Genomic DNA, 71255 nt, shown 5'->3' on the forward strand with positions numbered 1-71255 from the left:
GAGAGGCTCCCTGTGCCTCTAGGACACCTGACCTCTGGTGATCACAAATGCTCCCAAGAGCCCTCGAGAACTCCTGCCCCCAAATTATTTTTCTGTGCCTGCTACTGTGCCTGGAATTCTACCGTTAATGATTCTTATCTCCTGTTGTACACACACAAAATTGGAATCAGCCTAAACGGATAAAAGTACAAGTCAACTTAAATAAGTTATGGGTCCTAGACAGTTTGACTCAGTGGTTGGAGCGTCGGCCTGCTGAATGAAAGGTCTTGGGTTCAATTCCAGTCAGGGGCATGTACCTCGGTTGCAGGCTCGATCCCTGGCTCTGGTCCGGATGCATGCAGGGGGCAACCAATCAACTTGTCTTTCACATCCATATTTCCTCTCCTCTCTCTCCCTCTCTCTCTCCCTTCCACTCTCTCTGAAAAGCAATGTGGCGGGGGAAGAAGAATATTATTCAGCCATTAAAAAAAGGAAATCCTGCCATTTGGCAACATGGATGGACCTTGAAAGAAATATGCTAAGTGAAATAAGTCACATAGAAAAAGAGAAATACCGTATGATCTCATGTATACTGTATATGGAATCTGAAACCAACCAACCAACCAAACTCATAGATACAGAGAACAGAGGTGGAAAGTGGGGGTGGGTGAAATGGGTAAAGGGGGCCAAAAGGTACAAACTTCCAGTTACAAAATAAATAAGTCCTGGGAATGTTACGTACAGCAGGGTGACTATAGATAACTGCAGTACTTATTGCATATTTGAATTGCTAAGAGAGTAGATCTTCAATGTTTTCATCCCAAGTAAAGAAATTTTGTAAGTATGCATGGTGATGAGTGTTGACTAGACTCACTGTGGTGATCACTTCACATTACATACAAATATCAAATCATTATGTTGTATACCTGATGCTAATATAATATTATATGTCAATTATATCTCAGAAAAATAAAGGAGAGGAGAATTTATATGCATATATATGCTTGTATACGGAACGCTGTCTGGAGAATTCCCAGGAACTGAAAATACTGTCTGTCTCCACAGAGCGTCACTGAGGGGGTAGTGGGAGGAGGGGGTCTCACTGTGTGCTCTTTTGTACCTTTTGGATTTTAAATAACATAAATATATTATTTTTTAAAATACATTTAGATTTTAAAAGGAAGAAAATGAAGAAAGATCTATATGTAGAGATATAGAGAGATTCATTTAAATAAAAATGAATTGCTAACAGGATGGCTAGTGTGAGTCAATCTTTTTTTCAAAAAAAAAAGAATGTTCACATACAGACTTGGAAATACATAGAAAATGACTTGAGGGATACAGCTGAAAACAGGTGTTCCCTTGGGGGAGGGTGGAAAGAAAGGGAGGTCTTGTATTTTCCATTGTATCCCCTTCCGTTTTTTAAAACAAACATGTGTTACTGTTTTAATAATAATAATAGTAACAATGGGGTTGTTAAGGCAAAGGGATGTTCCATGGTCCTGGGCCAGTCCTGGCTCCTGCCATCCCAGCTGCACCATTATGGGCAAAGTAACTCCACAATGGGCTGCCTGTGCCAACCTCCAGGGCTGCTGAAGAGCTCAACCCTGGAGACCAGGATGGGCGACTCCAGGCCTCCACCTGCAAGGGCCCCGCATTGAAACACACGTGAAAGAGCCACAGGAGGGACCCCACAGTGTGGGAACTATTTGTGATCATCGCTCTATTGGTAAATACATAAAAGTGCATAGAACTAAACACAGAGCACACACACAGGCGCACACACACACACACACACACACCCTATGGGTGCAGATAAAACAGGAGCCATCAGAACAAGCGTGGACGACAGCAATGTCCGTACCCTGACTGTGATGCCCAAGACGTCAGCGCTGGGAAACTGGGTCAAGGGTTCACAAGCTCTCTCAGTGTTCTTTCTGACAAGTGAATCCACAATTACCTCAATAAAGACTTCCACTTATAAAAGTGCAAGTGCTTCTTGCAGCCTCATGAGCTTAGCCTTCATTAAAAGAGTTGCCACAACCCTGGCCGGTTTGGCTCAATGGTTAGAGCATCTGCCTGAGGACTTCAGGGTCGCAGGTTCAATCCCAGCCAAGGGCACATACTTCAGTTGCAGGCTCCATGCCCTGCCCCGGTCCCACAGAAGCAGGAGGCAGCCAATCAATGTGTCTCTCTCACTTCAGTGTTATTTTTCTCTCTCTCTCTCCCTTCCACTCTCACTAAAAAGCAATGAAAAAAATATCCTCGGGTGAAAATTTAAAAAAATAAAGTTGCTGTGAGCATCGAGGACGCAGCAAAGGTGGAATAAAGGAGACAAGCCCCTGGGAGAGGACAAGGCAGGCTTCATGGGCCCTAGGATTTGCCCAGTGTCCCCTGAGGGAGTCACACAGGAACCATGGCAGTGCCTTCCCTGCAGCCGCCCAGGGAGCTGGACTGAGAAGGAGAACAGGGCAGAAGGAAACGATGGCTGCCAAGTTCTTTCTTTCTCCGCCCCTTTGGAGTGTGGTAGACATTTCAGGGTCTCCCATCTGGCCGTGCCTTTGGGCAGGTGGCTCCAGCTCTCTGAACCTCAGCTTCAAAAGGGGCCTGCACTTGGACCTGGAAATTTGCTGGGGGTTTAAAAACACACAGGTCTGAATATTCTGACAGCCTCTAGCGTGTGATGGGTGCTCAGGAAATGTGGTTTCCTTCCCCTCGGAAAACCAAATTCATGGAGCAGAGTTCTGTAGTTTTCTGAGGGGCATCCCTCCCACCTTTGCCTGCAGCCCCTCCCCTTCAGGGAGGGTACACACCCAGAAAGACAAAACTGTGCTCACCTGAAACATCACCAGCACATGCTTTCGTAAGAGATGGTTTCCCGAAGAAGCAACTCTTTCACTCCTAAATTACACTTTCCAGCCTACTCAGCCCAGGTCCCAAGCACTGGGCTGGAAACTCCTGACCTTGGCCACCTCCAGGCTGCATGACCCTGGGCAAAGCACTTCACCCCTCTGTGCCTCAGTTTCCTCACCAGTAATTTAGAGTCAAGAACCCCAGGATGATTGTGAGGATTAAATTAAATAATTTAGATGAAAAGGGCCTTGCAAACTGCCATTGTTATTTGCTGTAACTATTATCAATTCATTTGTTTAAAGAATATGTCTCCCTTCCACGGTCATCTGTAGACATGGAGCAACGTCCCAGTGGATGGACAGGAAGTCATCACAGAAACATTCAGCCAGGTACAGCTTCAAGGGCTGGACTTATGTGAATTCATCCTCGCAGTGACCATTTGCAGAAGTTTCTACTGTTATCCCCATTCTCAGAGGAGGAAAATGACACATACAGAGATTAAGCGATTAAAATAGCTAAACTCCAATCTGCTGGAGCTGAGTAGCAGCCACCCCTTTACACAGTGCCTGTGCTCACCAGTTCACTACAGTCCCCACCACTCCTTATTGCCACTGACACTGAAGCCGAGATACTGTTTTATTTCTAAGTCCCTCACACTGTTGCTCTTCTTATGGTGGAGACATAGTTCTTGGTACCATGTCTATCAAAAATTGAAAAATAGAAAGTAAATCAAGGGGCCATGAATTTTACTTTGGAGGAAGCAAAGATTATTTATGTGGAGTCAATCTGCAGACAACTGTCCTGTTCACTCATGTGCATTACAAGCTCAGCCAGAGCTGCCTCAGAAGGTTGTCAAGAACGTGCACTGCTCATGTCTAGCGGCCCTGTTGAGCCATAGTCTGTGTGAATGGCACCTCCGGCAGTCCACAGCCTGCACAGCTAACACAGCAGCGTTCCCAGGAGGTCTGACATTGCAATCTCAGGTCTCAGGGCCCCCAAGTCATGCATTCATGGTGGTCCTTCTGTGTGTCCTACACTTGCCTGCTCTCTGTGGTTTGCCTCTCTCTCTCGAGGGAAAGTCTCGAGGCAAGGCTGAGTCTGGGACTGTGTCGCTCTGACAGACCCTGGCACTTCCTGAAAGGGTTTTAGATAAAACAATGAAGATGACCATCAGAGATAATGACGCCTGGGTGTCAGCACTTCCCATAAGCCTCTGAGAAGGGACCTAAGATATATCTTCTCATCTGTGAAACCCCCATATTCAGCCTCCACAGATGCGAATTCCTCTTTTATGGGAAAAAAAAAAACTAGGACAAACTTATCACCCTTGCCCCGTTCATCTATTTCTGGAAACCTAGCCTTAGAAAGTCATAAAAAGAAAGAGGGAGGAAGTGATGGAAGGAGGGAAAGAGAAAAGGAGGGAGGAAAGAAAAAGTTATATTCATAAAAATGTCCACCGGGCAAAAACACATCCAATTGATCATCGCAGATATGGTAGTTCTGTGGTGAAAGACTGTTCATTTTCGTTTTATTTTGAAAACTTTCTACAATGTTCTGTAAGTTTGATAATTCAGACTAAATCAATGCAACCTTAAAATGTGATGTGTCTTAAAGACTCCAGGCTACCTGACACCCTTAACCATGCAGCTGGGGGTCAAGGGCAAGACTCTGGAGCTAGGCTGCCTGAGTTCCGAGGGTGGCTCCTCCACTCCCCTGCTGGGTGTCTCTGGCAAGCTCCTTGACATGTCTTTGGCTCAGTTTCCTTATTTTTTAAATGGGCACAATAATAACACACTTAGCTCTTAATAAGTCCTCCTAAGTTGCTATTAGTAATGTTAACAGTGAGTTGTGCCAGCATTTCTGACTCAACGGCTCACCCAAACCCCCAGCACTCACCAGGATCACCTTCCCCATCTTCCAATCCCAAATGCATCCCAGATCAACTCTTCTATGAAACACCTCCAGCTCCAGGTGACAAACAGAGGAAGAAAGATGGGTGCCACCCTGCACCACCTATTGCCTCCCACTGGACCCCTTGGTCCCTGAAGCCCACTCCTCAGCTTTAATTCATTTTTTTATGCTGACATATTTTAAAGTAAATCATAGACTTCATGTCACTCCTCTTCTGCATACATGTCTTAGAACCTTTTTCTACATAGTCAAAATACATTACAATCACTAACAACATATTTTATTAATGCCATATAATAATTGGTTCATAGGCAAATTCAGAGACATTTTAAAATTCATAATTTTTCCCCATCTTTCTTTTTGAACTTTGTCAGACGTAATGGGGACTGGAAAGGTACAAAAATGCACAAAGACATTGTGTGGGTGAGGCTGTGGGGCAGTGGCATGTCCTACCCTCCTGGAAGGACAAATCAGAGGACAATGTGGCAGACATGTGTCTTTTGATCCAGTAAACCCATTCCTAGAAATTCATTGTATGGTGGATATATTAGGGTGTTCAGTGGGAACATGTGAAATGTCCATCACTGGGACAGTTCATTTAGTCAGAGTGATGACATGCTCTGGCCCTTTAACAAGTCCCAGGAAAACTAAACGCCATCCCTTACCCTCGGCTGGATCTGTGTCTGAAGGGACATTATTGGGTCAGTGGGAAGAATAGGATTACAGACAGGAGATCAGAGAAGAGTACTGTGCTGAGACTACTAACTGCATTGTCTTTATACATATAGAAGAAAACCTTGCCCTGGCCAGTGTGGCTCAGTTGGTTGAGTGTCGTCCCAATCACCAAGAGGTTGCAGGTTCAATTCCCCATCAGGACACCTGCCTGGGTTGCAGGCTCAATCCAGCAGGGAGTGTGCAAGAGGCCACTGATCAATATCGATGTTTCTCTCTCCCTCTCCCTTCCTGTCTCTCTAAAATCAATAAAAACATATTTTTAAAAATATATTTATAAAAAAATCTTTATTCTTAGGAAATGCATACTAACATCTTTAAAGAACCATGATGCATGCAACTTATTCTCAAATGGTTCAGAAATGTGTATTATATTTGCACAATGTACATAATACTGTGTGCTTACATATACTTGCAGACAGACATATACATGGGCGGGGGGAAGGAGAGCAGAGAGAAAATGATAAAGTAAAATGTAAACAATGGATGAATTGGGGTAAATGCTATACAGGTGATTTTTATAGGTAGTACTCTTATTCTTAACTTTTTATGAGTTTAAATTTATTCCAAAATAAAAACTTCAGAAATAAAAGAATGAGGCAGATAAATAGAACCAATATTCACAATCTCCAAAGAGAAGGGAGGAAGCCAGGTGCCGCAGGCAGCATGGTAGTGCGCTGCTGCTGTGGATGGCAGAACACAGCTGCCTGGACCTGAGCCCCGGGGCACAGACCACCTAGGCAAGCACTGGGGGGGGGGGGGGGGGGGGTGGAACAGTCATCCTCATTAAAAGAACAAGAAAAAAGAAATGGGTGTGGGGACTAATTTAGTTAGCCCTTGGGACTTGCCGTAAGGACAGAAATCCTAGGCTTGCTGGGACCACCCCAATTTCAAATACTCCCTCCATCACCCTTACTGGTGCCCTCAGGAGGGACAGGGCTGCCCAGGACATGGGACCTGCTTCCTCATAGGCAGGGCTGGCACCGGGCTTGGCTCAGGGCCTTTGCAGCAACCCCCCAGGTGCTCCGGCCCAACCTGGCCAATGTCACCTGGGCGTGTCTTGTGGAGCAGACAGCCCAGAATCCTGGACCCTTGTGAGAAGTAAATCCTGTGCCAGCCGAGCACAGGCCTCTCCATCAAGTCCTCCCAGCCCACACTGGGGCTAAGGCTGCCTCACCCCTGGTCTGAGGGAAGCCTACGGAGGAGGAGATGGGATTGGCCCTTTCAACCCCTGCCCTCTAAGAAGGCAATCCCCCGAAAAAAGGGCCAAGACCTTTCAGAGGATTTTAGGAAACAGGAAGCAGAGTGGGGACCCCTTGTCCTGCCAGTTTTCACCACTCCCATCAGTTGGGGCCAGAATAACAAAGAAGCTTCCCCTCAAGTGCCTGCTCTGGTTGGCTGATAGTGTTGCCCAGGCACTGTGATGACAAGGATTCTGCGGTACTGTCCAAGCTTGAAGGAGTGTATTGACGATCTATTGGCCACGTCTCCATGATGTGGAATGAGACTCGCAGTATATAGACCATATATTTGCCATCCTGGAGTTATAAGCATGACCTCCAGTAGAGAGAGATAGGGAGAGGTTATTAGCAGAATCACTACTATTACTACTACTATACTACCACTCCTCCCCTTATTATAGCTGGCAGTTACTGAGTACCTACTACCAGCCCGGCATTTATAGACGCACCCCGTAACAGCCCTAAAAGTGTTAGAATTAGCAAGGGCTGGAGTCTTACTGATCTCTGAATGTCTGCTGAACTGAGGGGTGGGTATCATGACCCCATTTTACAGTTGAGGCAACTGAGGCTCACAAAGTGCTTGCCAAGGTTCCACTGCTGGTAGGTGGTGGAGCCAGGGGTGGACCCCAAACCTGGCTGCTTTCCACCCCCCACTCTGTCTCTCTCCCATTCACCCTTCCCATCCTAGGGCCTGGCCCCTGGCTGCTTCTCCTGAAACCACCCCCCCACCCTAAATTTCTTGTAGACATGGCGAGGGGCGGGCATCTGCCTACAAAGCCATGGTGCCACCAGGAGGGGCAGCAAGGTGGGCAGGGACTCACTACCCCCACACGCAGTGGACAGGGGCCTCGCTGTATCCGTTACTTGCCCCCAACCCAGGTTCTTCCCACCACACAGCAGTGATAGATAGTTTGTGAAATACCCCGAGCTTGCGGTTGACCAGAATTCTGAAATAATTCCATTGAGACCGGAATTCATGCAATGCTCTGTATCCTGATGTGGTAAAGAAGGCAGCCCGCAGGGGCGGGGGGGCGGGGTAGTGGTGGTAAGAGGATGTGAAGGCCCGAGAATGGTGAGGCCACCTCCAGGCCCTGCAGCGGGGCTCCCGCCGCCGCCCCTCCCCTCGCGCGGCTCCGGAAGGCCCATCTGACAGGAGCGGAACCCTGATAAGCACCACCTGACCAGGAGGCCCCGGCAGAGAGATTAATGCACAAATTGTCAACAACTCCCAACGCTGCACCCCGCAGGGGGAGCAGGGGCGTATGGGGGCACACTGGGAAAGGAAGGACAGAGGGGCTCCACCAGGGATAGGCGAGAGCGCGGATGGCCTGCCTCAACCCCTCAGCCTCAGCCTCGCCCCCAAACCTGCGGGGCCTGGCCCTGGCACCCAGTGGGAAGAGGCGAGGTGTGAGGCCGAGTGATCATCATGGCGCTCGGGTTTACTGCTGAGCTGGTCCTTGGCCTGAGTACGCCCTTGATGCGCAGCAGGATGGACGAGAGCCTTTGGAGGCCCTCTCGGCCTGGAAGCATCCCACAGCTGGGGTGACTCCCGAGCCTCCTGGGGCCTCGAGCCAACTGGGGTTCCATCAGAGCCGGGCGGCCTCCTTGACCAAGGCTGAGAGGATTGGGCTTCTCCTTGGCTGGCGTCCCCTGCCCAGCCCTGCAGAGCATCCCCTCTACTGCAGCTGGGCAGGGACTCCAGGCCCGGACATGGCAGGGGGAGAGCAAGCCCAGGCTGGCTTTGGAGTCACCAAGTTTGGGACTTCCCTCACACCAGTCACCTCATCAAGAAACCAGAAACCTGAAGGCAACCCAGTGGATTCTCTAGAGAGCAAAATGCATTCAGTGAAAGGGCCATCCTGCACTCCAAAATTATGATATTCCCACTTTTTAGGGAAAAAATAAAACCTTTTCTCTGAAAAAATCATGGGACTAGCCAATCAGATATGGTATACTGAAGACCCACTGGTATATTTAGTTTGCTGCATGGGTAACTGGGTTTCTATCTTTAAATCTTTAAGTCGGTTCTTTTAAGTTGTATTTCCAGCTTTGTTTGGTAAGCTCTGAGCCACAGGCCCCATGTGCCCCAGGCCCCACCTCCCCCACTCACTCCCTGCCCCTGCTCTTCCCCTCAGCAAACAACCTGGGCTGTGCTTGTTATTTACTATCCTCAGTGCTATGTGGAGTCAGTTACGCCCCCACACTTTGTCGACCTGCCCCTGGCTCACATGTTCCAAGCCAGGGCACCCCAGTCCAAGTCCCATCCATCGCCCTGGAACAGCTCCCCCGTGTGTCTGCATCCACTGGCCAGGGCTACTGGCATCCACAGCAGGGCAGGCTGCAGGCACTGCCCCAGGTCACACTATCTCTGTGCAGCGAGGTTTCCACCCACAGAACAGTAAGAATCTAGAGTGGAAGCCCAGTGCTATACTGGGTGATACAGTCCCAGAGGACTGTACTGGGGTCCACAGATGACACCTGGTTCCTTCTCCATCATTCCTTCATCCCCACTCGACACTCAGCTGGTGCAGACTCCCGTCACTGATCATTTCCTACAAGCCTGTCTTCCTTAGTCAGTGGCCAGGTGCAGCCACACATGCAGGGTCCGAGGTCCTGGCTAGGGGCATACTCCAGCACAAGGACCAGAGGAGCAGCAGCAGTGGGAGCACAGGATGCTGTTTGGACTGGGCAGAACACAGGCCCCATGTGGCCCAATCATCTGAGTTTTCTCAAGAGGTGTAGAAAATTCAAAATTTTAGGGAATCTCTCCTGACTTTTAAATGTTGAACATGAATTCAACTTTCCATAATGATAACATTCTGCAGGAAGAGAAAATCCATCTGCTGGCTAGCTGGTGCAACTTGCAGTCAGCAGCCAGGTGACTCGCTGGGTCCCATGGTACATGTGACCAGTCAGCATCGTGAAGGTACAAAACCGCCAGGCAACGTCTTCTGAGGGTCTTTTCTGGAACCAGCCCAGGGCCGGTGCGGGGCACCCACCTAAGTCAGACTCAGTCAGATCCAGGCCTCAGGGAGCTGGGCTTGGAGCAGTGCACAGAGATCATTGCAGCACAACGGAACAGTGTGATCTCCGGCGTATAGGCAGGGAGAGCTGCCCGGGGATTCACAGACATTGCCAACAAGTTTTCCTCTGGGAGACAGAGGCTGGCAACTGGGGGCTAGTGGAAAGGGGGGCGGGCTTCTACTCTTCTCTTTATACCCTTCTGATCTGCTTGACTACTTACTAGCATGTATTACTTTTACAGTTTTAAAACACAAGATACGAACGGAAACCATTGCAGTGACACTGTTAAGACATTGTAACTGGGATGCACAGAAAGCCCAGCGAGGCAGTAACTGTCTCCATCTAGAAGAGTGGCAGTAAGCCTTCTCAGGGCTAATGCTGGGGGCTGGGTCTTAGAGAATGGATAGGACTTTTTCCAGACAGACAAGAAGGGAAGCTTCCTTGCAGACCAAGGAAGTCAGTAGCTATTGGGGTCACTGGGGAAGGTTTCGTGAAGTTTATGGAGGGATGTATTTCAACCGGGCCTTGAAGGACAGAGAGGATTTGAATAGGAAAGGGGATTAAGGTAGTAGGTACAGCACAAGCGTAGAGATATGGAAGGAGAAATGAGCCTGGCCCATGTCAAGGACCATGGATCTAGCTGGGATTCCAGGAAGGCCATCTCCTAGTGTCACAGAGTGGTTCCAGAGCAGGGACTGCAGCCTGAGAATGTCCCTGGTCCCCATAGGACCTGAACCAGAGCTACCTCTCAGTTGCCCAGGAGGCCTCCTGTTTATCCCCGCAAGACAACCTCTTCGGGCACCCTGCAGGTTCTGAGCAATGCAGCATGACTTGCCCCTGATTAGGAGCTGATTGATCACTAAGTTCAAATACCTCTGGGACCTTTAATCACCTTGGTGGGACCTTTAGCTATCTTTCCCTAAACTCCACTTTCCTTAGGTGCCTCTACCTGCAAGGTAATTGTGAGGAACCAATGGTATGTCAAGTTATATCACAGGGCCTGGCTTGGAACAGGAATTCCATAATAATTGCTGGCATTTACCTGGCACCCACTTGCTTAAGTGCCCTGCCATCATCAATTTGTCTTGTCTTCATAAGAGCCATGTGTGGTAGTTCTAGTGATAAGCCCTTGTGAGAGATAAGGAAACTGAGGCAAGCAGGGCTACACACAGCCAGTGAGTATGGGAGCCAGAATCTAAACCCCAGCTGGCTGGCTCCAGCACCCAGGCTGTCACCTACCACACCCTTCATGTAGGCATCACACTTCTTCACCCTTTCAAAGTAAAATTTGGCCACGTCAAGAGAGCTTCTCCATGCCAGAGCACCAGCCACCAACTGGCAAAAGTGACCCACAGCCGTCAAGAACTGCCCAGCCTCAATGCTCTGGGCACGGCCCAGCCCAGCCTTGGGGAAAGGAGTAGATTTCTTGGGCAGGGGTCGCCCTCTGGTGGTGATGGGCACAGAGTCCCCACGGACCTCAGGTCTTTGGAGCAAGGTAGGAAGGTGAGGCAGGCCCAGCTCTTACCTAAACTTCAGACTCACCACTAAGGCCCAGGGCCCAGACGCCCCACTTTGCAAAGGAGAAACCAAGGCCCTAAAAATGAAGCAGAAACTTTGTCCAGGGCCACAGCACTGGTTCATGGAAGAACTGAAAGAAGCCAGACTTGATGCCCAGTGGCTGGCCTGTGGGATGATAGAGGACAAAAGCATTTATTGAGTGCTTGTATTGTGCTCTATGTACATGGTCTCCCATGATCCCTATTAAAGAAAAAATTATTTATGGAACTTGTTAAAAACAGTAAGAATGCTTTATTCAAGGGGTACCACTACAACAAGGTCTTTTTTTTTTTTGAGAGAGAGAAAGAGAAGAAGGGAGAGGGAGAGAAACAGTGATGTGAGAGTGAAACATCCATCAGCTGCCTCCTGCACACGCCCTACCAGGATGAAGCCCGCAACCCCAGCATGTGCTGACTGGGAATCAAACTGGCAACCTTTTGGTACATAGGACAACACCCCACCGAGCCACACTGGGCAGGGCCAACAGGGTCTTATAGTGGGAAAGTGTGATGGAGCTCAACCCTGAATACAAGGAAGAAGGAATTTATAGCCTCAGAGCAGAGTGGGGTCAGTGGATGGAAAATGACTAAGAGGAAGTATCAGGGGTAAGGGGGGAGTCTGGCTGAATCAACTTAACAGGAAGATTGGCCAGGTGATCAGAATCACTGATGGTGAGGGATAAGGAACCTGGATTAAATATCACGTGTGAGGGATTCTGGCTAAACTGACTTAACAGGATTCTTGCTGAAATTGGACAATGTAGAGACAAACACAGAAACCCAAAAGTCAGGGCCCAGTTGAGAAGAGAGTTCAGAGGAGCCAACTAGAGTTTGGTCAAGGAGAGTCTTTGTTACTGTCTCTGAGATCATCCCATTCTATAGATGAGGCCCAGGGGTTCACTCTGCTGATTCCAAAGCTACCCCAAAGGCCAGCCTCCCAGAGTCACCTCTTAACTGCCCCCATGTTCCACTGGGTCCAGTGGAGTGTGGCATAAAACAAAAGACTCCGGTTTTCCTCTGAAATGGAACCTGAATTAGATGTGTGTTTTGCTGGCATTCAAGTTCCACCTTCATATCCTGTGCCATATGCTCCCATCCACTAGTCTAAATGTTCCCATAACAACAGACCCCTACCTAGTGTTTACTGTGGGCCAGTGCCTGGAGCCCTGTCACCTCATTTGAGCCTCACACCAAAAATGATTATCAGTTAGAAATTAATATCACCCCCATTTTATGAATGGGAATATTGAGGCACAGGGCAGTTGAGTACCTTGTCCCTGATCACACAGCTATAAAGTAGCAAAGCTAGCCATCCATCACAGGAAGCCTGCCCAGAGCCAGTGAGGCTAAGCTCTCTGCTATACCACTTCCTCCCTAATCAGGTCATTCTCATGGTATAATTTAGTTTTAAGTAAAACTCTGAGTCACTACCATAGTGGAAAACCAGTTGTACTTGCCCAAATAAAAGGTAACACACACACACACACGAAAAAAATGTAGATCAAGTAAAGGAATTTCCATTCCCCACAAATAGTCAAGGGATTGGAGAGCCTGGAGTTCAGGAGAAGCTCTGTCTTTGCAAAGACATTATGTGTTACAGGAGTGTTAGACCAGAGCTATCCCACCCTGGACTTTCTTTCAAGAGACCTACCCTCTGAGTCAGTTTTTCTCACCTTGACCAGGCACTGCACCTACCTTATCTTCTTTCCAACAGTGGGCATAGCTGCTCTCCGATACCTCAGAGCAGGCTGGAGTTTTGGTCGAGGGCCCACATTTTGGACTGGGCTACACCACGTAACTGTTGTTCTGCAAGTCCTTGCTACCAGGTCTTGCCTGATGGTTGTATGGCCCCAGAAGAGTGATTTCTCCACTCTAGCTTCCAGTCCTCACTGTAAATGATAAATTACACCTCCTTCCAGATCTGCTATGGGGACAAAACAGATACTGGAGGCAAAGTGCACAAAACAGGGTAGATACCATGAGAAGGGACAAATTGGGAGCCATCTTAGCAGAGTCTATGTGGCCCGCTAGTCTTCCCACCCCAGCTCCATGGCCGGACATCCTTGCAGCCTCCTTGGGCATAAAGGGAAGATTGAACCTGTGGGCATCCATAACTGGGGAGTGGGTTATGCAGCATGAGGGAAAGTGGGGCCTTTGGGCATCCATCACTGGGTAGTGGGTGACTGAAAGGCAGAGGGCACACAGTGAGATACTCTGGGGTAGAAGGATATCTGGAAATACAGTGACATGGATGGACCCCCAAAAGTTGAGCCAAGTGAGACCAGCAAGGAGCAGTGTGTGTTGAGAGCAAAGTGGACACACATGCATGGAAACACACCACATGTATTACCAGCATACATACACATCTGAGGACATGTACCCTACACAGTGGGGCTGTCAGTGGGGATAGGGATATGGGATGGGAGTGGGGGTCAGGAGGAATGAAGGTACAACAGGGACATAGGTAGTATGTCCCAATCTAAAAAAAGATCAATGTAGAAAAAATTAATAATAGAATGCCCAGCACAGGGTGTAACCTATTTCAGATTTAATAACCGGGGCCTCCACTTCTAGCAGTGGACCCTGGGTAAGGTCATCTCTCTGGGAACCCGTATCTGTGTCTGTAGATGTGAACCCCTGCAGGCAGGACTGCTGTCTGTGCCCAGCCCACAGGAGGCAACTCTGAGTCCTAAGTTATAGGTGGGCAATGCCCCTAAATCACAGGATGTCCACACTATTAATTCAAAAGCCTTGGCCTTGAAATCCTCCCCCCCCCCCCACACACACACACACATCACAGTCCAATATAACACCTTCCTGGAGTTGTCTCTGCCCCTCCTGTGCCCCATGTATGCATAGATACCTCAGCCCAAATTGACCCTCTCTAGCCCTGTCAAGTTCTAAGGAGTCTCCTCCTCAGAGCTCAGTCTTCATCTCTGACAATTCCCCCTTACCCCTATGCCACTGGAGTCCCTTACCTGGGTCCACTCACCACAGAGTCCATCTTGCTCTCGCCTCTCGTCTCCTCCCTGGCTGCCTCCTGGCTCTGAGCAGGACTCCACCCTAATGACCTGGCCTCACAATGCAAAAAACCCTGAACTCTCTAGAAGAGTTCTGGATACCAGCGGTGAGACTGCCTTCATCTAGTTCTCACCCAATACTCCCTCACTACACCAACAGACCCACCTTCCCCACTCCAGGCCTCATGCTGGGCAGAAAACCCAGGCCGTGCCCCTGGGCTCCCAGCCTGGTAAAGGGAAGCGCCAGGCTCTAAGGGGGATGGATCAGAGTGACAGAGCTGGGGCTGACTGAGAAAACAGGTGCTCTCCAGAAGAGAAGCCCTCATGAGCAAGGCAGGACACAGGAGCAAGGAGTGCGAAAGCTGTTGAGAGGGTGTGTGTGAGCGCACCATGTGGAGGGTCTCAGGGTGCACAGAAGTGTTTCTGCAGTGAAGGTGCCCTTGGAGCAGCCTGCATGCCCTGTGTCTCATGGGAGGAGAGACTTTGTGGGTAAGGAGAGATGCCCCAGAATGCCAAGCTTACCTGCTGTACAAGTTCCCTCAGCTGCAAAGTAGGATAATAGTATCTACTGATAGAGTGGCTCTGTTAGCAGGTGTGTAAGGTGACCAGAGCAGTGACTGGCACCGTGTAAGTGCTCTGAGTATAGGCTGTTATTATGACAGTGTGTCTGTGGGCTTCCAAGGTCCATGAGGGTGGGAACTTTGCCCACACCCCTGTGTCCCCAAGCCAAGGGCAGCACCCAGCACATGGTGGGCATTCAGTGAACACCTGACATATGTAAGTCAACACAGCAGTGGGTGTACACATACACCTGCATGTCGATCTGTGCGTGCGTGTCTGTGAGTTTCAGCGAGAACCATGGGTGTGGGAGGGGCATGTACACCCAAACACTGGAATGGCTGCTCACCTGCGTCTGTGTGCCTTCGGTGTCTCTCATGAGGATACACATGAAATAGAGAAAAAGAGAGAGACCATCCCCCTCTGCAACTGCAGATCATGCCAGGGACAGGAAGGATCCACTCCATATCACAGTGCCCCCAGCACTGTCAGGGCAACAAGAAACCAAGATGGGTCCTACCTCATAGAGACCAGGCTCAGCTCTCCCCATTGAGAGCCCGGCACAGCACTGTAAAAAACCCAGTTTGGCAAAACAGAAAAAAGCCGTACCTCCCCCCTCCTCAACTGAGGCTGCTTCAGGGGCTCTCCCCACACGACTCGCCCCAGCACCCCAAAGTGTCAATACTAGAAGCACCCTCTGACATCTGTCATTGTGCAGGAAGACTTTAGGCCTAGAAAGGGAAGGGAGTTGCCCAAAGTCGCACAGGGGCTGGCTGCAGAGCTGGACCTCAACCAAATGTACTGAGACCCCCATCTGCCAACTAAAGCGTAATGGACACTTAAAAAGGCACTTTGTAAACAGCTATACTCTTCCAACAAAAGGTTATGCTAATCATTCTTGTGTCTGTTGAGGGAAGACTCCATTTCTTGAGCCAGCACTGTTGGAAGACTTTACTTGCATCCCGTTACTGAGTTGTTTCAGGCCTCCTATTGTCCCCAGTTTCCAGGCGAGCAGTGTAAGGATGAGTACAAAAACAAGCCCTGAGTCTCCAGTGGGTCACATACCCTGTCAGAAGCCTGGCATGGGTATGACCAAGCCCTGATGCGAAGGCAGTGAGGGTGGGGAGAGTGGCGACAACAGGGACTGGGGAAGTGAGTGCCAGGGCCTGGGGGGAAAGCTGGGGGCTGGGGAGGTGTGCCATGAAACCTGACTTGTAGCCACCAGGGCCTGAATGGGGCAGGGCAAGGAAGAGACCAGGAGGGAAAGAGCAGCATTCACTCACTACAGCCGAAACCCTGCTATGCTGCCCTTCCCACCTTCCAAGCTGTCCCCTCCCAGGGACGTCTCCCCAACTCTTCAGACTAAATTCATTGGATCACATCGCCCTGTTTTATTTCCTGCAGAGTATTCATCACTACCTGCAATAATTTATTTTCTAGTTCCTTGTCCTTCACCCCAGGCAAATCCTGTAGACCCTGTGAGTATTCCTAACTAGGCCCCTATTCTGTCTGCTTTTCCTGATGCCTAATACTATTTTGTTCACTTCTGTGTTCCCTGCATTTATTTCTGGCCTGTTAATGGTAAATATGGAACCAACCACTGGATGGAAACTGAGAATTTAAAGGGCTTGGTTGGGGGCACCATGGAGGGCTTGGCCATGGTAGGGAAGAGGCTGCATTCCACTCTGCCACCTGGCTAGCCCAGTCTGGAGGTTCCATCTTCCCTCCCTGTCACTTCCCAAGCCTGTGCAGGCAGGTGACAGACCAGTCCCCAGATTCCAGGCCAGAGTCCCAGAGTCCAGCCCGGCTTCAAAATGGCGCCGGGCCTGGTCGGAGGCAGCAAGCCTGTGCCGGGAGCATGGGCCCTGGGGTACGTCCGGGGGCGTTTCCTGTCTGGGCCTGCTGCCCCCAACCGCTGGCAGCACGGTTTCCGCGGGGCTGCGGCCGGGCCCTGCACTATCAGCTCGGCACCAGATGCCCGGTCAGGATACTTGTGGTGAAACTGTGAGGGTGCATTCGGCCCTTTGGGGTTTTCTCCCATGTCAGCCTCCAAGACAAATGGAGGAGGAAAAGTGACACCCAGCCCTCCTTCTTCAGCTGTGTTTTCCCCCTTCTAAGCCAGGAGCAGGGCTGCGGCCAGCTGCTCAGGGGCAGGGGCCTGCTGCACGACCACCTATGGCTGTAGGGGCACTTGAAAGCTGAGGACATGATGAATGCCAGGTCTAGGCCACAGGGATCAGGCATCTTGGACAAGACTGGACAGATGGCACTGGCCTGGGAGTATAAAAACACTGTCCTGGAAGCCCGGGGGGGAGTGCTCCTCTCCATGCACATACTGTGAGGGCCACAGATAAGGTAGACTGGGTCTGTGACCCAATGAAAGGTGTCGGATGTCTTAGGATGCCTCATCTTGCCTGGGGGGTCAGGCAGACCGTGGTCAAGGCTTTACACACAGGCCTTACTTCACCCCTTACCCTACAATTTACTGAGGCCATGTTTGCCACAGGGAAATCGAGGACTAGGGAAGTGCAGGGTTGCCCATGGCCAAAGATGCTACGCCCAGAACTAAGGATGAGAGGAGGCTGTGGGAAGGCTGGGCGTGGGATGCCTCACTGTAGCCCCCAGCCCAGGGCACTGGGTGAGCCCAGCTCCCGTGCTGAACCGACCCAGTTCTAGTCTAGGTGGGGGCGGCAGTTCCCAGACCTACGCCCCTAGGTGGTGCCATAGCCACAGCAATAGCTCTGGGGAATGACAGAGCTACCCTGCCTTTAACATGGGTGCAGCCTCATGCATAGGCTGCTTTTCTAGCCCAGCTGGCACTCTGTCCCTGGACAGTAGGCCTCATTTCCTGGCATCCCAATGACATCTCCATGGGTTTCAGAGACATAAGGGCACAAGTGCAGCTCCCTACTAAGGCCTGTGAGAGGCCCGCTGGCATGAACCCTTGCCAACTTTATTTTCCAGGCTAGTGAAGTAACTGGTGACACGGGACAAGGTGGTGCCTGGCTAGGGTGTCCAGGGGCCCAGCCCTAAAGCACCTTAGAGAAGCAGAAGCGGCGCTGCAGGGCTGCTGGGAAAGTCAGTTGGGCAATTCTAGGGGAACAGGGGGAAGCCTGGCCTGGTCCCACCTAGAGGCACCAGAGACCAGGTGTGAGTGGGGCCAGGCCCACCAGAACACCATATGAACACTGGTCAAGGGCAGCCTCCAGTTTCCAAGCCTTGAGAATAGGACATGCCAAGGGCCCAGGCTCAGGCCACAAACACTATGACTGGAGGAATGGAAAGAAATGAGACAAAATGGAAACAATTGCTAATACTAACAGGCAGCTGCAATGTGCCACTTCACACTACCTCATGATCCTTAAAGCCATCCTACCAAGCAGCTAATACAGCACTGCTTCATTTTACAAATGAGGAAACGGATGCCCAAAAGCCTTGCCTCAGGTCACAGTGGCCGGCAGGACTCGGCTCTCCACGCAGGTCTATGGCTGCGGAGCCCCATCGTGAAGGCGTGTCCTCGTCCATATCCAAGTCCCGGGCCGTCCACTGTCCTCTGGGCTGCATATCTTACCACTGCAAATTCCTCACATTGGCCACAATCATTTTCTCTCCTCTATATTCAGCCTCCAATCCTTCCCAATAGCATTTAACATACTTGAATCTCTTCCATCTTAAAACTGTCAGCTGCGCATCCTCCAATAGCTACCCCAAACTCATCCCTTTCATAGCCTGTCTGTGAAATGCTGTCAATATCAAAAGAAGCCTCGCTCAGTCCAATCCCCATTCCCACCACTCCACCAGCAGCTCTCAAGTCACCGAAGAATGACTTCAATGACCCGTCCTAAAACCAACAGACATCTCCCATTCTTCCTTTTGCTTGACAACTCTCAGCAGCACTCACTGAGTGCTCCTCCTTGAAACATCTTGCCACTTGGCTTCCTTGACACCACATGGTCCTGGACTTTCTCTTATCTCACTGGCCATTTTCTCAACTTGTGTGCAGTGCTGTGCTCCAAGCGGCTACTGTACTTGGAAGTCCTAATGTTCAGTTCTGGGTCTCTTCTTACTCGGCACCCTTCCTAGGCACCCTTAACCATCACAACCTCCATCTCACCATTTCCACAGCCATCTTCATGCTGAACGACCCCCACATTTATCATTTCCACACCAGACCTCTCCTCTGAGTTGCAGGCCTAAGTATCCAACTGCCCATAGATGCTCCCACTTGGATGTCTCGAGCACACCCACCTGACCATGTCTGAAACAGAGCTATCATCTTCCTCAAACCTGGTCTTACAGATCTTCCCATATTAAATGACTGGCACAATCATCCCGCAACCCACCCCACCAATATTTAAGCTACTCATTCATTCAGTAAGCCACCTATGTGTAATACACTGACCTGAGCATGTAGCTGAAAACATTAAGTGTGAGCATAGCAGGCAAAACCCCTGCACTATCAGAGCTAGCCCAGTAATCACACGTTCTGACTGTGCAGTATGACGTGGAGAGGTACAGGTAGAACAAGAGGGCACACAATAGGGTTTGATTGAGTCTGAGGTCCTGGAAGGTTTCCATGAGACAGAAACCTTGAACTGTTACCTGAAGGATGAACAGGGATTAACTAAGTGAAGACAAGATGTATACCCCAGAGAACAGTGGGAGAACCATGGCACTCACTTAGCACTGTTGACTTCCCCACCTAAATCTCTCACCTTCATCCATGTTGGTACATCACCACCCTTGCCCAAGCCATCCTCTCTTGCCTGGACTACAAGAGACTCAGGTTTTCTCTCACACCCTTACAGCCCTCAGCAGTTCATTCTCAGCCCAAAATACAAATCTAAGCATGTTTCTCACACTCCAGTCTTCCCTTCATTTTAGGATAAAGCCAAAAGCTTTGACAGACTTATAAAGCCTCACCTTGTTCTGTACTTTTCCTCTGTAGCCCTATGTTGTATACTGTCCACATTACTCTTTGAATTCCCTTCATGTCAAGCCCCAGCCTGTCCCGGGGCTTTTCACACGCTATGCTCTCTAGTTGGAATGCTCTCTGGTCACCACCCCCTGCCATCTATGTAACTCCTACAGAGCTCAACTCAAAAGTCACTTCCTGCCTGGCTGGTGTGGCTCAGCAGCTGAGCATTAACCTATGATCCTGGAGATCGAGGTTCGATTCCCGGTCAGGGCACATGCCCGGGTTGTGGGCTCAATCCTGTCGGGGGAGTGCAGGAGGCAACTATTCATTGACTCTCTCATCATTGATGTTTCTATCTCTATCCCTCCCTCCCTCTCTCTGAAATAGATATTAAAAAAAAATTTTTTTTTCTAAAGTCACTTCCTTCACTGACCCTTTCCCCAGCTCCCTTGCAGATTAAGTCCAATAAGTACTGTCCAATATATAACATCAGAGGACGGTCCTCTTTCCTCACAAGGGTTTGTCAGTTTGTAATTATGAATTTGTGTTTGATCATTTGACTATCTGTCCTCCATAAGAATCATCTCTGCTTTGCTCCTCATCATTTCTTAAGTGCCTAGTAGAGAATGTGATGAAAAACAAGTAATCAGAAAATGCAAGAACAGAGCCCTCACTCCACCACTCTGTTCTGCAACCTTACGAAGTCCACTTTACCTTTGTGGCCTCAGTGTTCTAATATATAACCAATACTTGCTTGCACACTAGCTCTAAGGAGCAAGTCCATTATTTAATGAATAAAAAGCACTTGATAAAAGCATTATACTCAAAGCTAAGAAATAAGTTAAGAGAGATTGTCAACAGAACAAAACAGCACTTGATAAAAGCATTATACTCAAAGCTAAGAAATAAGTTAAGAGAGATTGTCAACAGAACAAAACAAATGTTTCACAGTCCCTGCTTTATTTTCTTTTAGTCACACACGTTTTAAAAAACATGCACACACTTGCAAAATACCCAAACATCAAGAATTAGAACGGCATAAAACAGGGAGTTTACAGACTTGAAAGAATGTCCTAGGCTTCAGAATAAAACAAAACCAATCAAATGTTGAAAATTTCTTTGTTCAAAACACAAAGATATTTTATTTTTAATGGAATTTAAGTTTTTGGTGTGTGTTTTGTTGTTTGTTTTTTTAAGAACAGCTTAGGGACAAAAACTAAGCTTCTTGTGTTGTCTGAGGCAGGGCCTGGCTTCTCTTCCTTGAAGGCCTTTTACAAAATACACATGCCAGCATTCACTGGCCTCAATGTTCACCCCACCCCCACCCCCACCCACCCACCCACCCACACACACACACACACACCTGCCATCTGTAAGTGCAGCACCCTGAGCCCACCCAGCAGACAACTGGCAGGGGCTACAGAGCATCCAGGATGTGGTCGATCTTAGTGACCAGCTCCTGTCGCTTTCCTAAGATGAGCTTTTCATTCTCGATGTACGTGTCTTTCTTGAGCTTGCCAGCAACCAGCCGCTCAGCTTCCACTGCCGACTTCAGCACCAGCTCCTTGACCTGTGCATCCAGTTTCTGCATTTCGCTCACCTGGCCGAAGCAAGAGCAGGGCAGGGCTTGAAAGTGGTTCTCTCACCCGCATTCAGCAAGGCCCACCACCTCCCATGCCTACAGATTCCAGAACTCCCAAGCCAGAGGGCCTGGTTGTGAAGGGAAACAGGCTTGGCGACAAATGCCAGCTTCACCCCCTTACCAACCCTGTTCCTTCAAGCTCTGACCCTTGTGAACAAGCCCCTCCACCATCCCTGGGCCTTAGCTATAGAAGAGGATTGTAAGAACTGAAAATATGTGAAACTACCTAACATGGTGCCAGGCACACAGTAGGTACTCCAGGAATGTTCATTCTCTTCCCTTCAGTTTATCAAATTAGGTGCAGGAATTCATATAGACAAAAGACTAATGGCAGGGATATGGCAGCGGGACTGAATGACTCCCATGTTATCACTGACTCAGTGTCAGGCTGAGGACTTTTATAGTCACATTCACTCAACATTCAACAAATATTTAGTGAGCCATAGTGTTAGGCATGATTCTAGGTTCTGGAAAATAGCACTAAAGACAGATAAGGCATCTGCCCCTGACAAAGCTGACAGATTATAAATACTTAAGCACATGAACAAACAGTTTCAGAAAACGGTAGATGCTTTAAAGAAAACAGCACAGGGTAAGGAGAGGGAGTGCTGGGGTGTGGCACATGGAGAGGGTGGTCAGGAACTCTGAGGGACACCTTCAGGGGGAGGGAGATTCCAATCTCATTTACAGGTCACAAGAACTCACACATCATGTCCCAGGCAGGATTCTTAGCACGTTATATGCACTAACTCATTTCACACTCACAACCACTATGAGGTAAGTACTAAGAGCATCCTCAGTTTACACGTAAGGCAACTGAGGTATGAAAGTAAGATAACTTGCCTCGCCTAGGTCTATAAAGTCTGAATCAGAGCCTGGATTCAACCCCACTCTCCTGTCTTACCTTATTCAACCTGGCTCCCAGCAGAGGAAGTAGCTACTCTCAATACTGGCCGTGTAGACAGGCAGCGCTACAGAAGCTAGCAGACGTTTCTCCAAACCCAACTCATATCCAAGACACCAAAACTTCTTGTTCCACAAGGGTTGGCATCATGCCACAAGTCTACGAATGGTTACGTTACCACTCCACAAGCCAGCAGTGAGCAAGAGCTGCCTGGTGTCTGACCCAGGCACAGCAGCCATATTAGACACTTGGGTACAGCCCCCGAAAGCGGGGTGTGGTAGGCAACGAGCCAAGTGACTCAGTGTTAGCAGACACTTACTTTGTCACACAAGTCAGAGCCCTCTGTCTTCAGCCTGGACTGCAGCAGTGCAATCTCACTGGTCAAGGCCTTGTGCTCTGTCTCCAGGCTCTTCTTGCCACTGTTGAGGGTGGACACATCCCGGGACTGCTTATACCTATTGACAGTCTCATCAAAGTGACGGTAGAGACCTATTCTCTTATTAACCAGGGTCAAGACCTGCTCTGTGATGCAGGCCACCTTCATCCTGGCTTCTGCGGCTGGATCCTGAAAGAGAGACACTGTGTGAGACGAAACTAGGTCTGAGCCCACTCTTTCACCTCCCAAAGATCACCCACCACCAACTGTGCAAACAAAAAAAGCCATCATCTTCTTGGAAAGTCAGAGAATCAAACCCATACTAACAATGAATCTGGGCCAGTTCAGCAATGGGTAAGACTGGGGACATGAAGATGAAACAGATGTTCACTTCAAAGTCCAGCAGGGCAGACAGACGGATGTGAAAGGGGTACTAATGCCAGAGTGCACCATGGAAGGGATAAGGTGCTGAGGAAAGAGAAATCTCAGCTCAGGTCAGGGAAGGCTTCCAGGATGTTCATTATGTGTCTCTCCTTAAAAACTTCAAGGGTTTCCCAGGGCCTAAAGGAGAAACCCAAACTCCTCATCCTACCACTGAAGGCCCTTTAGATGAGGCCCTATAGACCTTCCAGAATCATCTCTCACTAGGTGTCTACTACAGAAGTCCTAGTTTTATAGTTCAAAGACTGAATCTAGTCTACAGATAGTAGATTTGGCCCATAATTAGTTTTTTCTCAATGTATTATCAAAACTTTAAAACAGACAGATGTTGCCCTGGCTGGTATGATTCAGTTGGTTTAGTGTCATCCCAAGGCCCAAGACGTCACCAGTTCAATTCCTAGTCAAGGCATATGCCCAGGCTATGAGTTTGATCCCCAGTAGGGGGTGTGCAGCAGCCAGCCAATTGATATTTTTTTCTCTCTCCTCTCCCCCTTCCTCTCTCTCTAAAATCTATAAAAACATATTTTTAGCCCTAGCCAGTTTTGCTCAGTGGTTAGAGCATTGGCCCATGGACTGAAAGCTCCCAGGTTTGGTTTTGGCCAAGGGCACACATTCCAGTTGCAGGCTCAATCCCCAGCCCTGGTCAAGGCACATGAGAGATGCAACCAATTTATGTGTCTCTCTCACATCTAAGTTTCTCTCTCTCCCTCTCCCCTACCCCTTCCTCTCTCTCTCTGAAAAGCAATGGGAAAAATATCCTCGGGTGAGGATTAAAAAATAATAATAATAAATAAATAAAAACGTATTTTTTACAAAATAAAATAAAATAGGTAGATGTATACATAGGAAATTGGTTGAATAACTACGACCAATCCATATAATGAAGAATTCTGCAACAACAACAACAACAAAGTAATGAGAAAGATCTCTATAAACTGATATGGGTGATTTTCAGGATATATTTGGTATTTTTTTTGGTTGTTTCTTTTAATTTGTTGTTTTTTTTTTTTTAAATATATCTTTATTGATTTCAGAAAGAAGAAGGGAGGGGGAAAGATAGAAACATCAATGATGAGAGAGCCATTGATTGAGCCCGCAACCCAGGCATGTGCCCTGACAGGGAATCGAACCCCAAACGCCTGGATCCTAGGTTGACGCTCAACCGCTGAGCCACGCCCGGCCGGGCTCAGGATATATTTGTTAAGTGAAAAAGGAAAAGTACAAACAATATATACTATTGCTATCTCTTGTGTAAGAAAATAAAAATTAAAGTATTTGCTTATTTTTGCAAAATAAATCAGAAAGGATATCCCAGGACTGATGAAATTGGTTACCTACAAGGCAGGGTAGGAAAGGGTGGAGGAATCAGTAACCTTTTCAAGTTCTAAATTTAGAACTTTTCAATGTTTTACAAATTCATAACCAAAATTAAATATTAACGATGGAAGGAAAACTAGAATAAAATTCAAACAGAAATAAATGAACTTAACTATATTTCAGATGAATAACACAGGAAAAAAGAACCAAGCCAACTACCTTGGGAACACAGTGCTTTGACAATTATATTCTCAGTCTAAAGACTAAAAGAACTGCACACAAATCTTGGATTCTACCTGGTAGGTTTGCTGTTTATAGTGGTATGAGTACCAATTCTGAAACTATTTTGTGTGTTTATAGAATTCAGCAAATAAATAAATATATGGATGTTGAAGGGAATTAAGGAAAGGGGAAAAACAGCATAAAGGGAGACAGGGAAGAACCCTGTGTTATTAGATTGGAATTAAAGACATCAGTATTAATTCATATTTTAAACAGCACATATATTTATCTCCTAGCTCTATCTGTTGAAAAGGCTTAGAAAGAGCTATAGTCCAAAAGCAATGATCACACCTAACTCAAAGATCACGGTCTCAAGGTACCATTCTGCACTAAAAGAAACCAGTGCTCCTTGGAGGGAAGACAAGATATGTCTAAAATGTGTTATTGTACCAACAATAAGGAAGTGCTCAAAAAAAAGATGATGATGTTAAAAAGTCAAATCTAGGACAATTTGAGGATCGAAATAAATAGCACCAGTGGACAATAATCCATGGAACACAATAAAAACCCATGAATCCAAAATATAACCAATCAACCAAAAAGAAATGCCTTTCTTTACAGAATGCCAACTAATAATGTAAAAGGAATCATAGTTTTTCAACCTCCATACTAAAAAACATACAGACAAGAATCAATAACAAATGCTACAATGAATGGGTGAATGTATACGAATATATTTATATGGCCTGAAACAGATTAAGTAAAAAGAGAAAAATAATTTTACAGTGAAGAAACCAGGCAGACATCAACTTAGGCAAGTAATTAGAGTTAATATCACCAACACTAGGACCTCCTGATGTGGTGTACTGCAAATGCAGCATCACTTTATAGTATGCTTGCCAAAAATGCATAATCTGAATTTCATAAGGGAGAAATATAAGATAAACATAAACTAAGGGGCAGTTTACAAACTTCAAAATGTCTCTAAACTTCAAATATGTCAAGGTCATTAAAGATAAAGAAAGGCTAAGGAACCACTCCAAATTAAAGGAGACTAAGGAAGTCTGATAACTAAATGAACTGCATGATACTCAATTGGATTCTGGAGTATGAAAAATAATTGCTATAAAAGTTATCACTGGGGTAATCAGCAACATCTGAACGTGGACTGCATGTTGGTGAATAGTATAACATTACACTTCCTGAATTTGATCATTGCATCGTGATTATGTAAGAAAATACCCTTGTTCTCTGGCTGCATACACACTTAAGAATTCAAGAGTAAAGGAACACAAATGTCTGCAAACTTCTCAAATGGTTCAGGAAAAATAATTATGAACAGAGAGAGGCCGAATGCTATGTCTAGGTGATGAGTATACAAGAGTTATGTTTATCTTTCTTGCAAAGTTTCTATAAATGTGGAATTTTTTTTAAATCAATAGAACACAAGCAATTTTTATAGCTTAAAAAATAGGGCACTTTCATAATAAAACCTAGACTCAGCCCCTTTTGCATGACAAGATTTGCTAGCAGCAGTCCCAGCTGTACCACCTTGACCCTTGGGCAGCCTCACTGGTCTCTGGAACCAGCTGGATCAACATTTTTGCTCACGTGTACACTACTGCTACCCACAGGTCCCATGAAGCCCTTCCTGCTGTCCCACAAATTGTTCCCTCTGGCTAAGTGCCCTTCCCCACCTTTTCTGCCTGTCACCTTCTCAGGATAGCCTTTTCAGGACCTCAGGTCCCACCACCAAAAGCACACACTATGCCTGTTGCCCTGTTCCCAAAGTACTCACCCACCATTAGCAACCTGTGCATGCTCTGTAATCACAGCAACAAAAACAAGGTATCTTTACAGAAAGGACTGGCAGAAGCCACAGGCAGGAAAGAGTCTTCTGTGCAATAGGGTTCTGCCTTCGGCTATTGTGACAACCAGTGCTCAGTAAAGCTGGTGAAACACATTATCAAGGGTGCAAAATGACAAAATGAAAAGAAGAAAGACGCAAGAGTACCTTTGTGATAGAAAAGTCCAGCCTGACGTAGATGATGACTGTGAAGAACAAGATGTAGAAAGCAGCCACTACCAGCAGGGGCTCCTGCAGCATGAGCACCTTGTTGAATGTGTAGTGTACCTGGAGGGAGAACCAAAATTATGGGCTTTGATAGGCCTACATGGACTCAGAAACCTGGGGGCCAAAGGAGCTTCACCAAGCCAACAATCATCCACGCTGTCCCACCCCATCTGCCCAGCCCTACCCCCAGAGGATGCTGTGTTCAAACCGCTCCAGTCCAAGTAGGAAAAGATGGGTAAGACCTGGCCCCCAGCACCCAGGGGGGCATAAGAGTGGGGTCACGTACCACGATGTCCTGAATGTGCTGTTCTACCAGATTTTTTTTGTAGGCAACAATCACAGGGCGGCCAAATGTGTCCAGGTAGGTGTAGTGCAGCTCATCTGGGGCACGGCTGATTTCATAGGGACTGTCAACTTGGATGTTCCTGGAGGCAGATGGGAATAAAATATAGCCTCAGACAAACTGCACTGACCAGCTAGGTTTATTTAGGGTTGGAAAGTTCCAAGGCTCACACAGGGGCTGTTCAGGGTCACTAAGTTCACACTCCACTCTGCTCCCCTTCCAGCACCAGGGAACACCACCTGAGACAGCTGACCCAATGCCAAAAAGTCCTGAGGATGAGACCATTCTTCTGCTGAGGCAAACTGTCTGTCACCCTGAAACCTGCACTCATAAGGACTCACCAGTACTGGCCCACCCCTTGGAGTCACACAGCTCACAGAACTTTGTGTGCATTCTACCCAAGGAGAGCCTCTCAGGGACTTGAAGAGGCCACTGAAAAGTTCCTCCAAATGTTCTGTCTCTTCACATGACTGAAAATTTGTTCTAGGGTGTAGTGGACATGTCCTGCTTTTGCCTGCACAGACTCATTCTCCCTTCTCCTAGTCAACAGCACTCTATTTTACTTGGAGGAACTAGCCACTCCCCACTGAATGGCCTCCACAGGAAAAATAATCAAGGTGCCTCTTCTTCTGAGGATCAGAATAGACAAGTAACCCAAGAGAGGCCAAGTAGATGTTTCCCTTTAATATGAATCAAGAGCAAAATGACAAAAAACCTACAAAAAGGTGTTTGTCACTCATGCCAAGGGCAGGTGGAATATTTCATATATAAATCTTGTTCCTGCATCTGAATCTAAATTTTCTATTTAAACTCCAGTCCCTACAGGCTTCTCAAAGCTATATACTGAGCACTTACTCTGTACCCCCTCAACACAGATTTTCCTTGTGGTACCTAGGGCACCATCAGAGAAATGGGAAGAGAGTAAAGGAACAATCATACTCACCTGGCTCCTTCAGGCAAGATGATCTTCACAGTCAGAGAATCTATCACTTGCTCATCAAAAACATGGTCCACAAACCTCATCTTCAGTGCATACTGGTCACCTGAAGGATCAAGCAAATATGTGCAATGATGTGAAAAACTGAGAAAATAGGGCAGGAGCTAGAGGGGAGTACAGGGTATGAACACTCCCATCTTACACAGAGAGAAGTAAAGATGCTATCTACAGTTAATGGACTAGGAGAATCTGGAAGACAGAGGTGGTGGTGGCAGCAAAGATTTTGGGTCTTCCCCAATTTCCACATAAAGACAGAGCAACTAGATAACAAAATTTAAAAAACCATGGACCATACTCATAACAAAACTAGGTAACAAGGCATCTCCACAATCCCCAAAATACAAGGGAGTGTGATCCACAAAACACCAACAGCCCTAAGACCTACACAGTATTAGTGTCTGTGAATGATAAAGAAGGGGCAAAAGGGCAAGTGATAAACCTGAGAAAAGAAGACCCCCTGATAGACAATAGTGTTCACTTGAGAGCATGGCAGGCCAACTGGAGAAGAGAATCTAAAACTCAGGAGTCCTACACCCTGCACAGTGGGTGAGTAAAATGGGCCCACAGATCTCTAAGTCTAGAGCAGTCTAGTCCCTGAGAACTTTGAAAAGCCCATCAGAGCTCCCGTTCCAGGACAGTATCCTACCCACTAAGGAAAAACTGCTGGAGCAGAATCAAAATCAAGCATAATGAGGACAACAGAGACACAGGAAAACGAAGCCAGAGAAAGCTCAGAAAACAAGCCACCATATTTTTTAATACTACACTAAAACAACAAAGAATTGGGCAGTTACAGTTATTCCTCCTAAAAGTTCACATTAGAAATGTTAAAAATGAGCAACAGAAAAGTATAAGACTCCCCCTTTTAGATTGTTATATTTTAAAAACTTACAATGTCAAATGTAATTAAAAATAATTACAAAAAACATCCTAGAAAAAATGAGAGCACACCAGAAGCTAAAGGTATTATAAAAATGACACAAGTCATGAAAAAGCAATATAAATCACATGTATAGAAATTCAGAAAAGCTTCAGAAATCAGGAAAAAATTTAGAAATAAAAGAAAAAATCGTTTTAGAAATGAAGGCTAAGCTAGAAGGAATGTGAGTGAATCAACAGATAATGCCTTAGGATAAAAAGATAAAAAGAAAAAAAAGTTTTAAATGAAGAAAAGGTTCAAGAGAAAGTGCCAAGTATTGAAGACAGGCAAAGATTTAACTCCCACTGGAGAAAACTTACAAAAAGTTTGAAATCCTAAGTTGAAAGACCATAATGCATACTCAAGGAGAGCAACCACTGCCATGTTCTAGTAAAAGTATTATATTTTAAAGAAAGAAAAAAATCTTCAGCATCTAGATAAAAAAAGCAAGTGACTTATAAGAGAAAAAAAATAAAATTATTATCAGATCTTGACCAAAACACTTTATGCCCCCCCAAAAAAGAAAATGAAGTAACATATTTAAGATACTCAAGGAAAGAGATGTAAGCCAAGGATTTCATATTCAGCAAAAGTGACTTTTAAGCACAAAAGGCACAACCTGCTATCAACCTGTAAAAACTCATCCCAAGCCCTTCCTGCAGCATCTACTAGAGAATGAACTCCAGATCATCAAAATTACTAAAGGTATTGATAACGTAAGGACTGATGGTGAGCATTAAATATAATTATCTGTAGAACTAAGACTCAAATTAAAAAGGAGAAAGTAGCCCTGGCCAGGTGACTCAGTTGGTTGGAGTGTCACCCCACACACCAAGAGATTATGGGTTCGATTCCCACTCAGGGCACATGCCAGGGTTCTGGGCTCGATCCCCAGTAGGGGGCATGTAGGAGGCAGGCAATCAATGATTCTCTCTCATCATTGATGTTTCTATCTCTCTTCCCCTCTCCCTCTCTTCTAAAATCAATAAAAACATATTTTCTAAAAAGGGGACGGACTATAGAGAAAAAAAAGGATATGCAAAAAGAATTAACTCTTTTCAGTAATCATACTGGAAGAGGTAGTAAGACTTTTTTTTATATATATATTTTTTATTGGTTTCAAAGAGAGAGGAAGGGAGAGGGAGAAAGAGAGATCGAAACATCAATTATGAGAGTGTCACTGATCACCTGCCTCCTGCAAGCAATCTGGGCATGTGCCCTGACTAGGAATCAAACCTCGATCTCCTAGATCATAGGTCGATGTTCAACAGCTGAGCCACACCAGCCAGGCAGTATGACCACTTTTATTGACTGCTGTGTATTAGGTGTGGGATAAAACAAATGACTAATTATGAAATATTCTAATTCTATCATCCTATGTCCTTCACAATTAGGATTCTCAATATGGAATTAGGTATAGATAAAACATAAAAGCAAAATCTCTATAGGTCATACAATAAGTAACTGCATGAATTCATAAATGTTTAATATATACAGATAATACATACACACCTAGTTCTGTCAACTGAAAAGGCCTAGGAATTAACCAATCTAAGAACAATGAGTATTCCCAGTTCTCAGATTTTGGTCTTCAAATACCTTTTTATCGCTAGAAGAAACTAGAGCATCAACGAGAAATGGTTGATTCCAGGTCTGGGACAGAAAATATACAAGTTGAGCCAGGAATGTCTTTTTATAAGACAGCAAGGAAGCTAACAGACTTACTAGTGTCATGTCAAAACAACTCAGGAACTTAACCTGAAAAAGTGCTCAGTGGCTAAAAATGGGAGAATCTGAGCACCAATGAGTATAATCATTGCAAAAGAATGAAACCCATAAAATGTTTAAATCTGTACATACATAATGATTTTTTTTTTTTAAATGAAAAACTTAATTGGTCACCTAGTAAATATAAGGGAAAGAACCAAGTATTTATCCTGTCTTTTCTATATGAACTGCAATATTGGGAAACCTAAGAATAGACAAGGGGAGGTGTCTCCTTATAAATTGCACCTAATAAATGAAAAAGAAATGCCAGAATTAGATCAGTAATTTGCAGTGCCCAGTAAAGTACTAGAATCTAGGCACTGAGCATCACAAAAGATACCAGACTCTACCCACTGCCTTCCTTTTAATGAAAGAACACATCACCTGAGTCTTGCTAAAGGGATCAAACCTGAGTCTGATATCAAGCCTCCAGGACAGCTGTCAATTTCCAAAAAATATAGAAGACAGAAATATGCTAAATTGCACTGGGTAAGCAGTGAGCAAAATCTAGATTGCAGGTTACACTACAAGTGGGCTCGAGTTCTTCAACAGATAAATTGTAAGAGAAACAGATGGAAGAGGAATCTATGGATAAATAAAGACTGATAAGACAAATCAAATTTTTTGAAAAGAGTGAAACTAGAGTACCTAAAGACGTACTCTTGAGTGCTAAAACTATGGAGAAATTCAAGAAAGTGGTAACTAAGTCAGGATGTTGATTACTATTCTGAGGAAGAGGTACATGGAGGACCTTTTGAGGGGCTGGCAAATTTCAATCTGTTGACCTGAGTAGTGGTTACCTGGTGTTCCTCTTGCATTAATTTATTGAGCTATATTTGTGTCATTTTCTATATTCTACTTTGTATTTTAAAAGTTTTTAAAAGAAAGACTTGAAGAAATTACAAAATGTTTATAATCATTAGTTCTGGGTGTCTGTATAATATAAAAGTGTTTATTATTCCCTGCATTTTTATTTTTTAAATATGTCAAAATAAAAGAATTTAAGCAGTTCCATCCAGTTATAATTGAACTGGAGGTAAGGAGTTTTACTGTTTGAACTGATTACCTTATGTATGTATTACTTTTATAATAGCAATTTGTACCCACCTATGGAAAGTTTTTCCCGATATCCCAGCCTTTTTAAGAATAAGAAAATATTCTCTCTCCGCATCTAGGACTGGCAAGAAATTAAAGAAAAAGATGGTCTCTCCCTTTTCCACTCCCTTACTACTAAGACTGACCCAAATTATAGAGGTACTCATAGCTTGGGAGGTTGTAGCCAACAATGTAATGGGTCTTCCACCCTCCAAAAAGAGGGAAACGAGGCCGGATTTCCATCTCTACGGAGTCATCCAAAATAAGGAGGTGGCTGGTGGAAACATTGCCAATCTCATCCCGGTAATAAACATCCTGGGCAGCAGCAGGAAGGATAGTCTGCAAGAGAGTGAACATACCTTTTTCAGAGGAAATAATCCTAAATACAGAAAAGACTTTCTGCACCAAAATCTTCATCATAGTACTACTCAATTAAAATAGTTCCCAAACTGTAAACAAGTCTAACTTCCTCCCCAAGGATTTGAAATGTCTAGATACCAAATCTGATTCTCAAAAAGGTCGATAGTCAAATTCTTCAAGTAAATAATAAATAGAATCATAATTACCTTTACGAATACCAAAGACAGAACAAAGGTAAAAACAACCTGAAAGTTATTTTACAGACGGAAACTAAAGATGAAAAAAATTACATCAAATAATTAGGTGACAGGCAGGGTTATAGAAGGGTTTTCTCCGTATGACATTCGTTATTGTAGCTTCCAAATCTGGAAGCATATTTTGATAATCAGGGGGAGAAAATGTAATATATTTTTCATACAGCTTAATTTCGTTATATAAATGAGGGCATTTTTAAAAGATTCTTTCTCTTAGTTCTAACCCTGTCACTCAACCACTTCAACACCAATCAATATCAAACAACTGTCCTTATTAGTTAGCTACTTTCAAAAAGTAAACAAAAGAGCAGATATGATAAAGTCATAGTTTGTACCAATGTCCAAGCTGAACACTCCATACCTTAAAAGAACGAATGGAGGATATACCACTATCTGGCTGTCTCTGGTAATCATAGCGTGAAAAAGGCCCCTTAAGCACTGCCCCTGTGTGCTTCAAGTCCACATTTTCTTCCACAGCAATATTACCCCAGTGAGAGACCTCAATGACTCGGGTCATGCTGGTGATAGTAAGGAAAGGGCTGTTGTTCTCATAATGTACTTTAAAAGTATCCTGCAGAGGAAGGAAACAAGTAGTTCAAAGTTCAAATCAAATTGATTGGAGACTACACATCAGCAACAGAATGGTTAACTTATAATCTATCTAATGTATGCAACATTTTAAAATGGTATTTACTAAGAATTTTAATATATGGAAATAAATATTCATGATGTTATTAATTAGAAAAATAGGATATACAAAATTCTAACATAAGTATCTTTTGTTTTAAAAACAAAACTTCTTATAGCAACTATGTGAGAGAAAAAAACAATTCTAAAATGCAATGCATAAGAATCTCAACAGAGAGGAAGCAGAATTATAGATTATTTCTACTTTCTCCTTATAGTTTTTAATTTTTTTCATTTCTCAATTACAGCTGACTCAATATTACATTAGTTTCAGGTGTACAGCATAAAGGTTAGACACTTATATAACATATGAAGTGATCCCTGTGATAAATCTAGTACTCATCTGACACCATACAAAGTTATTACATTATTAACTATAGTCCCTATGTTGTACTTTACATCCCAGTGATTATTTTGTAACTGCCAATTTGTACCTCTGAATCCCTCCCCCTTTTTCACACAGCCCCCCTCCCACCTTGCAACCATCAGTTTGTTCTCTGCATCTGAGTTTGTTTCTGTTTTGTTCGTTTGTTTTGTTTTTTAGATTCCACATATAAGTAAAATCATATGGTATCTGTTTTTCTTTGACTTATTTCACTCAACATAATACCTTCTAGTTCAATCCATGTTGTCTCAGATGGTAAGATTCACTGTTTCACATGGCCAAGTAATTTATGTACCACATTTCCTTTATCCAATCGTCACTAGATGGACACGTTGGTTGCTTCCATATTTCAGCTATTGTAAATAATGTTGCAATGAACACAAGGATGCAAATATATATTTAAATTAGTGTTTTAGATTTCTTTGGATATATACCCAGAAGTGGGATTAGTGGGTCATATGGCAGCCCTGTTTTTAATTTTTTGAGGAACGTCCATACTGTTTTTTGTAATGGCTGCACCAACTTGCAATCAGGCCAAAAAGCATGGGGGTTTTCTTTTCTCCACACTTTCACCAACATTTACTGTTTGTTGATTTATTGATGCCCATTCTGACAGGTGTGGTTTTAATTTGCATTTCTCTGATGATTAGTGATACTGAGCATCTTTTCCTGTCTACTGGCCAATAGACATATATGCCTCTTTGGAGAAATAGCTGTTCAGGTCTTCTGCCCATTTGTTACAGATTGATTGTTTTTCAGAGGATTAAGTTACACGAGTTCCTTATATATTTTAGATATTAACCCCTTATCAAATGAATCATTGGCAAATATCCTCTCCCATTCAATAGGTTGTCTTTTTGTTTTGTTGACGGTTTCCTTTGCTGTGCAAAAACTTTTTTTTTTAATTTTATTTTTGTTTAAAATATTACAGATGTCCCTTTTTCTCCCCAATGACCCATTCCACCCCGTCCCATCCCTCTCCCCAGTCCCTCTCCCCATCATTTAGTTTGATCTAGTCCCATTTGTTTGTTTCTAATTTTGTTTCCCTTGCCCAAGGAAACATAGCCAAAAAAAATAGTACTAAGAACAATGTCAGAGTTCACTGCCTATTTCTTTCTGGGAGTTTTATGATTTTGAGTCTTATCTTTAGGTCTTTAATCCATTTTGAGTTTATTCTTGTATATGATATAAGAAAGTGGTCTAGTTTCATTTTTTTTGCATGTATCTGTCCAGTTTTCCCAACACCATTTATTAGAGACTATCTTTACCCATTGTACATTCTTGCCTCCTTTGTCCATAGGTTAATTGACCATATAGGCTTGGGTTTATTTCTGGGCTTTCAATTTTGTTCCAATGATCTAGGTGTCTGGTTTTATGCCAGTGGAATGCTGTTGATTACTACAGCCTTGTAGTATAGTTTGATATCAGGTACTTCCAACTTTGTTCTTTCTCAAGATTGCTTTGGCTATTGGGGTCTTTTGTGGTTCCATATACATTTTAGGATTCTTTATTCTAGTTCTGTGAAAAGTGTCATTGGTATTTTGATAGAGACTGTGTTGAACTGATACATTGCTTTAGGTAGTATGAACACTTTGACCATTTTAAAACAGTTCAACCACATTTATGCTTCCATTTAATTTTATCTTCTTCAACTTCTTTCTTCAATGTCTTATAATTCTCTGAGTCCAGGACTTCCAAAACTATATTGCATATAAGTGGGGAAAGCAGACATCCTTGTCTTGTTCCTGATCTTAAGGAAAATGCTTTTAGCTTTTCACCATAGAGTATGACATATGATGTGGGTTTTTCACATATGGCCTTTATTGTGTTGAGGTATGTTCCCTCTATTCACACTTTGCTTAAGGATTTTATAAACGAATGACAGATTTTGTAAAAATGCTTTTTTGTATCTATTGATGTGATATAGTTTTCATCATTGATTCTGTTTATGTGGTGTATAATGTTAACTATTTGTGGATATTTAGCCAATCTTGTATCCCAGAAATGAATCCTATTTGGTCACGGGTATATGACCTTTTTAATGTATTGCTGAATTCAGATTGTTATTATTTTGTTGAAGAGTTTTGCACCTAAGCTCATCAGGGATACTGGCCTATAATTTTCTTTTTTTCTTCCTTCTGTAATGTCTTTACCTGGTTTTGGAATCAGGGTAATGCTGGCCTCATAAAATGAGCCTGGAAGCCTTCCCTCCTCTTAAATTTGTGGAAATAGCTTAAGAAGGATACATAATTCTTCTTTGAATGTTTGGTAAAATTCACCTGTGAAGCCATGTTAAGCCATCCAATACAGGATTTTTTTTGTTTGTTGGGAGTTTTTTGATAATTGATTCAATTTCATTAGTAGTTATCAGTCTATTCAGATTTTCATTTCTTCCTGATTCATTCTTTTGGAAGATAGTATGTTTCTAGGAAAGTATCCATTTCTTCCAGGTTGTCCAATTTGTTGGCATACAATTGTCCATGACATTGTCTTACAATCCTTTGTACTTCTGTGGTGTCAGCTGTCACTTCTTTCACTTCTGATTTTATTTATCTTTTCTTCTTGATGAGTATGGTTAAAGGTTTAGTGTGGGTTTTTTGTTTTGTTTAGTTTTTGGTTTTTTTATCTTTCCAAAGAGCCACTCTTGGTTTCACTGCATTTTATATATTTTTGGAGTCTATTTCGTTTATTTCCACACTGACCTTAATTATTTCCTTCCTTTTACTCCCTTTGGGCTTTGTTTGTTCTTCTTTTTCAGGTTCCTTTTGTTGTTAGATTATTTGAGATTTTTCTTGTTTCTTGAGATCTGCCTCAAATACTGTGAATTTCCCTCACAGAACTGCTTTGGCTGTGTCTCATAGATTATGGTTCATATTTTCATTACCATTTGTCTCAAGGTATCTTCTGATTTCTACCTTAATTATATTGTTAACCCGTTCACTGTTTATTGGCATGTTGTGTAGCCTCTGTGTGTTGGTTTTTTTTTCAGTATTTTTTGTGTGCAATGATTTCCAGTTTCATACCATGAACATGAACCAAACAAGATGCTTGGCATCATTTCAATCTTCTTCAATTTATTAAGACTTGTCGTAGCCGGAGTGGCTCAGCTGGTTGAGAGTCATCCCATGAACAGAAAGGTCACTGGTTTGATTCCTAGTCAGGGCACATGCCCTGGTTGCAGGCTCGATCCCCAATAGGGGGTGCGCAGGAGGCAGCCAATCGATGTTTCTCTCTCTCTCCCTCACCCTTCCTCTCTCTAAAATCAATAAAAACAAGTTTTTAAAAAAAGACTTGTTTTGTACCCTAATATGTGGTCTATCCTGAAAAATGTTCCATGTGAGCTTGAAAAATATGTATATTCTGCTGCTTTGGGATGAAATGTTCAAAATATATCAATTAAATCCATCTGATCTAATATGTCACCTAAGGCCACCATTTCCTTGTTTTCTGTGTGGAAGATCTATCGATTGATGTCAATGGGGTGCTAAAGTCCACTACTATGACTGTATTCCTGTCATCTCTTCCTTTAAATACATCAACATTAGCTTTATATAATTAGGCACTGTTACACTGGGTGCGTAAATGATTTATATCGATCCCTTTATCATTATGAAATGTCCTCCTTTGTCTCTTCTTATCCTTTGTTTTAAAGTCTACTTTGTCTGATATAGGTATTGTTGTCCCAACTTTCTTTTTATTTCTATTTGCATAAAATATTTTCTATCTCTTTCCTTTCAGTCTGCGTGTGTCTTTCCATCTGAAGTGGGTCTCTTGTAGGCAGCATACATATGGGTTGTTTTTTTACCCATTTAGCCATCCTACCCTGTCTTTTGATTGGAGCATATGACCTCTTTACATTTAAAGTATATCGACAGGTATGTAGTTATTGCCATTTTACTATTCATATTTTTTATCCCTTCTGCCCCTCTTCTTCCTCCTATTCTTCAGGAAGTCCCTTTAACATTTCTTATAATACTGGTTTAGTGATGATGAACTCCTTTAGCTTTTCCTTGTATGAGAAGCTCTTTATATGACCTTAATTCTAAATGATAGCTTTGCTGGCTAGAGTAATCTTGGCTTTAGGTCCTTGCTTTTCATCACTTTGAATATTTCTTGCCACTCCCTTCTGGCCTGCAGTTTCTGTTGATAAATCAGCTGACACTCTTATGAGAGCTCCCTTGTATGTAACTAACTGCTTTTCTTTTGCTGCTTTTAAGATTCTCTCCTTGTCTTTACCAATTTAATGGGTGATTTATGATGTGTCTTGGTGTGGGCCTCTTTAGGTTGATTCATCTTATTTGGGGCTATTGGCACTTACTGGCCTTGTATGTCTATTTCCTTTGCCAGGTTAGGAAAGTTTTCTGTTATTATTTCTTCAAATAGTTTTCAATTACTTGCTCTTGTTCGTCTCCTTCCAGTATGCCTATAATGCGGACATTGTTATGCTTAATTTGTCCCAAAGGTCGCTTAAACTATCCTCATTTTTTTTAATCCTCACCCAAGGATATGTTTACTGATTTTAGAGAGAGGGAGATTCAAATATATACACTCCGACCAAGGATCAAACTGGCAACCTAGGTATGTGCCCTGACCAGGAATCGAATTCATGACCTTCTGGTGTACAGGATGACTCTCTAACCAACTTAGCCACACTGGCCAGGGCATATCCTCATTTTTTAAAATTAATTTTAGAGAAAAAGGAAGGAGGAAAGTGACAGAGAAAAATGGATTTGTTGTTCCACTGATTTATGCATTCATTGGTTGATTCTTGTATGTGCCCTGACCAGGCATCGAACCCACAACCTTGTTTTATCAGGAAGACGCTCTAACCAACTGAGCTACCCAGCCAAGACAACGGATCCTTTTTTAAAAATATTTTTATTTTCATTGTTCCAACTGGGTATTTTCCACTACCATGTTTTCCAAGTCACTGATCCCATCCTCTGCTTTGTCTTATCTGCTTTTGATTCCATGTAATGTATTCTTCATTTCTGACTGGTTCTTTTTTATGGTTTCTAATTCCTTGTGTAAGTTCTCACTGAGTTCATCTATTCTTCCCCTAAGTTTACTGAGCATTCTTATAACCAGTGTTTTGAACTCTGTATCTGGTAGATTGTTTGCCTCCATTTCATTTAGTTCTTTTTCTGAAGTTTTGTCTTGTTCTTCTATTTTGGACATGTTTGTCTCATTTTGGCCTCTTCTCTGTGTTTGTTTCCATGACTAAGGTAGATCTGCTACATCCCCCAGTCTTGGAAAGGTGATCTTATGTAGTAGGTGTCCTGTGGATCCCAGTGGTGCAGTCTCCTTGGTCACCTGAACAGGGTGCTCCTGGTACATCCCTTGTGTGAGTGGTATGAGCCCTCCTGCTACAGTTGAGTCTTGATTGTTGTTGGCACATCAGTGAGTGGGACTGACCCTCAAGCAGACTGGCTGTCAGGACTGGCCATGACCGCAATAGACAAGGCTTATGGGGGGAAAACCCCACAGAGTTTTGCTCTACTGGGTATATTACTTCTGGGGCCTCTTGGGAGAGGTTCCAGTGCAGGCCCAGGTCATTCCCTGCCTGTGCCTAGCCTAGGGACACCTGGTAGGAGCTACAAAGTAATCTGAGGTTGGTAGCTGCCTATCCTGGGCTTGGAGATGCCAGGGAGAGGCTATGCTGCAAACCAAGCCACTACTGGTAGCTGGGGTCACTTAGTAAGAGGTATAGGGCATGCTGAGACCAGCTACTGTTTGTTTGCAGTTTATGGATCTTTCAGAGATTTTAAGGAAGTCTGCAGCAGGCCAGCTGCTTGTGAGTAACAGCCACTGAGAGGTTCTGGCCTGTGCCCTTGTTGTATGGGCCAGGTTTTCAGGGAATCACCAGGAGGCAGTGAGTTTGACAGACTCACATTTGGCACCTGCTTGTACCTGCCAACTGGGTGAAGGAGGGATTCAACAAAAGAAAAATGACACCTGCCAGCATTTCTGCCCCAGCCAAAGCTTTCCATCCAGCCCTCACCCTAAAGACAGACAATTCCGTTCCTCTCCATATGTCCCTGGCACTTTTTAAGCTGCTGCCCCTGCACTGGTGTTCAGAATCAGTGAGTCCACCAGCCAATAAGTCCTCGGTCTCACCTGGACAGAATCCCTGATGATTTCCACAGCCAGATGTTGTGGGGAATCCTCTTTCCAGCACTGGTGGTCCAGGCTGAGAAGCCCAGAATGGGGTTGGGAGCCCTTAATCCTCAGAAGGGACCTCAACAGCTCCCCAGTCTTAACCACCTCAAATCTAAACCACCCAAATCTTAACCACCACACATGAGAGACCAGCCCATTTCAAGTCTCAGCCCTTCTCTTACCACTCTCAACGTGGATTCTTCTTTATATCCTTAGTTATTGGTGTTCTGTTCAGTTAGTCTTCAAGTGGTTTAATTTTGATGTGGTTGTGGGAGAAGATGAGCATAGCATTTACCTACTCTCCATCTTGTCTGGAAGTCCCCGTCAATTCTCTACTTATAGTTGTTTTTTTCCAAATTTCTACAATGAACTTTTTAAATTGCTTTTTAAAATAATTTTTACAGTTTTAAAATAAATAAATCTTAAATTGTAAGTAAAGAAAAATTCTGGCAAGATGTGCTTTAAATTATTACAGCAAAGAAAAAAGGGACAGCTGAAGCGAGTGTCCTAATATCTTGATTACCACTGAATCTAAGTGATGGGTGTATGGGAGTCTGTTATACTATTGTCTATACTTTTACATATGCTTGTAATTTTTCATAAAAAAATCTTTTTTAAGCCTTAATTGCTCTCTCTACCTTTAAGGCCCAACCCCTAGGCTCAGCAATGCAGCCAGCTTTACTACTGACAGCAGCAACTTCGACCACACTAGATGGCACACCCCACATTTTCCCATCTGTTTGTTTTTTCAATCTTCACCCAAGGACACATTTGGGGGGGGGAGGCATCAATTGGCTGCCTCCTGTATGCGCCCTGACCAGGGATAAAACCCACAACTTCTCAGTGTACATGACCACACTCCAACCAACTGAGCCACCCAGCCAGGGCTCCCATCCATTTTCTTATCCTCAGGCCTTCAGCCCTCTTATTGCCTCTGCCCAGAATGACTTGATTTCTTCTCTCCCAACTCACACTCCAACTCTCCAAATGCTATCTCCTAATACTTCCTAAACTCACAGCCTCTAAACTCACAGTCTCTGTCTGTACTCCCAAGAGAACAGTGATCCCAGGGAGTCATTCCACAGCGGGTTAAAAAACTGAAGGGTGATCTTGGATTTCCACCCACCCCACACCCCCAACCTTATTAACTAGTAGTCACTCTAGAAGACCTTGACTACAGTAGACAAGGATGGACTAGATTCCATATGAGCCTACCTGACTATAAGCAGGGACATCTCTGAAAGGTCCGTAATCCAAAATGTCCTCAGATCGTGTGGGGTTCCCCAACTTGGTGTAGCTCTCCACATTTCGAGAGGCAAGCTTCACACGCATAGTTTGTGTCTTTGTTGGATAGGGAGAGTAGAAATAATGGTTGCCCTCAAACACCACAAACTGTTTCTCTGATTGAGTGATCTGGGTTGGATATGGCTGAAGCACATGGGTATAGACTGTTTCCAAAATGACTGAAATCTTCATCCCAGGATCGAGAGCAACTGGGAGCTTGACCATGAAGAATCTCCCACTGCAGGAAAAATGAAGCAAGAGAATTAAGGAAATTAAAAACAGCTAGGAATTCAAAGTCACAGCAAAATTTTGTACCCAAGATGAAAGCAGTTATCTTTAAAAGATCACCTTTAACCTCTTAATTAAAACCTTTTAAGATAAATACCTGGATGTTCACCTCAAGGTTGTTTATAATAGTAAAAGAGTGTAAAATAACCTAAATGTCCAACAATAGGATAACAACTAAAAAAAAATTCCAGTAGAGAGCCACACAATGGAATATCGGTAACCACTACAAAAAGACACTTAGATCTATCTATATTAAACACTTCCATGTACAATGTAAATAACAAATCAGTTTACAAAAGATACGGTATGATTCCTTTTAAATATATATATACAGCTTGGCTGGTGTGTCTCAGTGGTTGAGTGTCACCCCATGAACTAGGTCATGGTTCAATTTCCAGTCAGGGCATATGCCTGGGTTGTGGGCTTGATCCCCAGAAGGGGGCATGCAGGAGGCCGCCGACTGATGATTCTTTCTCATCACTGATTATTTCTCTCTCTCTCTGTCTCCCTTCCTCTCTCTGAAATCAATTAAAAAAAATTTTTAAATATATACACATATATATGTGAAGAAAGTATTTTAATAAATGTTCCACACAATGTTTAACGGTAACTGTCTTCAGGGTAGGAGGATAAGCTACATTTTGTTGTTTTTCCCCAATTTGTTTTATAATAAGCTTGTATCACTCTCATAAACAGAAAGAAACAAAACTACTAGCATTTTAAAGAAAAAGAGATGGTCTGGAAACTACTAAAATTCATATAGAGTATTAACTCAAAAAATGAATCTGACTTTATTATGCCAGGAGACCAATTCTTCATAGACCCAGAAGCCGTTAGTGAAAAACTAAAGGCATTTTAACATGCTTCCATGGTATTTAGAGAGTTCTTAAAGGTCTTCATCAGTTCCACCTTTAAACTTCATAACACTACTCTGAAATACCTACTCAAAATATAAAAAGCCCTATACCTTCTCCAAAACAGTCTTAACCAATTCTTGGTCTCAAGTCCCAAATCTGCTTCTCATCCCATTCTCTGTCCTGAGCTCTAAACTCAAATTTTCAAACGTTCGCTATACAACTCCACTGACCACCTCACAGAAAATTCAACATATCCAATATCTAATGTCATTCATGATCCCAATTCCCTCTCTCTATTAATACTGATACCACCTAACCAACTCTAAACTAGAAACGTCAGGCATTTTCTGATGCTTCACACTACCCTATACCCATTACAGAATATTGGGTTTATCCTACCTTAGAATGTCTCTCAAATCCATCCCTTCCAGGTTTTCCGTTGCCTCCTCAATTCAAACCTTTATCTCTTGCCTAGGTTATTGCATTTTGTCCTAATTAATCTCCTAATCTCTAACTCCCTCCAGTCCACCAACATAATATTAATTTTCATGTTAAATATTCCCGACATAATTGAATCTCAATTTGATGATTCAGGAGATATTTCATAACCATTCAGTGCTCCTGGGTCATCATTATGAACATCAAATCTTATTGAAATGTGCAACAGCTAATGAAGGTTTCTGATTGATAGAAGGCTAGACAGACCACACAGAGCTGCGTATACTGATATCTAAGAGGCAGACTTTTTTTTTTCTGTAGCTCTTCTTCTGCTGGACCTAATGGAAGAACATTCTGTGAAGGACCTGGTTTTGTTGGGTAAAATAAAGTCATTACTCATTTACTGAAAAAGATTTACTGAAAACCCAGTGTCAGTTTCTGTGGCAAGAAGAGTAATAAAGACAAATCTATGTAACGTATGCACTCAGAATTAGGAATAAAACAGTCTACTGTTAAAAAAGTTTTTAAATATTCCCAAATAACTAAACGGTAAAGTCCACAACCCTAAAAATAGTATACAAAGCACTCCTTAAACTGACCTCAGCTCTCTTTACACCTTCCTCTGAGTTCCAGCCACTCTGACGGCCCAGTTAACTAAACTTTACACCATGAAATGTCAAACCTCTGTGTCTTTACAATGTCTCTGCCTGGAATGCTCCTTCTCATTGGTTAGCTCTCTCGGTGATTAACTCAAAATTTATTGAGCACTTACTATGTACCAGGTTCCAAGTACACTTTATGTATTTAGTGAATCTTAACCATGATCATATGAGGTAGACATTATTACTTTACTGAGGAGGAAAGTATTCTTCAGCTTCCCAAGGACACACAGCCAATTAGTAGTAACAGAGATAGAAGACCACACTCATAACAACTATGCCATCCTGCCCCTCCAAGATATGTGCTACAGGCCATGAGTCACAGCCAGTAAGCACAGACAGGGTCCTCAAACAGCCACAGAGGGAGAGGAGTCTCTGAAATATTAACAAGGGGAAGAGGGTTTAATAGAAATTTATTTAAGGCTAACTCAGATCTGGCATGTGCAGGGCTGGTGAAGATGCCCATTTTACACATTCTGAGAATACAATAGAAAAATCAAGGTAATCATGTGTTATAATTTGGCTCCTCATATATTTTTGTACATAAAATCAAAGCAACTCAAGGAAGATTACATGTAATAAAAGGAAACTATGAAGATCACACAGAAAACAGGAAATGTTATGTAAGTGGGGGGGGGGGATTAAAAAGTAGGGTCACACAGTAATTGAAACTATGTAAAATATATCTGCAAGTGGGCACAGTCCAGAACAAAAATATATAAGTTGTCATGCTAGGGTTATGGGACTTGTTTAATGTTGCTGTTAAGCTTTATATAAAATAATAAACTTAAATATGATCTCATTTATACCCATATGTAAAATCATACATGTACGAACATATGCATTAAGATAAGAGTTACTGTTGGGTCAGATTCTCATTATTTTTTAAAAATTCAAAATAAATGAGAAAAAGTTTTTAAAATTCTACCAAGCATGGAGGTCCAGTTTAACATTTGCCAAATCACATGGGGACTGACAGTTGTAAGGCACAATTATTTGATGGTCAAGAACCAAATTTTTTGCCTTGGCCAGGGGGCCCAGTTTGCTGGAGTGTAGTCCTGTATACCAAAAGGTTGTGGGTTCAATTCCTAGTCAGGGCACATACCTGGGCTTAAGGTTCGATCCCCATTTGGGGTGCATACAGGAGGCAATGGATCAAAGTTTTTTTCTCACTCTCTCCCCCTTCCTCTCTCTCTAAAATCAATGAAAAAAACATATCCTCGTCCTGGCCAGTGTGGCTCAGTTGGTTGGAATGTCGCCCTGTGCACCACAGGGTCACCAGTTCATTCCCAGTCAGGGCACATACCCAGGTTTGGGGGTTCCCCGGTCAGGGTACATACCTCCTGATCTATGTTTCTTTCTCACATCGATGCTTCTCTCTCTCCCTTTCCCTCCCTCTCTAAAAATCAATAAAAATAAAAGATAAAATATCCTCAGGTGAGGATTAAAAAGAAAAAGAACCAATTTTATTTTTTCCAAATTGTAAGAGAAAGTTCATTTAGAAAGTTATAGAGGTAGTAAGAAGTGAGCCAGATGGGCTGCGTAGGCCAGGAAACAAGTTACAGAAGCAAAAGAAAGGCCCTTGGAGCTTAGGGGAGGGAAAGGCAAAGGTAATGAGCTTGGGGGGAAACAGAGAGGGAAGGGAAAGATACATGTGCTCTGGAGAGGGAGAGCACAAGAACCAATTTTTTTCTCTGTTCCTATGATAAACTCTAACATAAACTAAAGCAGGGTTTTTGACATTTTGGGATAGATAATTCTTTGTTGGGAGCTAAATACATCTCTTCTCCCCACAACATTCATTCAGCAAATATTTCAGTGCCTAATACACGCCATGCAAAATACTGATCATTGAAACTGGGTGAAGGAATATATATGGGTTCTTTATATAATTCATTGTGCTTTTTATACGTATTTGAAAAATATCCTTAATAAAGTGTTTTAATATAAATAATTAGTAAGTGCCAGGGCCCAGGCTGTGCTGAGGTTAAAGCAGAGAACAAGGCCAATCTTAACATTTATAGAGCTCAGTCTACTTCCTTCAAAGAAGCATCACTTTCCATGCCCTGAAATCTTGAAAGTGGGGACTACGGGGTGCTGTCTGCCCCTTCAAAACGGGATAGTAGCCAGCCATTGATGAGAGGATATCTGCTGAGGCAAATAGCTTGGAGTTCACACTGGTTCCCCATCTATTGGTTGGGGATAGATTAGAGAGACCTGGGATGGAAAGTAACTACTTTCCTGTTGTAAAATAAACTGCCACTGTTAGGGGAATCCAATTTCAGCAAGTTATCAGGAAAAAACTCATAAATGGGTCCAAAATATATTACAGCCAGTTGTTTGTTACCACACACTATATTAATTGAAACAGCTCCTAATATACCAGGCACTTCCTAAATAACTCTCCTCGCTTATGATTCTACTAACCCTTATATGATAATCTATAACAAGAAGAGGCAAATATAGATATAGATATTCTGACTACTCATTAGCTTACCTTTTACCCTTAATTTTGGTTTCTCGTACTTCCAAATTGTTCTCTTCCTCATCTTCTCCCTTTACCTATAAAAGGACAAAAAAAGTTATTCTTTTTTATGTCTTTTGCCCTCTAACTTTTTTTTAATATATCTTTATTGATTTCAGAGAGAGGAAGGGAGAGGGAGAGAGAAAAAAAGAAACATCAATTATAAGAGTGTCATTGATTGGCTGCCTCCTGCACGCCTCCCATTGGGGATCAAGACCGAAACCTGGGCATGTGCCCTGACTGGGAACCAAACCTCGATCTCCTGGATCATAGCTCAATGCTCAACCCCTGAGCCATGCCAATGAGGCTAGCCTCTAATTTTTGAGTCAACATTAACCAACAGCCTCAGAATATCCATATTAAAGTATTCAAAACTATCAGAACTTTTTAAAGATTGAATTCTGGTTTCAGTAAAAATTTTTTTTCTTCTGAAACACAAGAACACTGTCAAAGACTTACTTCCGCACTAAATAAGCTTTATAATAAGCTCTATAATATAACATTCTCCTGAATTATCAAATACAAACCTACAAATAAAAATTACACTTCCAAATACACTTCACATTTCCAAATATAAAGGCCTGAAAGATTTCTTTCTGGGCATTTTTCATCTTCATTTACATCAAAATACACATATGCATAGGCAATAAATACTAATATTTATTGTTGTAGAAGTCTCATGCATGACCAAATTGTTTTTATTTGCACAAAAGAAGTTAACAGTAGCAAAAGTCCTTGAGAAGGAGCCAATAGTCACTGCTTGGCACACACCCTTATTCTTATCCTTCTCTGCAGCAGGATGTGTAATCAGGAAAAGGATGTTAATTCCAGCAGGCTGCAGGGTCTTTCTGAGAAAGAGTAGGCATCTCAAATCATGAGACTGTGCAACAGACTGAGCAAATGTATACGCACACCATCAATCTCTTTGCCAACCCAACCTCCACCAAAAGAAAAAAAATATTAAGATAACCTTTTAGCACTGAAGCACTGATTCCCAATAGGGTATACAAAGCTACAATGAGAAAGCAATTTTTAATATTTCAAAAAGCCTAAAGTAATCATACAATTATCCTCAATAAATGCTAATAAAAATAAAATTTCATTCTTTGACTAGAATCTTATCACAATGGGAACACTCTACTATACTCGTGCATATCACTGTCTTAATAAGAGATATTACTTAATAAAAGATTAGAGAGACAAAATATTTTAAATATATCGTCCATACGAGAGGAAAAATATAAGATGGGTTCTCGGTAGTAAGAAGATGAGGAACCAAACAAACAAACCATAAAAGACATTTTTGGGACAATTGGTGCATATGTGCTGTTTATTAGATAAGATTATGTATTACTGTTCATTTGGGCATGGCATGTTAATGATATGGTGGTTGTTATGGACTGAATGTTTGTGTCCTCCCCTCCAATTCATATGGTGAAATCCTAACCCCAAATGTGATAGTATTAGGAAGTGGGGCCTTTGGGGAGGTGATTAGGTCATGGAGAGCCCTCATGAATGGGACTAGCACCTTTATAAAAGAGACCCCAGAGAGTTATTTTGCCCTCTCTTCCATATAAGGAGAAAACTGCCATCAGCAACCCAGAAGAGGGTTCTCACCAGAACCTGACCATGTTAGCACACTGATCTGAGATTTCTACCCTCCAGAACTGTGAGAAATAAATTTCTGGAGGCTCTCTCTATGAAGCATGCCCATGCCCATGCCTTTCCCCACACCCTCTTCTTTCCCTAGGGCATGCTAATTCCCATCCCCCCCAGCACGCCCCAACCTCTCCTCCCACTTATGTTTCTCAAGGTGTATCTATCTCTCCCTGCCCCTATCCCTAAGCTCCAAGGGCCCTTCTTTTGCTGTAACTTGTTTCCTGAATCCATGTCTTCTATGGCTCACTTCTACCTCTGTGACTTTCTAAATAAACCTTCTCTTATAATTTGAGTCTTGGCTCTGAATTCTTCTCAGCCAGAATTCAAGAACTGAGGTTGCTAACCGAGGTCTAACACCTGGTGACATTTTCCACCACTAACAAGAGGATAAGCAAAAACCGTAAGGTGAATTTCTAAACAAAAGCCAAAACTCTCAGATGGCGATATAGGTTCACAAATAAATGGTGCAAAAGGAGTCAATTGCCTCTTTGAAATAAGAACACATTGTCCTGCCCAGCCTGTGGGGCTCAGTGGTTGAGCGACCACGCATGAACCAAGAGGTCACCAGCTCCATCTCCAGTAGGGGGCGCGCAGGAGGCAGCCCATAGATGTTTCTTTCTCATCCATGTTTCTCTCTCTCTGTCTTCCTCCCTCTCTCTAAAATTAAAAGAAAGGTATACATATATATATTTTTTAAAAATTCAAAGATGGCAGCACATATCTAAATGAAGTGTTAATCCATCTTTCCACAAACCTGAGTAGAACTGAGCAAATGCTTATGATGGATAAGATGTGAATAGAAGTCATTTCATAAGTATAACCTCTATAAACAGCTTAATAGGTCCAGATTCAGTCACAAAGTAAGGTGTGCTTAGAAGAAATATGATACCATAATGACTATTCTTCTCTTAATAACTGGGTAATCACTTAATGGATGTTGTCTAATGAAAATAGCAATAAAAAACAAAGCTCTGGCCCTGGCCGGTGTGGCTCAGCTGGCTGGAGCTTCCTCCCATACAGTGAAAGGTCACGGTTTGATTCCCAGGCAGGGCATACACCTAAGTTGCAGGTTTGGTCCTGTCAGGTTCCCTCTGGTCAGGGCCCTTGTGGAGGCAACAAATAGATGTTTCTCTTTCTTTCCCTGTCTCTCTCTAAAATCAATAAACATATCCACATATCCTCAGGTGAGGATTAAAAAAAAAAAAGCAAAGCTCTGTACGTGTATATTCCCAAAGCCAACACTGTCTTTTCCTTGAGTGGTGAAAGTGTTTAGTGAAATACCTGGGATGACACAAGCAAACTTATGAACTTAAGTGTGAATGAGAACCAGAAGGGGAAGGTAGAGAACTGGATGTTACCTTTCTGTATAATTTAAACGGGCTTACATTACTTGTGTGATTTTTAAAACTAACTTAAAGAACAAAATTTTAAAAAGCATTCATCAGCAACCTTAAGTGTGTTACATTAACAATTTCAAACGATTACAAACTTCAACTCGGAACCTACCCCTATTACGTTTCTGGCTGCATTAGATGGTGTCTAGAAAGTTGCACCTAGACCAGACATTAAGGAAATTAAATTTTAACTCATTTATTCGTCTTCCAGTCGGGCTACCGCGTTGTCATGAGAAAATCAAGAGAAAGTTTGGTGCGCACTGGCAGCCTATAAAGACCTCTGCTGAGGCTATGATCTTCGTTTTATTGGGACGAGTAGGATCCTTCGGCCCAAGGACACCTGCGTCGGGCCGCAATAGCCGCGAGCAGCCGCTCAACGGAGAGGTGCGGCCCGCGCCCGAGCAGCCAGCCTTACGCTGACGTGTCCCGCGCCGAGGGGCGTCCCCCAACGCCCGGGGCCCCGCTTTTCCTCAGGGGCGGAGAGGGGCGCGGAGTCGAAGGGCAGACGCCTGGAGCGGCGGAGGCCCACCCCACTCACCTGCACGCCGAGGTGTGCCAGCCGGCCCTCGAGCTCCGGCTCCAAGGCCAGAAGAAAGGAGGTGGCGCGGGACGTGGAGCTGCCGCCTGGGTGCGCCAAGACCAACTCGACCGTCACCTTGGCCAGGTGGCTGCTCAGGTCCACCGTCCGCTTCACGTCCTCGTTGACCAACGGCGGTGCATCGGGAGAGGCGCTGCCCGGCGCTGCGGCCCAGGCCCCGAGCACAAGGACGAGAAGCAGCGGGGAGGTAGGGACCTCCATGACAAGAGCCAAGCTGAGCCGCAGGCCGCGCGCCGGCGCCATCGCCCCGCCTCCGGCCACCGCGCAGCCGCTCATTGGGCCCGGGCTGGCGCCACGAGGTGGCCGCACAGGGGGATGAAGGACCCCGTCTCCAGGGCAACGGGTGGCCCGCCGGCGCCTGATTGCACGGCCCTTCATTTAGCTAATTCTTACGGGCACTGGCCCCTGCCGATCTGCTCGCTCTTACCATTCTTCCCCTGCAATAACCCTGGTCTTTCTGCTCCTTGAGACCGTAAAATTTAGCTCAAACGGAGAAAGTAAAAGCCTAGGCAAAAGTTTAAGCAGAAACAGGGCATCTGCACAGTATCAAGGATTTACCCTAAACTATGTAGTAATTACAAAGGGGAAAATAATAAATTTACATTGGAGAATCCTGGAAGACACCCCATTTAACCAAGTAATCAAGGTTAACATCGCCAATTATAAGACATAGTGTTATCTATAGCCACTATCTTATACACCCAGAAGGGCACCTCACTTCTGAGGTATTGCCACGGAATTGCTGAAAATGCATAACCTCAATGCAACCATAAAGAACATCAGACAAACCAAAAGCACCTTGACTTTATTCAGTGAGACCCATTTCAGACTTCTGTCCTTGAGAATTGTAGACATAATAAATTCATATTGTTTTAAGCCATTAAGTCTGTGGCAATTTGTTGCAACAATAAGCAAGTAATAGGTAGGCCCTCTGAGGGCAGGGAGGATTGTTCATCCCACAATCTCAGTGTGTAGTAAGAGGTGGTCGACAAACAATTATTGAAGGAATAAATGAGCTTTATATATATATATATATATATATATATATGTGTGTGTGTGTGTGTGTGTATATTTTATATATATATGTATATTTTATATATATATATATATATACACACATTTTTTTTTTTTTCCCACCCTCACCTGAGGATATTTTTTCCATTGCTTTTCAGAGAGAGTGGAAGGGGAAGAGAGAGAGAGACATCAATATGAGAGAGAGAGGTTGGACCAAGGATCATATTTGAGAGCCAGCTTCCAGGCTCTGGTGTGGGAAAGGAGTTAAGAAGGGGACAGTTCAGAAATTGCCTGTGTGTAGGGGACAAATTAAGGTTTAATAACATGAATACCTCCTATATACAGGCAAGAGACCCAGGAAAACTGAGTAGCCAAGATAGCTGAAGCTACCACCTTAAATACCATCTTCAGCTGAAAGCAAAAGATGTTGAGCCCAGCTGGGCATGGCTCAGTGGCTGAGCATCGACCTAGGACCCAGGAGATCGCAGTTTGATTCCCGGTCAGGGCACATGCAGGGTTTCGGGCTCAATCCCCAGACGGGCATGCAGGAAGCAACTGATCAATGAGGACTCTCTCATCATTGATGTTTCTATCTCCATCTCTCTCCCTCTCCCATTCTCTCTCTGAAATCAATAAAGACATATTTTTTTTAAAAAATCTTCAAACAAAAAAATGAGAGACACATCAATCGGTCACCTTCTGCACGCCTGCAACTGAAGCATGTGCGCTTGGCTGGAATTGACCCTGGGACCCTCCAGTCCGAGGGCTGACACTCTAACCACTGAGCCAAACCAGCTAGGGCTAAATGAGCTTTTCATTATAAATACTACCCCATTTTATGGATGAGTAAATTCACATATCCAAGCCAGTAAATGTGAGATTGTTTGGAAACCTGGACTAACTCCAAAATGTAGCTCTTTCCACGACTACAGACTATTGAATAAAATCCCAGGTTTCCACACACAAAAGGAAGCATTAGGGATCCCAATCTAATCCTTATTTCCCAGATATGAGATACAGATCCAGAGAGGGTAACTTACCCAAAGTCACATGGCTATGTAAGAGCAAAATGGACTAGAAACCTGATCTCCCTGACAAGGAAAGAATAGATAATGTTAAACCCCTTAACATTATCATCATTAAAATACAATACAGGGCCCTGGCCAGGTTGCTCAGTTGGTTGGAGTATTGTCCTGTCCTGTACACCCAAAGGTTGCAGATTCAATTCCTGGTCAGGGCACATACCTAGGTTTCAGGTTCAGTCCCTGGTCAGGCTGCATATAGAAGGCAACTGATCCATTTTTCTGATCCATCTTTCTCACATCGATGTTCCTCTCCCTCTCCCTCTTTCTCTCTCTCTCTCCCTCTCTCTCTTTCTCTTTCTCTCTCCCCCTCCCTCTTCCTCTCTCCTCCTTCCCCTCACTCTAAAATCAATAAACATCCTCACATGAGGATTTTTTTTAAAAGCAATACAGGGAAGCTGTTTTGACAGTGGTCAGTTGCAAATCTAGGGAGATCCACCAAGTCCCAAAGGAATGAACCCATTTGATTTTTTCCACCAAGTGACAATTATACAGCAAAGGTATCCCTGAATTATCCTGGAGTTTCAGAACTTTCATTTCCCCTGAATAATTTCTGCCTCATTCACAGTCTCACAGCATCTATCTATCTATCTATCTATCTATCTATCTATCTATCTATCTATCTATCATCTATCTATCTATCTATCTATCTATCTATCTATCTATCATCTATCTCTCTCTCTCTCCCTCTCTATCACTCTCTCTCAAGACTGGGGCCCAGTTCATGAGATAGTGTTTCCATTCCAGGAGAGGCAAGACAAGAGGAATTTGGGTTATTTCCCCACCTCTCATCCATTAACTGTTCAACTCTTAGACGAAGGATGTCATTCAGAGAGAAGTTTTTCTACTGTCCCCTTCTCTGGCTCCAGAGTCCTGGCTCAGAGATTCTGCTTAAGTGGAGAAGCAGGCAGTAAAACAGATAGTTCCTAATTTCTTTCCAAAGGAAATAACTTTATTTGCCTCAGAGTATGGAGAAATACAAGCCTAAGAGCACCCCAAAGAACAATGGAGGTTGTGATGAAAGGCAAAAGTGTAGGCCAGCAGTTTTCAGGAGAGAACAGGGAATAAGACAGCTGAGAGAAGCCTCCCTAGGATTGGAACAAATGCCAAATAATGGCTTCACAAACTGTTCCTTCAAAGGAGCCACATTTGATTGGATTAGTTTGTAGAGCAATTTATGTCCCAGGGCATTGTTGAAAACAATTGAGCAATCATATGCAATTAGTGGACTTTAACAACGTGGTATAGTCAGGGGAAAAGATGAAGAGAGCCCTTACCAAAATCATTGTCATCCCAAAGTAACCGGGTAAACCCAGAGTTTCACCTCCCTGCAACATTGTGAAAGAAAACATAGACTTCATTAAAAGAATTCAGCCAGTGGACTTTCAGTGAAGATGACAGCATAGGTAAACACATTACTCAAATCCTCTCACAATCACATCAAAAATACACAGAACCACCATCATTCAGAACCCCCTGAAATATAGCTGAAAGGAAGTCCTAAAACTAGGGATTTAAAGAAGAAGCCACATAGAGACTGGTGGGAGGGCAGAGACACAGAACAGGCTGATCCTACACCCATGTGTAGTGGTTTAAAATCAAGAGGGCTGTCTTCACTGCGGAGATCCCACCTGATCCCTGTAGTCCAGGATTCCAGCCCCACACCAAACCCGATAGCCCAGGATTCCAGTGCCAGGAAGAGAAGTCCCCATAATTCCAGCAGGAATTGTGGCTGAGTAAGACAGAGGGCTGCGGGAGTACCAGCAGTTCCTCTTAAAGAGCCCACACAAGGACTTACTTGGACTCACTCCCTCTGAGCTCCAGTGCTGGCACAGCAGCTTGACAGGAACCAGGGACATAGGAGGAGGAACTGAATTGTCTGATGTCAGAGCAAGAACGGGAGGGGGGGAGGGGGTACGGACAGGACACCACACGACAGCTTTCTGTCAGACAAAAGTGCTGGCAGAGGCCACTGTTCCTTTTCTGAAACCCGCTGGATCACACTATTTGCCCCACCCTGGTGATTCCCTGAGACTCCAACCCCACCCAAATTGCAGGGCTATCCAAGCTATTTCCAGTGGCTTTTCCTTACAACTGACCTATCTTGCCTCATGTTTCGGACATCCCTAAAATCTCTCAAGCAAGTAGCATCTGGCCTCTGCACACCCCCCACCTATTGCTAAGTGGCCCCAGGCCCAGCAGTAGTGGCAGCCTGCCTTGGTTCATAGCTTGGCCTCTCCCGGGCACCTCCAAGCCAAACACAAGTAACAGCCATCAGCAGATCGCTCTGAAGCTCATGCCAGATGGCCCTAGGCAGCGCACTAGTGATGCCTGACTTTGCAACTCCCTGGAGGCTCCAGAGTCAGTGCACCTGGTGGACAGCTTCAGACCAGGATGGATTACAACTCTACCACCTCCACAAGAGATACATTCTAGGGGTGGACTCAGTGAGCACCAAAGCCGCACTGAAGCAAGTCCTGTTCTATAGGTTTGACTCCTGCCCAACAGCTCCTCCACTGGAGTCACAGCCAGACTTGCAGCTTACTGGCCTAGGGGTCAATGCCTCCTAGTGACACCAACATCAATCAAGGCTCAACTATCACAGGACAGTGCACACAGCACACACACAGGCACACCTGGAGTGTTTAGCTCGGGTGACTGGAGACGCTGTGCCACTGGGCCCTACAGGCCACCTACTGCTACACAAGGCCACTCTACCAAATCTAGAAAATGCAGCAGCTTTACCTAATACATATTTTTTTTTCCCCAAGAAATAATGGCTGAACACTTCTCAAATTTATTAAAAACAATAACCACCCTGGCCAGGTGGCTCATTTGGTCAGAGCATCATCCTGATGCACCAAGGTTGTGGGCACTTAACAAGAATCAACCAATGACATTTTCCTGTGGGAATCCCTGGATTGAAAGGAGTGTGGCCTTCTCTTCTCCAGGTCATGGCACGTGCTTGTCCACTGATATCAGTATACTTCGAAAAGAGAATTATCTGGCAAAAATGTCACTTTGCCTGCTGTGTTCAACCAGATATCATGAACTTTGTTCACACCAGCTTGCACAAAACAATAGATAGCCCTATGATGTGTCAGTGAATTGGCAAGTCATCAAACCACTACTGAGTCTTGGGGTACTGGCATAGCTGTGGCTCAAATTCCCAGAGTTGGAGATGGTGGAATTCATACTTCTGGCCAGGATGCTTTTGGAAATATGTGCTGCACAGGCCACATGTTTACATCAACCAAAACCTGGTACCACTGGCACTACAGAGTGAAAACAACACAGAAGTGAGATGCCATCTGCTCTGCCCTGGCTGCCTCAGCCTTACCAGCACTGGTCATGTCAAAAGGTAATCATGTTGAGGAAGTTCCTGAATTTCCTTTGGTGGTTGAAAATAAAGTTGAACGCTACAAGAAAACCAAGGAGGCTATTTTGCTTCTTAAGAAACTTAAGGCCTAGAATGATATCAAAAAAAGTCTGTGCCTCTCAGCAAATGAGAGTTGGCAAGGACAAAATGAGAAACTGTTTTCATATCCAGTGCAGGAGACCTTTCATCATCTATAATGAGGACAATGGTATCATCAAAGCCTTCAGATACATCCCTGGAATTACTCTGCTTAAGGCTCAGTCAATGTAAGCAAACTGGAGATTTTGAAACTTGCTCCTGCTGGGTTTGTGGGTCATTTCTGCAGTTTGGACTGAAAGTGCTTTCCGCAAGTTAGCAAGTTAGATTATCTGTATGGCACTTGGCGTAAAGCTGCCTCCCTTGAGAGTAACTACAATCTTCCCATGTACAAGATGCTTAATACAAACCTTAGCAGAAACCTGAAAAGCCCAGAGATCCAAAGAACCCTCTGAGCACCATGCAAGAAGACTCATCACAGAATCCTGAAGACTCCTCCACTGAATCATGTTGAAGCTAAACCCATATGCACAGACCATGCACTGGAAAACATTCTTCTCCAGGCCAAGAACCACAAGCTCCAGGTGGCTAAAGCAGCAGCAGTACTAGAAGCCCAATCAGATGAGAAGGGGGTTCAAGGCAAGAAGCCCGTGGTAGGGAAGAAAGGAAAGAAGGCTGTTAGCATTAAGAAGTAAAAGAAGCCTTTGGTAGGAAAAAAGGCTGCAGCTACCAAGAAACCAACAGCTAAGAAGCCCACAAAAAAGAAACCCGCTACAGAAGAAAAGAAACCTACAGAATAAACTTAAATTTGTTTATTCTACAAAGGTCAAATCACTTTAGACAGCTAATTTTTAATAAAAAGCTGTTCAAAGGCAAAATAAGTATCAACCAATGATCCCTGGCTCAGTTGGTTGGAGAGTTGTCCCAAGCACTAAAATGCTGCAGGTTTGATTCTCAGTCAGGGCACATACGTAGGCTGTGGGTTTGATCCCTGGTCAGGGCACACACAGGAGGCAACCTATCAACATTTCTCTATCACGCCGATGTTTCCCTCTCTCTCTTCCTCTCTCTCTAAAAATAAATAAAAATATATCCTCAGGTGAGGATTAAAAATTTTTAAAAAACCAACCAATGCATACATAAATGAGTGGAACATCAGATCAATGTTTCTCTCTCCCCCCCCCCCAAAATCAATAAATAAAAATTAAAAACATATATATTCTGCACATCCAGGAAGCTCAACAAAATCCAAGTAGGATAAATGTAAAGAGGTCCACAAGCAGATACATTATATAAAAATGCTGAAAGTTAAAGAGAAAAACTTGAAAGCATTGAGAGAAAATGACTCATTACTTACAAGGGAACTCCAATAAGATTAGCAACTTTTTTTTTTTTTTTAATGTTTTTTTAAATTGATTTCAGAGACAGGAAGAGAGGAAGGGGGAGGGAGAGAGAGAGAGAGAGAGAGAGAGAGAGAAATATCAATGATGAGAGAGAGTCATTGATTGGCTGCCTCCTGCACACCCCCTGCTGGGGGTCTAGCCCACAACCCACGCATGTGCCCTGACTGGGAATCAAACCATGACCTCCTGGTTCATAGGTCGATGCTCGACCACTGAGCCATGTTGGCCAGGCAGCAGCTAACTTCTTAACAGAAACAATGAAGGGCATAGAGCAGTGGGATAACATATTCAAAGTGGTCAAATAAAAAACTATCAACCATTTCTGAGAAATGAGAAAATACTTTCAGGTGAATGAAAATGAAGACATATCAGTATTCATGGGATGCAGCTATAGCAGTGCTTAGATGGAAATTTTTAACTGTAAATATCTTTATTAAGAAAGAAGAAGGCTCTCAAATCAATAAACATAAGACATTAAAGAGAAAATTAAACCATGAGCAAAGAGAGGGAAGAAAATATTAAAGATTAGAGCATAAGTTAATGAAATAGAAACACATAGAGAAAGTCAATTAAACCAAAAACTGGTTCTTTGAAAAGATCAACAAAACTGACAAATCTATAGCTAGGTTAAACAAGAAAAAAAGAGAGAAGATGCACACTCCTAGAATTAGAAATGAAAGAGAGGTCATTACCGCTGACCTTACAGAATTAATTAAGGACTATGAAGGAATACTGTGGCCATTTGTATGCTAACAAAATATACAACCTAGATGAGGTGAATAAATCCCTAGGAAAACACACACTACCAAAACTAACTCAAGAAGAAATAGGTAATCTGAATAGATTGTAATAAATGAAGATACTGAATTAGCAATTTAAAAAAATACCCACAATGAAAAAACCAGGAGGGAGGAACACTTCACAACTCATGAGTCTAGTATTATCTTGATACCAAAACCAGAGATAGTCATCACAAGAAAACTACAGACCAGTATCTTTTATGAATATGCAGATGTTCCCAACAACATATTAGCAAATAGAATCCAGCAACATATAAAAATAATTATACACAATGGTCAAGTAGGCTTTTTCCCAAGAATGTGAGGTTGGTTTAACATCCAAAATCAATTAATGTAACATAGCATAATAATAGAATAAAAAAATAAGAGAGAAATTAAGCCCTGGCCAGTTTGGCTTAGTGATTAGAGCATCCACCAGAGGACAGAGGATCCCGGGTTTGATTCCTGGTTAAGGGCATATACTTTGATTGCAAATTCGAACCCGGGCCCAGCTGGGGCGTGTGCGAGAGGCAACCAATCATAACTCAATTACAAATGAAAAAATAAAGAGCAACAATAGTGGTAACTACTTGGATAAATCCAAAATACAACATAAATGTACTTTTTGTTTGTAGCTTCCCCCACCCTTCAATCTGATTTAAAAGACAACTGCATAACTCTGGCCCGTGTGGCTCAGTTGGTTGGAGAGTCATCTGGTGGATCCCTGGTGGGGGCACATAGGAGAGAGAACCAATAGATGTTTCTCTCATACATCAGTGTTTCTTTCTTTTTCTCTCTCAAATCAGAAAAAAACAAAAAGACAACTGCATAAAGTATTAAGCATTAATTATACATATTTTGTGGATAAAAGTAAAAAGGCATAATGTTCCTGTTTGTTTTGATTTGTGTTGTCTAATGTCATTCATAACTTTAAGGATGATATTGTAGAATTTCAATGTTAGATCATCACAGAAAAATAATTTCTTTATTTCATTTCTCCCACAAGGCAGTAATATTTGCCAATTTGCACACCTAGGTTAGCAAACTTTATGTATTTCCCAAGGACAGAAACAGAATCTTCCCTAGGAACTGGGTTTCTCACTCAGAATTGTGATGATGATGATGATGATGATGATGAAGAAAACTGTCACACTTGCCCTTAACTAAGTTTTAAGCACATCACTGTTTGGGTAATAATAACCAATCTGGAAACTGATAACAGATATGAAGGTATTTTTGCACTTTAATGAAGAGGTCTCCTGAAGACCTGGAATGCATCCAATTTCCAGGAACAGGAAACTATTCTGATGGAATTGAAGGTGGCCTGATTGATGTTTTGAAGCAGGTAATGTTATATGGATTCCTCAAATCACTCCTTACTTAATAAATTGGTCCTATGGATCTTGGAAGTGTGAATACAAAAATAATTTTTATGAAGGAAGACCCTGACAAGCAGCAGCCTTCCACGGGAGGCCAAGCCGCCAGGTTCCTGAGACAGGGCCAGAACTACCTTCCAGGGTCTGCCCAGCTCCGCGTGCTCCCGGCGAGCGCGCCACAGCCGGGGTCCCAGCACACCAGCGCATGACAGCCCGTCACCCGCCACAGGTCAGGTCCAGGGCTGTGTAGTGTGGCTTCTTCGGAGAAGAAATTAATATAATGAACAACCAGGCACCGTAATCTGAAAACTCAATCCTCGCAACAATCTCCCAGATTTTACAGGAAATAGGAAGGGGGTCCTTCTCATCCCCTCTCTGCCAGGGTTTAGCAGAGTGAGCAAGGAGGGTGAGCCTGTCTTCTCACCTGTAAAGGACAATACTACGTGCCTCACCGCGCGGTGCAGATGTTTAACAGACCACGCAGCGACCCTAAACGCACAGCTCCTCCAGCTTCCCATCCCCCACGCCCCGCCCTGTCTCTGCCGCTCAATCCACAGGCTCGGATTCCACCCTAGCCTCGCCCCAGCTTGGGGTCCACCGCCCAGACCTACACGACCCGGAAGCAGAATCCTCCAACAGGTCACAGCTGACGTCGCTGCTCGGCCCCGCCGCCAGAGGGCGAGAGAGTCGCGTTCGTTGGCTAGCACCTCCCTTTTTACGTCAGCGGACCAGTCCCGGAAATGAAGGGTTTTGCCGTACAAGATGGCGGTTCCCTTTGTGGTGGTGAGGGCCGCTGAGACGCTTTCCCGTTTACGGGAAACGCGGTGATCTGAGCTCAGTAATTGCAGCGCTGGCTTCTTGTAAAAGATGGCTTCCGCGGAGTTAACGGGTGTCTTTCTTGACAGAGTCGGTGGCGAGAAGTACAAGATGGCGGGCGCGGTCACAGTCGGGGAAAATGGAAGCGCGTTTGACCGCGGAGGCGCGGAGGCTGCCCGCCTCTTGGCTGGACCCGCCCCCGCCGCAGGGCGGAGCTGGGCTTCGCTCGGGCTTTAGTGTGCCGGCGGATAGGTGCTGTCCACCGCTGGGCGCTTTCCGCCTGGGTGTTTCCCGGCGCAGTTGGGGTGAATGACACCCCTTTGTGTCTACTTAAGGGGTTTTTCCCTCCAACGGTTTAGAGAGGTGGGCAGAATGGGGATTCTTAGTCCCTGCAAACTGACTCATGGACACAAAAATGCTTTTTCCTGTATCAGCGAAACCAGAGACTAACGAGGTGAAATCAGTGAGAGTCCACCCTTTTAGAAAGAGCAAAGCAGCAGTTTATATTCTAACGCGTAACCAACTCCAAGATGTATTAAGTGAAAGAAAGCAAAGCGCAGAAAAATGTTACCCACATGCCACTGTTCGCGTTGTTTTTCTAAAGACCCGTGTAAGTAAAGATGCATATGAGCTTGTCTAGGCAGAGAACGTCTCCAGAGAGAGTAGACTGGTAACAGTGACTGCCGAATCTAACAAAAGAAATAGAAATGAAAAGATGGGGAACAGGGATGGGAGGAAAAATAAGTTTTGCAAATATTAGTTATATGAATAAATACGTGAAGTTCTTTTGTAAGGTTATATCAAAGCAAGAATAGCACGTTGCTGAGTGCACGCCTGCATGCCTTTCTGCTGCAAGCCTACATATTCTCAGTGTCGTCTTCTGTGGCTGGTATGTCTTTCTATGTTTTTAGGGTTAGTATCATAGAAAACAATGGTAGCATTGAATTAGAGTTCAAACCAAGTTCTATTTTTAAATCATCCAGAAATATGTTTCCAGTGCTTAAAAAATACAGTAGCAGTTTCAGAATTGGTACTGTTCTTGGGAATCATATATTTGAATGTGAAATGAGTACCCATCCACCATCCCAAAACAACTGACCATTACTGAGCCTTTGCTAGTGTGCCAGGCACTGGTAAGTGGACACTTACACATACCATTCTGGGTTATTGATGTATCACATATGGTAATGTAATTAGAGTTCAGCCAAGTTCCTAACCTGTACTAAGTGTTCAGTAAGTATCAGCAATTAGTATTTGGGGTCAAACCTGAGTTGCTTGATACAGTACATTTTTGCCTGTGAGACTTTGGGGGTGGGGCTTTAAAAATACCCTAGTTGCTGTAGGAATGTTATCATTCTTTTTAGGATCTTACACGCCACATGGTATAATGGAAGAAATTTAGCTTTTTAAAAAACTTTTTATTTATTGAATTTATTGGGGTGACACTGGTTAATAAAATTATATAGGTTTCAGGTGTACGACTCTATAATACATCATTTGTATATTGTATTATGTGTTCACCACCCCAAGTCAAACCTCCATTCATCACCATTTATCTCCCCTTTACCCTCTTCTACCTGCTCCAACCCCCTGTCCTTCTGGTAATCACCATACTGTTGTCTGTGTCTATGAGCTGTTGCTGTTGTTTTTCTTGGCTTGTTTATAATTTTTTTAAATTGATTTCAGAGAGAGGACGAGGGAGAGATAGAAACATCAATGATGAAGCAGAGTCATTGATTGGCTTCCTCCTGCACGCCCCCTACTGGGGAATAGCCCCGAAATCTGGGCATGTGCCCTGACTGGAAATTAAACTGTGACCTCCTGGTTCATAGGTCCACGCTCAACTACTGAGCCATGCAGCTGGACCACGTGTTGTTTTTTGCTTAATCTTTTCACCCTTTCACCCAGCTCCCTAATTCCCCTCCCCTCTGACACCTCTGACTGCTGTCAGTCTGTTCTCTGTATCTGAGTCTGTTTCTGTTTTGTTTGTTAGTTTATTTTGTTCATTAGATGCCACATATCAGTGAAATCATATGATACTTGTCTTTCTCTGACTGGCTTATTTCACTTAGCATAATACTTTCCAGGTACACCCATGCAGTCGCAAAGGGTAAGATTTCTTTCTTTTTTATAACTGAGTAGTATTCCATTGTGTAAGTGTAGCATAGCTTTTTTTATCCACACATCTATTGATAGACATTTGGGCCGCTTCCAAATCTTGGCTATTGTAAATAACATTGCAATGAACATATTTTTGCACATATCTGTCCAATTTTCCCAACAACATTTATTGAATAGACTGTCTTCACTCTATTGTAAGTTCTTGCCTCCCATGTGAAATATTAATTGACCTTAAAGGCGTGGGTTTATTTCTGTGCTCTTAATTATGTTCCATTGATCTATATGTCTGTTTTTATGCCAGTACCATGCTGTTTTGATTACTATGGCCTTATAATCTATTATGCTATCAGGTAGCATGATTCCTTCAGCTTTGTTCTTCTTGCTCAAGATTCCTGTGGCTAGTCAGGATCTTTTGTGGATCCATATAAATTTTTGGAATACGTGTTTTAGTTCTGTGAAATATGCCATTAGCATCTTGATAGGAATTGCACTGAATCTATAGATTGCTTTGAGTAACATGGACATTTTAATGATGTTAATTCTTGCTATCCATGAACACGGTGTATGCTTTCACTTATTTGTAGTTTCAGTTTCTTTCTTCAGAGTCTTTTAATATCCTAAGTACAGGTAGGAATTTAGCTTTTTATTGTGTATCCTTGAGTAAGTTATTTAATCTTTCAGGACTTCAGTCTCCTCATGAGTAAGACAAGAATTACTAAACCTCTTTCAGGGGTCACTGTAAAAATAGTAATTAGAAATAATGTATGCAAAGCACTTTATGCAGGGCATACAGTAGGCACTCAATAAATGGTCTCTAATTCAGTAATATTTCAACCTCAGAAATAAGGAACTAATACTGCTCTCAGAGGCAGGAAAACTTCTCTTGTCAAGGGGCAGGAGCAGGCGGCCACAGGGTGACAGTTAACACAGGAAGCCTACAAGGAGAAGTTGGAGGGATGGCAGGTCCACTGGCTTCAGGGCCTCAGGTTTCCTGTCTCCATTGGGAAAATGGCGAGGCCTCCACACCAGGCGGATATGGTCTGCAGGCCGTTTGCAGAGATACTCCCTTGCCAACAGCCACTTGCCCTGTTTCAGCTCACAGTTACCTCTTTGGAGCACCTTTCAGAGACATCAGCCACTGTTTCTGAGGCTCATTCCTCAAACTTTAGTATTTAATATGAAGTGCCTACTGCATGTGTTTAATTTTGAGTTTTTTTAGTTTTTAATGGTGGTAAAAAGCACATAACATAAAATTTACCATCTTAATTGATTCTAAGTGTACAGTTCAGTGGCATTAAGTACATTCACACTGTTGTGTAACCATAGTCTTTCATATTACAAAAGGATGAAACTCTGCACCCATTAAACAACAGCTCTTCATTCTGTCCTCCCCCAGCTCCCGGCAATCACCATTCTACTTTCTGTCTCTATGAATTTAACTTCTCTAGGGACTTCATGTAAGTGGCTAAATGAGGAAGGCCCTACAAGCATTTCTCCAAACCTGAGGCCTAGAAGATACTAGGACAATGTTTCTCAAAATGTCTTTAGAAATCTAAAACATAAAATGGAATTGTTTGAAATGTAACAAGAATGATGGGCTGCAGCCATACCCAAAAGACCTTCCCTGCTGGTTGGCCTCTGCACTAGAACAACATTGAAACCTTTGGTCCAAAAGGCATATCAATAACCACTGGCTCCTGAGGAAGGCTGGCTTGGATATTGCTCCTCTTCCATTTGCTTCCTTGAACGCCTCTGACCCTGTGTCCTGGGGCCACAGGGGTCATTGGCTTTTAAGAAGAAACTCCCCCTGGCTGGGTTTGTTAGAGAGTTATCCAGATACACCAAGGTTGTAGGCACATACAAGAACCAACCAATGGCCCAGCCGGGTGTGGCTCAGTGGTTCAGCATCGACCTAGGATCCAGGAGGCCTCCATTCGATTCCTGGTCAGGGCACATGCCCAGGTCACGGGCTGGATCCCCAGTCAGGGGCATGTAGGAGGCAGCCGATCAATGATGACTCTCTCATCACTGATGTTTCTATCTCTCTTCCTCTCCTTTGCGCTCTCTGAAATCAATAAAGATATATTAAAAAAAAAAAATCAACCAATGAATGCATAAATAAGCGGGACAACAAATTGATGTTTCTCTTTCTCTCTCAAATCAACAAATTTAAAAAAAGGAGAAACTCAGCCTGTGCTCAGCCAGCATCCCGATCCCTGAAGTCATTCCTGCTGTACTTTTCTCTCTTGTTTTTCTGGGATATAGAATGTAACCCAGAGAAGATGGCAAGGAGAAGTGGCAGAGACCCAGACAGACTCCTCCCTCCTCTCTGCTCCTGAACCTGAAGGTAGCTGCTGCTTTCCAACCTGCACCCTGGAGGAGTCATCCAGGTTGGATGTTCAGGCCAAAGGTCTGACAGATCTCCTGAGCTCTCTCTGCAATAGACCAGCCCCATTAGAGGAGAACCAGGATCTGGTAGGTGACCATGGTAGGTGTCAGAGTTTGTATATGACAAATAAGGTGATATGGGAATAGGGCAAAGAAGCTATGGTCCATGAATGAAGACCAGCTTTGTCACTGACCATTAACAGCCATGTGACCCTGACAAATCATTTTAATTTTTGACTCTCACTTTCCATTCTAAAAGTGGAGACAAAAAAACCAACAAATTACTCCCACAATTGTCACAAGGACTAGATGTGATCCTGCAATGGACTTTCCAAATCTTAGGAATTGGCATGCCATATGCATGGTTTTGACCATATCTTCACATCAGTTCTTTTATTTACCTAATAATCCCCCCTAATTGTTTCTGCGTTGTAAATGTGGCCATGTCCTGAAGAAATACTGCTCACAGTATTGGGCTTATTTTACATATTGTTTTCCTACTCAAAATAATGAGACAATGATTAAAATGAAAAGTGATTCATGTGTGTACCACCATGGGGTAACGCATGCAGAGTGATCATTGCCTCCTCTCTGTGTCAGCAGCACCACCAATACCCCTCCATTGCCTACCCTCACAGTCTCTGATTTAACCTCCATGACTTTGTTGTAGGGAAATGAAAGAGGCCCTAGATGTCTATGATGATAGGTATTTAAAACCATTCAATAAGTTGTTGCAGACATTCAACTTGCCTGAGTCATGGTCAGGATTGTACAACCCCTACCTTTGGGTGTAGAAGGGAGGACCAGATATGTCAGAAGCAGGATGCCTCCAGAGAGGCTGTGTTTATGCTTGCCCTGATTTGCCCTCAGAAGTAGCCTATTCTCCATCTGCAGCAGGCCAGGCCATGGGAGCTTTCTGGTGGGATGTGTCCACATTGCCTTCTGGGCACGACAGCAGCAGGCTCTTCAGAAAGTGAGCCAGAGCCTGACTTAGAGGCACGTTTTAGGTGGAATGCAGATGCATAGTCAGTTCCAACTGTGTAGCCTCTACATTAATTAGGTTTCAGTTACAGGAAACAGAGATGTTCTAGCCATTTGGGCTTTTTTACTTGTTTTTGTGGATTTTTTTTGTTAATCCTCACCTGAGGATATTTTTTCCATTGAGTGGAAGGGAGAGATGGAGAGAGGGACAGAGAGAGAGACATTGATGTGAAAGAGACATATCAATTGGTTGCCTCCCTCACTCACCTGGACCAGGGCCTGGGATCGAACCTGAAACCCAGGTACTCATGCTTGACTAGGAATCGAACCCATAACACTTCGGTGAGTGGGCCGACACTCTAACCACAGAGCCACATCAGCCAGGACAGTTCTAGCTATTTTAATCAGAAGGGGATTTAATACAGGGGATTAGATGCTTACAAAATCATTGGAGGGCCACTACATAGGCCACCTACTACATAGGCTGCTCTACAAAGCCTGGGAGACAGAGCCGCTCTACTAACTAGAAACAAAACAGGGAGGTTGCCAAAATGAGGAGTCAAAGAAACATGGCCCAAATGAAAGAACAGAACAAAACTCCAGAAATAAACCTATACATCTACAGTCAATTGATTTCAGCAAGGGTGCCAAGCACTTTTAATGGGGACAGATTGTCTTTTAAAAATATATTTTTATTGATTTTAGAGAGGAAGGGAGAGGGAGAGAGAGGAACATTGATGTAAGAGAGAAGCATTGATCAGTTGCCTTCCACACACACCCCTAACCCGGATCAAACCCGCAACCTGGGCACGTGCTCTGACCAGGAATCGAACCAGCGACCTTTTGGTGCACAAGACAATGCTCAACCAACTGAGCCACACCAGCCAGGGCCAGAATCATCTTTTTAACGAATGGTACTGAGACAACTGCAAACAGATGAAGTCGGATCCCCCTACCTTATACCATACACAAAAATTAATTCAAAATGGACCAAAGACCTAAGTGTTAGTGCTAAAACTATAAATTCTTAGAAGAAAATATCAATGTAAATCTTTATGTTGTTGGATTATATAATAGTTTCTTAGATACTACATGTAATCCACAGGCAACCAATGAAAAAGTTAATTGGACCTCATCCAAGTTAAAAACTTTTGGATGTCAAAAAATACTGTCAGGAAAGTGAAAAGACAACCCACAGAATGGAAGAAAATATTTGTAAATCAAATATCTGCTAAGGATCAATTACCCAGAATATATAAATACTTATAAATAATAAAAAGACAACCCAATTTTTTAAAACCCCCCCCCCCGTTTTAAAATGTTTTTATTGATTTCAGAGAGAGGAAGGGAGAAGGAGAGAGAGATAGAAACATCTATGATGAGAGTCATTAATCGGTTGCCTCCTGCACACCCCTTGCTGGGGATCAAGCCCACAACCCTGGCATGTGCCCTGACCAGGAATCAAACCGCGATCTCCTGGATCATAGTTCGATGCTCAATCACTTTTTTAAGACAACCCAGGCAGACAACCTAATTTTAAAATGGACAAAATGTTTGAATAGATATTCCTCCAGAGAAGGTACACAAAAGGCCAATAAGCACATGAGAAAATACATAACTTCATTAGTCATTAGGAATTGCAAATCAACACCATAATAAGAAACCACACCCACTCGGATGATTATAGTAGAAAGAAAAGACAATAACAAGTGTTGGCCAGGATGTCAAGAAATCAGAACTCTCAGACATTGCTGTTGGGAATATTAAGTGATGAAGCAGCTTTGGAAAATAGTTTAACAGTTCCTCAAAAAGTTAAATAGAGAGTTACCAAATGACCAACCAGGTTTATACCTAAAATAATTGAAAACGTAAGTTCACTGCCCGGCCAGTGTGACTCAGTGGTTGAGTGTCGACCTATAAACCAGGAGGTCACGGTTCGATTCCCAGTCAGGGCACATGCCAGCACTTTGGGCTTGATCTCCAGTGGGGGGCATGCAGGAGGCAGCTGATCAAGGACTCTCATCACTGATGTTTCTCTCTCTCTCTCTCCCTTCCTCTCTCTGAAATCAATAAAAAATGCATATTTTTTTAAAAAAAAACACATGTTCACAAAAAACTTATACATGAATGTTGATTAGTAGCATAACTTATAGTAGCCAGAAAAGAAAAACAATCCAAATATCTATCAACTGATAAATGGATAAACAAAATGTGGTATATCCATACAATGGAATAGTTTTTGCCATAAAAAAGAATGAATACTATACATGCTACAACATGGATGCACCTTGAAAACATTATTGCTAAGAAGGCAGAGGCAAAAGGCTACATAATGTATGCAATTCATATGCATATGTAGATGTAATATCTCGATATTTATATCCAATATTCAGAATAGGCAAGTCCATAGAGACAGAAAGTAGATTAATGGTTGCCAGGGGTGGGGGAAGTGGAGAATGGAAAGGAACTGCTAATGGCCACAGAGTTTCTTTATGCAGTAATAAAATGCTCTGGAATAAGTGATGATGTTTTCCCAGCCTTGAGAATATACTAAAAACCACTGATTTGGACACTTTAAAACTGGTAGATGGTAAATTTTGTGGTGTCTGAATTGTATCTCAAGTAAAAGTAAAAAAGTAGGTTACAAAATAATGTTTTATATAGGTGTTGGGTAGGCAGCTTCTAAAATGACCCCAGAGATTCTCACCTTCGGGCATCCACACCCTTGCCTTCCCCTTTGGTGTGGGCCAGATTTACAGCAGAAGTAAAGAGATGTCTTTTTTCATATTGAGTTATATAAAAAATTGTGGCGCCCTGACCAGTGTGGCTCAGTTGGTTGAGCATCCTAAGGTCGCTGGTTGGATCCCCTGTCAGGGCACATGCCCAGGTTACGGGCTTGATCCCTGGTAGGGGTGAATGCTGAATGCAACTGATCAGTGTTTCTCTCTCACATCGATTTTTTCCCTCCTCTCCCCCTCTCCCTTTTTCTCTAAGAATCAATAAAAACATATTTTTTAGAATTGTGGCTTCCATACTGGAGACTCCTTCTCTCTTACTCTTACTTGCATTCCTTACTCTGGTGAAGCTGCTGCCATGTCGTGAGCAGCTCCATGGAGATACCATGTGGTGAGGAACTGATGTCTCTAGACACCATTTAGTGCAGACCTAAGGACTGACTGCCAGCAGTCACAAGACTGAGCTTCAAAGTGGATCCTTACCCACTCAAGCCCTGAGATGACATAAGCTTCAGCTAACATAAGGGGAGTGCAGCCTTTTGAGAGAATCTGAGCCAGGTACACCCAGGTAAGTTACTCCTGGATTTGTGACCCACAGAAACCATGAGATGCTAAATGCTTATTGTTTTTAGCTCCCAAGTTTTGAGGTAATTTTAATATTTTCTAAAGTATAAAATTGGAATAGCCTCACCTTGGTGATGGTGTGGAAGGGGAAAAAACACAGTACTTCCCAGAGGACCTATGACTATATGATTCCCTCTCTCACCTCTTCCCCTACTTGTGCTCATATGGGGGTGGGGAGAGGAGGAGGGGTGAGCGTGGTAGGACCAGTCCTGCTGAGACAGGCCAGTAAGCCAGGATAAGTGGAATAGGGAAACTGAGAAGCAGAATAAACTGGCTGAACAATTTATAGCCAGATACAGAAGGTCACCTCCCTAGATATAACTTCTAGGCCTCAGTTGTATTTCAGCTCCAGGCCCAGAAAAGTAGCAAAACCAGGTACTCAGCTGCCAGGGCCAGCTGTAATGACTAATGAGCCCCTGCCCTGGCACTGACCAACCAGTAAAGACCACAACCCTGAAAGAGCACACCTGGAAAACTGATGAATATTCTTCTAAAACCCTCCCGAGACCTCTCCTATGAGATAGATAAAAACCCTCAAGACAAAAGATCCAGCACACACACTCCTGGGGAGCACAGCCGTGCCATTCTCTCCCTCCTCCTCTTCCCCCACTCCTTCCCCCGCAGGCGTGCATCTCCTAAACTCTAAGGGTCCTCGGGAGACTTGCAGCCAATGAGCAGTGGCAGCTTTTCCTGGACTAAACCCCTGGACCTGTTTCCAAGGCCCCCTTCTCTCTGACTTCGCAGTGAGCCAAAGCAGCCCAGCGTAGGCTCTCCTGCTGCTGCTTCTATGCTAAGCCCTTCCTTGTTTCACTGTCCTCAGCTTTAATAAATGTACCCTCATAGTCACCTGGACAAGTGTTGTGAAATCTTTCCTGTGCTGAGTCAAGAACCCACACACTACCAACCGCCCAGGCAGACCCATTCAGGGCCAGTGTCCAGTAACACTGCCACTCCTCTGTACACTCCTTCGGCAGGGCCTGTTAGTGCCCCAACCTTAGCAGGTGTCCTAAATCATTGTTAAATGTGAGCTTCTCAATGCCCTCTGTCCTCAATTTTGATCTCTATTGTCAATACCAGGAAACAGGATAAGGACCTGTCAACATTTGGGTCTAAGGCATTCATGACTTACCATGAGCTGGTCTTTCTGCTTGGGTTTCCTTACTGCCCCTGCTTCCTTCCCTCTAACTGTTCTCTAGGAACACTGAACCATTAGCAATTTTTGGAATGAGTTATGACATTCTTTTCTCCAAACCTTTGCACATAGTCGTCTCTCTGCTGGCAGTAACCGTCCTCTTCCTCTGTCCAGCAAATTCTTACTCATCCTTCATGAGTCACCTCAGCACTGCCTGCTCTGGGAAGCCTTCTTTAACTACTCTTGTCTTCTTGGCTACATCAGGTGCTTCTCCTGGGACACCCTACTCCTTTGCTTTCCTTTAGCCTTTACCAGGTTGTATTTATCGCAGAGACAGAAAGCTGCTCACCTACGTCAGGGGTGGGGAACGTCCGGCCTGAGGCCTTATACGGCCTGAGAAATCATTTGGTCTGGCCCTGTCAAGGCAACCAAAGGTGGGATTCAAAATTCAATAAGTCTAGGAGCTTTTTTCATGGCTAGTTTTTAAGTTGATAATTTTGTAGGGCCCGAGAATTATGTTATATATATCCAAATGGCCCTTGGCAGAAAAAAAAGGTTCCCCACCCCTGATAAGTTTCTCTCTCTTTCATAGTACACGGCTGTTGCTGGAAGGCAGCTGCCTGACCCACCCAGTTCCTGCCTTCCACCTCCTCTTGCATCAGGTGTGCAATATGACTAGCTCTTGCTAAAATAATATGAGCAGGAGTGACGTGTCACTTCCATACCAAGGCATTTAAGAAGAGGATGTGTCATCTCCACGAAGTTCTTCCTCTGCCACTAGCTGTATGTAGTCAATGGTGAGACCCTTGGGAATGGTGCTGCTACTAGGTGGAAAGAGTCTGGTACTCCAAGGCAATGTATGGATGAAAACCACCTGCTGCTCTTTTGTTTGAGATCTAATTGGAGGCCTGCTTGTTACAGCAGCCAGTGTTACTTTACCTAATACAGTATTGTAATGGTGATTTATTTTGTTTTTTGGCTTAAAAGCAACACGGATTTATTATCTTACAATTCTGTATGTAAGAAATTCCACTGAGTATTAGTGGATTAAATCAAGGTGTTGGCGGGGCTGCATTCCTTCTGAAGGCTCTAAAGGAGAATCTGTTTCCTCACTTACTCTGACTTCTAGTAGCCACCTGCATTCTTTGGCTCATGGACCCTTCTTCCATCTTCAATGCCAGAATTGTAGTATCTTCCTATCTCTCTTGTAATGGTGTTTTCACTCATATATTCTTTTTAAAAAATGTTTATCTTTATTGTTGAAAGTATTACAGATGTCTCCTTTTTTTGCCCCATTGACCCCTTCTATCCCACGACTCATATATTCTTACTAGACTGGTTTTGGATGAAAAGTGGGAGTTCTCTGTGTGAAAAACGAGGAGTAGAGGAGACAGAAGGGCAATGAATTTACCAGTCATTCAAGAAATATTCACTGAGTACCTATTATGTCTTAGGCACTGTTTCAGACATTGGAATTACAGCAGCAAACCAGATAGGCAAGGTTCCTACTCTCATGAAGCTAAATTCTAGGGGGAGAAACAAAGACAAGTAAGCAAATAATTACAGAGGATCATTTCTGAGAGATGTGGTATGGAGAAAATGTTACACTATAACAAGGTTATAGGATAAAAAAAAATAAGTAGGAAATAGCAAGACTCAAATGGTAAGTCCTGGACAGTGTGGCTCAGTTGGTTGGGTGTTGTCCCGTGCACTGAAAGGTTGTCAGTTAGATTCCTAGCACATGCCAGGGTTGCGGGCTTGATTCCTGGTATGGGCCGTGCAGGAGGCAGCCGATCAATGTTTCAATCTCACATAGACGTTTCTCTCTCTCTCCCTCTCCCTTACCCTCTCCCTAAAAATCAATTTAAAAATATTTTAAATAAGTGGTAAGGATCCAGCCACATAAAGATATTTGGAATGGGGGTAGGGGGAATGTCTGAGACAGAGGAATTAG

General features: G+C 43.7%; 1 protein-coding gene and 1 pseudogene across 2 annotated transcripts; one reads left to right on the forward strand and one right to left on the reverse strand.

Annotated features, from left to right (window-relative positions):
- Positions 1 to 20733: 20733 nt before the first annotated feature.
- On the reverse strand, positions 20734 to 49705 carry RPN1 (ribophorin I). The gene is made up of 10 exons (XM_081148501.1): positions 49376 to 49705; positions 45758 to 45822; positions 40950 to 41256; positions 32865 to 33074; positions 32036 to 32228; positions 28055 to 28154; positions 27055 to 27193; positions 26709 to 26828; positions 22658 to 22903; positions 20734 to 21392 (listed from the first exon to the last, which is right to left on the reverse strand). Exons 1-10 carry the CDS (start codon positions 49676 to 49678, stop codon positions 21210 to 21212), a joined length of 1866 nt encoding a protein of 621 aa, XP_081004627.1. The 5' UTR covers positions 49679 to 49705; the 3' UTR covers positions 20734 to 21209.
- Positions 49706 to 54460: 4755 nt separating this feature from the next.
- LOC308562309 (large ribosomal subunit protein uL4 pseudogene) lies at positions 54461 to 55746 on the forward strand (annotated as a pseudogene). The gene has a single exon. The product of its transcript is annotated as a large ribosomal subunit protein uL4 pseudogene (transcript).
- Positions 55747 to 71255: the final 15509 nt, after the last annotated feature.

Source organism: Miniopterus schreibersii, assembly GCF_964146895.1.
Source record: "Miniopterus schreibersii genome assembly, chromosome: 10".
In the NCBI taxonomy this organism is placed as follows: Eukaryota; Metazoa; Chordata; class Mammalia; order Chiroptera; family Miniopteridae; genus Miniopterus; species Miniopterus schreibersii.

Bases quoted from the DNA above. Each gene is read 5' to 3' on its own strand.
- RPN1 (XM_081148501.1), bottom strand. From the start codon at position 49,678: ATGGCGCCGGCGCGCGGCCTGCGGCTCAGCTTGGCTCTTGTCATGGAG. The intron at 28,155-32,035 runs GTCAGTCTTAGT...TTGATCCTTCAG, and splicing joins TGAGTACCTCTATAATTTGG to GTGACCAGTATGCACTGAAG. The intron at 26,829-27,054 runs GTACGTGACCCC...TTCTCCCTCCAG, and splicing joins AGCACATTCAGGACATCGTG to GTACACTACACATTCAACAA.